The 72,089-nt window shown below is 44.0% G+C and overlaps 1 pseudogene; it reads left to right on the forward strand.

Annotated features, from left to right (window-relative positions):
* The first annotated feature begins 30,906 nt into the window (after positions 1-30,906).
* LOC123442313 lies at positions 30,907-31,289 on the forward strand (annotated as a pseudogene).
* The last annotated feature ends 40,800 nt before the right edge of the window (positions 31,290-72,089 follow it).

Here is a 72,089-nt window from a genome sequence, read left to right on the forward strand (position 1 = left end):
AGCGCAAAGGGGCAGCCGATAGTGACTATGTCGCCGAAAGGTACAAATATAATCTTTGGAATGATCTCATGTCACATTTCAACCTGCCAGAATGTGAGAATGAAGACGCCGCAGACAAACTGAGGGCCAAAGTCAAGCAGTGGACTCTAAAGAAGATGGCCGAACTGTTCCGTAGCTGGAAGAAGAAGCTATGGAAAAACTATCTGAAGACAATGAAAGTGCCAGTATTCGAGGGGTATCTAGCCAAGCAGGCGAATCACTGGAAGGAATTTCAAGAGTACAAGGAGTCAGAAGATGCCCAGGCATTCTCAGAAAAGAACAAGATAAATGCCGACAAGAAGAAATATCACCACAAGCTGGGGCCAAGGGGCTATGAGACTGCCATCCCAAAGTGGGAACAGAAAGAGCAAGATCTGATAGATAAAGGCATCGTACCTGAACCATTCCGTGATGAGTGGGAATTGAGAGCAAGAAATTGGTTCCTTGCGCATGGTGGGTCGTACGATGATACAACAGGGGACCTCATCTGCAATGACAATCTTAGGATACCCAGGGAGAATTGGAGAAGGATAGTGAAAGAAATTAAGGAGGGACAAAGAAAGTCCACTGCAGATAGAGATAAAGATTTGCTCACACTGGTCCTCGGCAATGACGAACATGGAGGACGAACGCGAGGCTTCGGTCCATCTTACCCGTGGTGGCTTGGGTTTGCCAGAGACCAAGACAGTTACAGAAGCCGGGAGAGAGCAAAGAAGCGGCAGCAGGATGAGGAGAATGACAAGTTCAACCAGTTGCTTGCCAGGATTAACGAGCAACAAAAGCAGATTGATGAGCTTAGAGGAGTACCGCGCCAGGAAGATTCTGCACTTGATATTACCAGCGCCCCATCTAAGCGGAAAAGCAGCATGGGTGAATCTGAGGCCCCGCCCGACGATGAACGAAGAATGATAGAGGGCGGTCCCGGCTACCCCGTGGATGGAATCAAGGAGTCAACATCATGTGAACTCCATCAGAAATTCAAGAACATATCCATGAAGGTGGCCGTCGGACAAGCTTTACCTTCTGGCCCTGATGCACGCTGGCATGGCCGTGAGATTCCAGCTGGCTTTGCTAAAGTCGGGGTGGATGAAATCATGACGGAGTTTAATGATATGGAGCTCGACATAGCTGGACCCGAAGATGAGAGGACACTCGGAGAAGTACTGGGTGGAGTCATCCTATGGGACAAGAACTACATCAAGCTTCCAGGCTCGGCCCCAAGGACAACACCGCCTCCGAGTCGTCGCAGGTCACCTACACCTCCATTACCTCCAAGCCCTCCACATAACGTCGGCCAGCACAACACGAGTCCATCTCGATCACCTCCGCCGGACTTGGGTCGTCCGTCTCCGCCGCCGCCCGCTCCGGATACAAAGCCTGAGCCTGCCACTGATACAAAGCGGGAGCGTGCCACCAAGAACGCTCCGCCGCCGCCCGCTCCGGATACAAAGCCTGAGCCTGCCATGGATACAAAGCGGGAGCGTGCCACCAAGAACGCTCTGCCGCCGCCCGCTCGGGATACAAAGCCTGAGCCAGCCACGGATACAAAGCGGGAGTGTGACACCAAGAACGCTCCGCCGCCGCCCGCTCCAGATACAAAGCCTGAGCCTGCCACTGATACAAAGTGGGAGCGTGCCACCAAGAACGCTCCGCCGCCGCCTGCTCCGGATACAAAGCCTGAGCCTGCCACGGATACAAAGCGGGAGCGTGCCACCAAGAACGCTCCGTCGACGATTCCTAAGCCACAGAGCACCCCAAAGCGCAAACGGTCGCCCCTCCCAAAGGTACGTCATGCTAATCTTCCTATCGGACCTTATGATCGTACCCCCGAGGAAAACGCCAGGATAGCAAAGGAACATCATGATGCGCAGATGAAAAAGAAGGAACCCGAGCCCCGCCCGAAATACACCTAGAAGCAAATAGCATTTGCAAAATACTTCACGACCCTTCCATCACAGTATGACTTACACCATAAGCCTGATGACTATACACGCACATTGCAGAAGGAAGTGAAAAAGAGCAGATCACGTGCAAGCCCTCCACATGACGTCGGCCAGCACAACACGAGTCCATCTCGATCACCGCCGCCGGACTTGGGTCGTCCGTCTCCGCCACCGCCCGCTCCGGATACTAAGCGGGAGTGTGCCACCAAGAACGCTCCGCCGACGATTCCTAAGCCACAGAGCACCCCAAAGCGCAAACGGTCGCCCCTCCCAAAGGTACGGCATGCTAATCTTCCTATCAGACCTTATGACTTACACCATAAGCCTGATGACTATACACGCACATTGCAGAAGAAAGTGAAACAGAGCAGATCACGTGCAAGTGCAAGTGGGAGCAAATCAAGTTCAACTACAAGCAAGAAAAAATCATACGTTCCTCAGCTTGGACAACAGGCCAAACAGTCGATCCCACCCCTCAAGGTGTTAACCGAGAGTGTTCCCCCTCCGGTGCAGGGGCTAGCTTTAGAAAGAGCAAAGGAGTTGGCGGCTGCATGTGGTGTCTCGGTTGAAGAATTGTTGTCTTCCCAAGACGACAAGATACCCAAGGCTGTGGTAGCCCCTAAGCCATAGTTTGTCATGGGTGATCCTTTGGTCAGCAAAGATGATCTTCCAACAAATATGCGTTACTTGCATCAATGGTACTTAAGTGAACTAAAGAATGGGAGAACGATGATCGTGCTGAGTGTCCCACAGGAGTACTACGTACGGCCGCCCCGAACAAATCCATATCGACTTTGATGAACTCTTCCAGATGTACAATGGCGACGCCCTCGACAAATCGCTTATGAGTTGCTATTGTCTGTAAGTTTTTCAATTCGTTGTCTACATATAACTTGTTTAGTTATTTCAATTCATTGTCTATATATAACTTGTACTCTATTATGCAGAATGAAGATTCTGGATTGTAAAAGTAAGAGCATCCTAAATATTGGGTTTATTGACCCAGATAAAATACATATAGCGACGCTAACTAATTATCCCAAGGAGACGGAGGAAAACCTTCTAAGGTTTCTCAGACATCAAAATTTCTGTGACCACATACTGTTTCCATACAACTTCAGGTGAGGGTCTTTGCTCTGTTGTGTCCATTCACTTATAAGTGTAATTGATAAGTTACTGACACATATATATATATATATATATATATACATGTGCAGCTTCCATTGGATTCTGTTGGACATTCAAATTGATAAGGGAAGAATTGATGCCTTCGACCCATTATCGAGACCCTTGGAACAGTTCCAAAGCCTGCAGGACATGCTTCAAGGGTAATTTTAATCATTCTTGCGCTCTATCGGTCTCTTTAGATGATTTTCTGATATATCAATTAATGAAAAACTTAGCAAATCATTATCCTTGTCGGGCAGGGTTTGGAAGCGGTTCAAGTGCGTGACTCCCGGTAAATTTCCTGAGAAGCTGACCTTTAGAGCGGCTCAGGTAAGTAGTAGTATGATATACTTTTATTAATTTTCAATACATTTATGATGCTAGATTATTATTTTGATTATATATATTCTATTCTCGTAAAGTGCGACCAGCAGCCACGGGAAACGCATCTATGCGGATACTATGTTTGCGAGACCATTCGCACGTTTACCTCTGAGCTCAAGGATCACAGATTCGACGTAAGCAGTGAACATTCACACCTCTATTTTTACCCGTCATTCTTTGTTATCATGATTGATATTCATATTCATCTCCTCTTCTTATATAGCACACGGCCACGAAGGTCTTACCAGAGCAACGCGCGATTGCTGTTGCAGAGGAGCTTGCGGAATTTCTGAGGACGGAAGCTATAGATGACATAGGACGATTTAGTGTAAATAGGGGCCATTACTGATGTTCGTCCATGTAATCGAATAGACGGGCTCTAGTCCCGATAATTCAGATCTGCATATAATTGTATATATATGCTCGCTTGTAAAATAAGTTAATCTTATATATATACGCATAATTATTCCTATTTAAATTATATGAAAACTAATTTCCGAACACCAAACGAGGCATCACGTTAATCTCCCGAACACCTAAACCCTAAAACCCTAAAACCCAAAAATAATTTCATTCAAAAAAAAACCAAAAAACCAGCAAAATCTGAAAATCTTTAGTCCCGGCCCGTGTAACGAACCGGGACTAAAGGTCTTGCCCGTGGGGCGCTACGAGGCGCCCACGTGGAGCACCTTTAGTCCCGGCTTGTAACAGGGCCGGGTCTAAAGGTTAGGCCTTTAGTCCCGCCCCTTTAGTCCTGGTTGGCGAACCGGGACTAAAGCCCCTTACGGGCCGGGGCTATAGGTCCTGTCCCCACTAGTGATATCTTCTATGGTATCATGGCACAAAAGGAAACTACATATTTCAAGAGTTTGTTCACGGTGCATCCATATTTACTTTCCTAGGTATGATAGGGCTATTTCATAATGTCATGATCATGAAGGCTTTGGTAGTTGGAGTAAGAAGAAATTGGGGAATGTGGTCTGGTAGCCGGGTAAGACTTTGTCAACACTTGTAGAGGTAATGAATATGAATGGAGATAAATTAGAAATAGGGGAGTGGTACGCGTCGTCTATCGATTTTTTTCTAACGATCCGCCGTCTCGCGAGCAATCAGAATCAGATATGACACTATCTAGTGACCGACTTACATCCTCAACTTCTACAAGAAATGTCTTGTTATAGAAACATTTGAAACAAGGGTTGTGTTACGCCGTCTCGCGAGCAATCAGAATCAGATATGACACAATCTAGTGACCGACTTACATCCTCAACTTCTACAAGAAATGTCCTGTTATAGAAACATTTGAAACAAGGGTTGTGTTACAGATTTTTATTTTTTTGTAAGATAGGTTATGTTGCAGGAAAATTTTGCAACATAGGTCACGTTGCATTTTTATGTCTTTATTTTTTTTCTTGCATCAGAGGGAATGTTGCAAACATTTTTGTATTGAAAATGATGTGTAGAAACACCGCCACCGTTGCCCATGAATGTCGTAGAAGCAGCGTGCCATCATTCAGCGTCATCATAACTAACACTTCCAACGTTACAAAAAGCCACATCAAAAGGCGTTGTTCGAAAAAAAAGACATTTGTATGTTCGAGCCCGGACGCCATGGCCATGTCCATGGCAAAGCTCAAGCTCAGGGCGAGCCCTTTGCGTGGCGATGCTAAGATGCTAAGATCTTCTGATTACATCCATAACAATGCAGTGTGCCGTCATGGTCGACGGCGAAGTTATTGCATGATAGACCATTTAAGAGATCCATGATGTGATCCCTCTATATCAAGAGCTTCATCCTGAAGACGTTGTGGGCCTATGTGCTTTTCTCTATTATTAAAGGAGAATCAGCCGTCGTCGTGATGGTTCGACCTGCTTTCATCCCCGCCGCCTGGTTCTATGCCCGCCCGTCGCTAGCTAGCTATTTACATCTTTCCACCCACCTCGCTCCCTCGCATTGTTTTTTCCCAATTAACTAGCGGAATGTAAAAAAGGAAACCCAACCTATTAATCAATCCCCCTCAAAGAAAAACTGCAGTCACACACGTCCCACGTCCCACGTCCCAATCCCTCGCCCCCAATCTCATCGCCCCTTGTGCTCGCCTCCCCGGAACCCACACATGATCCTTTGCGGGTGTTCTGTGGATCTAGAGGAACGGTATGGCTCCCATCCCGTGTAGTCTGCCCGCCGTGGAAGAGAGAGAGAGAGAGAGACATGGGAGAGGGAGGAGTGCAGCGGCGGCTCTTGTCGATCTCGTGCTTTTCCCTGCCCCCGATCCATTCTACTCAACTGGTGATGTCACAAACGTGGTGATGTCACAAATGTCCTGGTGCCTCCTCTCCCCTTCCTCTCGTTGCCTCCCCTCCTCCAATCACTCTCCCCAAACAACGGGCCTGAATCTGCGATACCGGAGTACTGATGCAGTGTGTGGCCGAAGACGAATGAGAGGCGAAGGAAAGACGGCTTGGGTGTTCCCGCTTGCCGCCGAGGCCTTTCGCGTCTGAGTTGACAACGCCTCCTGCTTGAGCCTGATTGGGATAGAACGTACAACCACACAGTAAGCTATTTCTCTTCCTTTTCCTCTCTTAATTTTTTTAATCTCATGAATCATCTATTTCATCCATACAGCCATACAGAGTTTAGGGATGGAAAATTGGAGATACAGCAAGGTGGACGAGAAAGGAGGGGGTGAGGTTCAGGGAGCCGGCTCCTCTAACTTGAACGAGCAAAGGCATGGAAGCTACATATTGGTTCTTTGTGTAAAACAGCCAAGGGAAGTCAAAGAGTAAAGCAAGCGTTGTAGTCAAAATAATGCAAGTGTTTATTGTAGCGAGTTACTCCATATAAGCATGTGTTTGAATCACTGTTCGTGTATGGGTAGTGAAGCAATGTCAGGGAATTGTACCTCTCTCTCACTTGCCCTGCAGGCTTGCCGTCGCCATCCATAAAGAATCATGGTCGCATATTTTCGACGTAAGTGACGTGGGCCCATCTCCTTACCTTACTCGGTGTCGGGCACCTCATATGCCCATGCGTCCAGTCCACAACATCCTTCAGGCTCGTGGTGACCATCCACAAAAAATCATGGTTGCTTATACAGCGGCGCGCCATATAAGAAAATAATCTCCCCTTCACATTTGAGTTGAAAGATATCACACACGCGCGCGCATACGCACGCACGCACACTGATGGCACCGTCCGGGGAAATGCATTATAACTACTTGTTATAATATATATGTACTTTGTTTATTTTGAAAATAAATATATCAACAAAGAAATTGTAGTACTTGTCATTCTTTTAATTACATAGTTTATGGACACTACTCACATTGATACAAACTTTCAACTGGTGTCTCTGTGTTCTGAAGATTTCCACGGCGCCGTGAGGATATATATATGTACTTTGTTTATTTTGAAAATTAATATATCAACAAAGAAATTGTAGTACTAGTCATTCTTTTAATTACATACTCCCTCCGTTCCTAAATATAAGTCTTTTTAGAGATTTTACTAAGTGACTACATACGAAATAAAATAAATGAATGTATATTCTAAAATATGTCTATATACAATCATATGTAGTCTTCTAGTGAAACCTTTTTAAAGACTAAAAAGCGGAGGAAGTAGTTTGCATGATAGACTCGATTATTTTAACTAGCTAGGCAAGTACTTATAATGCATTTCGTGCACATAGGCAATTAACCTGCTCATCTTTAGCATATGGGATCAATCAGATAAATATCTCCTTAACTCTTGACTCTTCATATCCATGTGCATGCCATGAATGTGGTGCATGAAATTAACATGCTCACGTCAGCTCACTCTCTCACATGTGTAAGCTTCAAAGTATCATAGGGGGACAGGACATGATGTGGCTCTCCACACGTACGTCACACACGCACATTCTACGGCTTAGGGTTGGGTGGATCCGCGCCAAACTAGTTGCCGGTAACCATGGATCATGGCAGGCCGGCAGGTTTATCATTCAAGCTAGATATCGTTTGCTCTCTCCCTCCATCTCTAGGTACGCGAATTTTTCTCCAAAAGGACCCCCTCTCGAACGTTATTGCGAGAAAAGACCACTTGTGAACGAAATATGCCGAAACGACCCCCTCCCTCCGTGGCGGCAGGCGCTCCAGGCGACACGCGTCACCTGCCGCCACGAGCCCAAGCGGCTGGGGCCTGCCGCCACGAGCCCAGGTGGCCGAAGCAACTTCCCGTTTTAGCAACGCGGCAACGGAACGGTGACAGCGCGGTGGGTCCTGCCGCCTCGGCAGGAGGCGGCCAGGCAGGCCCTGCCGCCTCGGGAGGAGGCGGCCGACACTGTTTCCGCGCGGACAGACATGTCGCACTGTTGCTGACTGCGCTGATTTCCGTACGCGCTGATTCCCAGGCTGAGACAGATATTTCCCGCTCCCCACGACGAAACAGTGGGAATTTTTCCCCCTCCCACCGACGAAACAGTGCAAAACTTCTTCTTTATAAGCGAACCGCGTCGCTGCCTCCTCTCTCACTCTCTCCTCCTGTCGTTGCCTCCTGTGTCACTCTCTTCTCTTTCTCTTTCTCACTCTCGTCTCTTTCTCTCAAGAGCTACTCCGTATGAAGGTTTAAGTGGCGATTTAGGACGGTTTAAAGTTAGATTTTGAAGACGTTGTAGTTGAAGAAAAGATAGATCAAGGTAAGAGCTTTCCATTTTTGTTGGTCGTGTTTGCATGCATGACGTATTTATTTTGTTTGATTAGTTTCTAAGTATGTGTTTTCTTTTGTGTTAGGTAGTGTATTATCACTTTTGTGGAACTATTTTAAAGACGTTGTAGTTGAAGAAAACTTAGATCAAGGTAAGAGCTTTCCATTTGTGTTGGTCGTGTTTGCATGTATGATGTTTTTATTTTGTTTGATTAGTTTCTAAGTATGTGTTTTCTTTGGTCTTAGGGAGCGTATTATCACTTTTGTGGAACTATTTTGTCATGCGATATGAACTACTAAGTTGAAGATCAAGGTATGAGACTCTGTTCATATTTGTGTTCATGTGATAATAGGTCGACTCTGTTCATATATTAATTTGTTCGTGTTTGCATGCAACTGTACCGGTGATTTGTTCGTGTTTGCATGCAACTGGTATTTAGAAAGCACCCGAAAAAGTGTAATAATATGTTAACTATATTAGTATTATTACATGCATGACGCGTGTGTAATATTTTTTTATGTGATAATTTGTAAACCCCGTAGATATATGATTCGTGATATGTATATGCATGCACTATGTATTTTAAAACTTTTGCTAGCAGGGAAAAAATTATATGTGTAATATGTTTGTTCATATCATAATAGGTCGAATTCGCTGATATTATACTGGTGATATTTTTATTTTGTATTCGGAAGGATATTCTTATTAAACCAGAGGTATGAATGACATATTGTAATTCATCTTGTATTTATTATGTAGATGTAGTGTCGCGACAAATGGTACAATATAAATTATTATGTGTAGACACTAGTAGAAAAAGGGGCTTTCGTCCCAGCTCAATTTACACATTAGTCCCGTTTCCATTACGAACCGGGACTAATGTTAGCATTAGTCCAGGTTCGAACACCAAGGGCGCTGGTCGGTCATTAGTCCCGGTTCATGTCTCGAACCGAGACTAAAGGGTTTGGAGGCTTTTGTCCCGGTTCGTGTCTTGAACCGGGACTAAAGGGTAGACCTTTAGTCCCGGTTCGAGACACGAACCGGGACTAAAGGGGTTATGTATTTTTATTTTTCCTGTTTTTAATTTTTATTTCTGTTTGTAGTTTCTGTTTTAAATTGCTTATATCTTTTAGGATTTTTTTTTGAGTGATTCTTTTTGCATTAGATTCAAAATTTTCTCTAGTTTCTGTTTGTGCAATTAGTTTTTAAATTTGAATGATTTAAATTTGAATTTGTTCAAATTTGCTTCAAACCCAAATTGTGAATAACTTGAGTTTACAAATAGTTTTTAATTTAATTCTTTTTTCTCCTAGTCATATGTTAGATTGTTATCACAGTAAGATTTATTTGGTTATTTTTAGAATAATTTAAATTTGGATTTTAATTAAAACAATATTGTTTTGCTTATATAGTTGTTTTAGTCATTTAATTGTTGTTTTTTATTATTTTTAGTTAGTACTTTCCGTAGATTTTAACATGTTATAGTATGGTGCATGTTGAATGCATAAAAAGTCTGAAATTAAAATCATTTTAATAAAATGCCTTTGTAGCAGATGGGTTTTCGTCTGAAACCTTGATACTTCGAAGGATGATTCAGTTTGTACACGAAGTGCATTCAGTTTTTATCGTAACTTTCTCAACTTTTTAGCACATGCCATGTGGGTGAAACTATGATACCATGCCAACTTTCAACCTTTTCAGAGTTCATTTGTAGTGCTTTTCAATTTCAGGATCAGTTAGCTCAAAAAAGTAAGTAAATGCATGAAAAATACCAAATGAAGTCAGAAAATATTGAAAATTTATGATGTGGCTTTAAATGGTGTATTTTAAACACACAAAAAGTATGGAGTTCAAATAAGTTCAAAAAATGAAATCCCTTTGCAATAGATGAGTTTTCCTTTGAAACCGTGATACTTCAAAAGAGATTGTTCATTTTGTACACGAAGTGCATCCAGTTTTTGATGTAACCCTCTTAACTTTTTAGCACATGCTATGTGGGAGAAATGATGATATGATGCCAAGTTTCAACCTTTTCAGAGTTTATTTGTCGGGCTTTTCAATTTCAAGGTCATTTAGGTCAAAAAAAATCATTAAATGCATGAAAAATAGCAAATGAAGTTATAAAGGGTCAAAATTTAGGATGTGGTTTTGAATGGTTTATATTGAATGCACAAAATGCATAAAATGTCTGAAGTTGAAATAAGTAAAAAAATAAAATATCTTTCTAGCAGATGGGTTTTCGTCCGAAACCGTGATACTTCGAAGGAGATGGTCCACTTTGTACACGAAGTGCATCCAGTTTTTGTCGTAACCCTCTCAACTTTTTAGCACAAGCTATGTGTATGAAATGATGATACCATGCCAAGTTTCAACATTTTCAGAGTTCATTATAGTTCTTTTCAATTTCAGGGTCATTTAGCTCAACATGCTCAACATAGCAAATAAAGTTAGAAAGGGTTAACTCTGGCTTGGTTAACCTTAGTTGTGATTCTGGCGGGGAAGTTGCTAGCAAATGTAGTCGACGGATATGATTGGACTCTTGGCTAAAGGGGGATTCTGAAATTTTCAAGCTCTACCCTCACTGGACCGTCTTTTTTAGTTTTGTAGAAAATAAACAAAAATGCTAAAATCTTCAAAAAATAAAATCCTTTGAGATGTAGTTAGGTTTTAGTGCCTAGTTGGTATACAAATTTTGAGATATGAATTTTGACCATTTTTTCAAAAAGGGAAAAATGTAAAACGGCCATAACTTAGGACGTCAAAAAAAAGTTTAATATATAAAAAAACTAGAGAAAATTGGAATCGATTTCACCGGGGCTTGCCCAGTGAAGTTTTCTCAGATGCTCAAAATTCCAAATGTAAAAAAAGTTATGGCAAAAAGAAGTTTTTTCCACAAAAATAAGAAAAAATAATTTTATTTAAAATCTTTAGGTTGTTTTCATTGAAATTCACTATTATTATTACTTATTTTGTTTATTTTAATAATTGTTTGAATTCAAAAAATTAAATCATGTCACATGACATCAAACCCTAGGTTGTTTAGGATTGATAGCTTACTATTGTCAGGAGAACAACAGGGCCTGCCCCTGAGGGCGCTCCGAGGCGCCCAGGTGGAGCACCTTTGATCCCAGCTTGGAACAGGGCCGGGACTAAAGGTTAGGCCTTTAGTCCCACCTCTTTGGTCCCGGTTGGTGAACCGGGACTAAAGCCCCTTACGGGCCCGGGCTATAGGCCCTGTCCCCACTAGTGAGATGTACAGTCGTGTGTGAGTATTTGTTAAATTGTTATATGTAAAAAAGATAAGTAATGGATGTTATTACAATATAAATAAAATAATATGATGTTTCCAATATAAATTATTATGCGTATATGTACAGCCGTCTGTGAATATTTGTTAAATTGTTATATGTAAAAATAGATAGGTAATGCATGTTAGTACAATATAAATATAATAATATGATTTTTAATGGACTAACGATGTAAATATGGCTGCTCGTTAGGTACTATGGAAAATTTGTTAGTGTTTTATGGGCACATCGTACGTGAGGGTCCTTCTGGTGTGGATGTGTCTAGGTGCGGGATGACTACGGTTGTAGTGAAAGACATGGTTAATGTAGAGTATGCGGCAGTTAGAAGGTGCATCTGAGCGGTGTTTGGTTCAGCGATGAATGGAAAAAAGATGACCATGGAGGCTTTCGTGGTTGAGGGAGGAAATCGTTGGGTTCTGCGGCGGGTTACTGGTGAAAGAGCATGGGCGTCGTACATGGGTTTTGCAAGCAATCCCAATAACTCCATGTATGGACAACCCATGATTTATGTGGAGTTCATTTCTGCCAGTGATGTCGCCGAGTGCAGTAGCGGTGCCGGTGAGGCCGAGTTGGCCATAACTGTAGCCCCCGACGCCGGCCCATCGGAACCAAGGGGTGGCCAACAAGTGGCCATAACTGTAGCCCCCGACGCCGGCCCATCGGAACCAACAAGTGGCCAACAAGTGTATGACACGGGATATTGGTTTGCGGTCGTTGACATGAGCGAACATGTCGAGGGATTGCCGGAGACGCTAGATGATGACGATGATGGTCATTCTTCTGCCTCTTCGGAATCAGATGATGATGAAGTTGTTCCTCCTGAGAAGGCGGTCGCTGCAGCAATCAACCCAGAGTTTTTACAGGTTATGAGCATCACCAATGAATTTCACTCTGTTGCTGGCCTAGACGCGGGAAGTCTGGCCGTTGGACAGATTTTCCCATATAAGAAATCTGCTAAACAAGCAATACATAGCTATGCAATTGCTATACACAGGCAACATAGAGTGAAGCAGTCTGATAAAAAGGAGTTGAAGCTCATATGCATCCATCGCGAAGAGGGTTGCCGTGGAAGAGTTATTGCTCGCCAGAAGCCTGGGGTATGTCAGCCATGGCATGTCACAAAAATAGAGCAACATGGTTGTGAGAAAACCGGCACTCTTTCAGAGCACCGCAATGTGATTGCAGAATATGTGTCACAGGTGATGCAAACCATTGTGCAGCAAAGTCTTAATATTAGTATTAGGGCTTTGCGTGCAACTGCATCTGATCTGATTGGTTTCCCTGTTAGCTATAGCAAGGCTCGTCATGCAAAGGAAAAGATATTTCAGAGGTTGTATGGAGCCTATGAGGAGGCGTACTCTTTTGCCCCTAGAATGTTGCATCAGATTTTAGTTGCTAACAGGGGGACTCAAGTTTTCCGGATAGAACGTCCAAATCCATTAAACCCGGACGAGCAAATCCTGGACCGCTTATTCTGGGCATTCGCCCAGACTATACAAGCATTCAAGCATTGTCGTCCGGTTGTATCAATTGATGATACATTTCTCACTGGAAAGTACAAGGGCACACTCTTAGTGGCGATGGCAGCTGATGCAAACAATCAACTTCTTCCTATTGCCTAGGCACTAGTGGAGAGCGAAAACAAACATACTTGGCTATGGTTCATGTGTTGCGTGAAGATGGGTGTCATCAAAGATCAGGAAGGGGTTTGCATCATCTCTAATCGCAACACCGGACTATTAAGCGCGCTCGAGATAATTAAGGCTTCACAAGATCCAGATTGGGGGTGGCCCGATCTGGAGACAAGGTGGTGCATGAGGGATTTGGCAGCAAATTTTTATTCGAAATTCAAAAACAAAGATTAGTTCAAGCTATTCAAGAGGATGTGCATGCAGAAAACTATAACAAAAATGAATGCTATCTGGGCAGGTATCAATGGTGAGATCTAGCGCGCATCCCTCCCGGCGAGAGAAGACCGGAGGGGTCGTCAAACAGTAATAAATTTGAGCGAGTGGATCAGTGAGAATTGTCCCAATTTGTACAAGTGGGCGCAGTCTCAGGACACTGGCGCTAGATACGGTATAATGACAAGCAACATGTTCGAGGTGTACAATGGTGTTCTTAAAGGGGTGAGGGCACTACCTATCACAACACTAATTGATGAAACTTGAAACCGGACTGTGTCATACTTTGCGGACAAAGTCACCGTTGCCAAGGCACATGTTGATTTGAACAAGCCCTGGTCTGAGAAGATGCAAAGACATCTTGATGACAAAGCAAAGAAGTTGCAAAGACATGGGTGCAGGCAGGTAGATGCACTTAGGAATAAATGAGAAGTTAGTGTGCCAGCAAAGTTTGTTAAGGGTCACCACAGGGGAGCAAAGAAACAAGCTGTGACGCTTGGCGCAACCTTGTGTGAGTGCACTTATGACAAGCCCAAGCTTCTCGGATATCCTTGTAGTCACGTATTGCAGGCAGGTGCAGATCAAAAAATTAGTGTCGAGCCATACGTATCACCATACTTTAACATGCACAATTTGTACAACACTTGGAACGGTGAGTTTTGGGCATGGGGAATTGATATGAACTACAAGCAATTATGGCCAGAAGGGACCACATGGGTTCCAGATCCCGCATTGATGCGAACCAGCAAGGGACGACGTCAGTCTAGGCGTCATCGCAATGACATGGACCATAGCCAGTTGGGAGAACCAAGACGATGCCGCGTATGTAGATGTGCTGGTCACTCGCGTAGGGAGTGTCCGTATCGTAACAACAACACTGCGTGATATGTAATCATGCTATGTATTTTAATTTCATCGTGATTTAATATTCGGAATATTTAATTCAATTTCACCGTGATGTAATATTCGGAATATGTATTTTAATTTCGTCGTGATGTAATATTCGGAATATTTAATTTAATTTCATCGTGATGTAATATTCGGAATATTTAATTTCATTTCATTTCATCGTGATTGCAGGTTATGACTGAAATGCCCCAGCTTTTGAATGGTTATCGCGACAACCACCACCATTGCCAGCTTTTCATAAATCCAAATCATGAAAATCCTCCTCAGACCTTCCGGCTTCGAACCGTAAAGAAGCCCTGGTCAATACATAATCGTTTCCTTGAACACCTTGAGGCTTATGGACTCCTTCATTTTGCGAACATCGCAGCTCGTCGAGGTAGTTTTACTGCCGACCCATCCCTTTTGACATCCCTCGTTGATAGATGGAGACCGGAGACCCACACATTTCACATTCGATGTGGAGAGCTTGCACCTACTTTAAAAGATGTGTCAATGATCACAGCTTTACCAATTAGAGGTGTGCCAGTGGTACATCCACGAGTTTCTCCTAATTGGCCAGCAGATGTCTCTATGTCAGTTTCAAACTTATGTAGTTTGATGAAATAAAAGTTCTCGATACATTTCGATGCAGTTTTCCAATTTAAAGTTGCTTCCATAAAATAAGATACATAAAATAAGATTCATAAAATAACATACATAAAATAAGATACATTAAGATGTAGAGTTCATAAAAAAACTACTTAAAGTCGTCATCATCCTTCGACGATGCAGAGCTCTCGCCCTTTGACGAAGCGCTACTCTTGGCCTTCGTCGATGATGCGCTCTTGGCCTTGGTACTCGGCATGAAGATATCGTCTTCGTCCTCACTATCGTCAATCCATAAAAAGGGATGTTTTACTCCCCCTCCACCGCGTATGTGTTGGTCTTTCTTCTTCCATCTTTCATTCAACCGCATAAGTTCTTTCCGAATCTCCTGATATGTCCTTGCAGGCCACCCCTTCCAAGCTAATGCGTGGGCAACCTCATTCAGTAGCGTGTCACTACTAATGAGTTAGTCCCATGAAACTATTCTATTATCTATCTTGAAATTGCTAGCTAAGCGCAGAAGACACTCGGACATGCCACTGTGAAAACTACGATCGAAAGGATAATGAGACATTTTCAGGAGACTCCTTACCCACCTTGGTCTGGAGGGGGTTTTATAGGTGCAACAGAGCGAGACGAATAACTAATGGCGGGAAAGAAATGGCGAGAAAACGAGGAGGGAAAGCGAGGCAGGAAAGCGAGGGCGAGAAAGCGAGGCGGGAACAAAATGGCGGCAAAGCTATACGCGGGAAAAAATGGCAGGCGTGAAATAAATGGCGGGATAAAATGAACATACAGGTAGCTGAAATTAAGATACCCATTGCGGAAATGAAGATACAACTTGCCGAAATTAAGATAGACATTGCTGAAAATAAGATACAACTTGCCGAAATTAAGATACAACATGCAGAAATTAAGATACAACTAACACAAATTAACATACAATAAAATAAATCTACTGAGTTCAACGTGGATATTTTCCCTTTCCATCACCAGCTTATTCTGCTGCCTTGGCGGCACGAGCCCTTTCTCTCTTTCTCTCCCTCTCAGCTTCACGGGCCTGTTTCCGCTGTCTGTAAACCTCCTCCAGCCGAAGTTTCTCTTATTGATTTTTCCTTATCATCTCATCAATAAAAGCCCTCTGCTCCACACATTAATCTTCCCACTCTTTCTTCTGCTCTTCTTTCTCCTCTGCTTCAGCCTTCTCGCGGCGCTCTTCCAAGTCCAAGCTAGCCCATGCACGGCGACCTCTTTCACGAATCTCGGTCACCGCCCAGTCCGGCATTTCCGTGTCAATCCAACGATAGTACATGCAGAGAGGAGGAGGAGACTAAAGGATGGATCAGATTCAAGTAAACAATAATATCAAGAAAACAATAATCTGGATGACTTGAGCATACCGGAGGCCTGACGTACGCAGAAATAGATTCGGGTGGATCAGATTCATAATTGGCGCACATGCAAAACTTCATGCCGAACCAATCTGAAAAATCCGTCACCTCCTTCACCTTGCAGACATCTCCGCACCAACATCGAAGTGCTTCCACCCCCTGAGGCAAGCTTGCACTCTGCATTTTCCTAGGCCTAATGCTCTGAACCGAACAAGGCAAACTCATACTGACTATGGAGGTGCACGTGCTTTGAAGTCTGGCTGAACGATGGTGAAGAGAGTTTCACTCCCTGCCTCCTTTTATAGGCTCTGCCGGATGTCTACGCGGGAAACTTACGCGGGAAAAACCAGCGCGAAAACGAGAAAGTTAAGCGATCCATGCGTGAAACATAGGCGGGAAAATAACGCGGGAGAAACCGGCGCGAAAACGAGAAAGTTAAGCGATCCACACGGGAAACTTAGGCGGGAAAAATTGCACTGCTCGGAGTTAGCGCAGTCAGTCAGGAGCCTCGGGCGCTGGCGGGAAATAATACAGCTGCACCTCGGAGTTAGCGCAGTCAGTCAGGAGCCCAGATTCCCGGCCGGCCGCCTGGGGTGGTGGCGGCAGGTGTTGGAATTATGCCCTAGAGGCAATAATAAACATAGTTATTATTATAATTCCTGTATCAAGATAATAGTTTATTATCCATGCTATAATTGTATTGAATGAAGACTCATTTACATGTGTGGATACATAGACAAAACACCATCCCTAGCATGCCTCTAGTTGGCTAGCCAGTTGATCGATGATAGTCAGTGTCTTCTGATTATGAACAAGGTGTTGTTGCTTGATAACTGGATCACGTCATTGGGAGAATCACGTGATGGACTAGACCCAAACTAATAGACGTAGCATGTTGATCGTGTCATTTTGTTGCTTCTGTTTTCTGCCTGTCAAGTATTTATTCCTATGACCATGAGATCATATAACTCACTGACACCGGAGGAATGCTTTGTGTGTATCAAACGTCGCAACGTAACTGGGTGACTATAAAGATGCTCTACAGGTATCTCCGAAGGTGTTGGTTGAGTTAGTATGGATCAAGACTGGGATTTGTCACTCCGTGTGACGGAGAGGTATCTCAGGGCCCACTCGGTAATACAACATCACACACAAGCCTTGAAAGCAATGTAACTTAGTGTAAGTTGCGGGAACTTGTATTACGGAACGAGTAAAGAGACTTGTCGGTAAACGAGATTGAAATAGGTATGCGGATACTGACGATCGAATCTCGGGCAAGTAACATACCGAAGGACAAAGGGAATGACATACGGGATTATACGAATCCTTGGCACTGAGGTTCAAACGATAAGATCTTCGTAGAATATGTAGGATCCATTATGGGCATCCAGGGCCCGCTATTGGATATTGACCGAGGAGTCTCTCGGGTCATGTCTACATAGTTCTCGAACCCGCAGGGTCTGCACACTTAAGGTTCGACGTTGTTTTATGCGTATTTGAGTTATATGGTTGGTTACCGAATGTTGTTCGGAGTCCCGGATGAGATCACGGACGTCACGAGGGTTTCCGGAATGGTCCGGAAACGAAGGTTGATATATACGATGACCTCATTTGATTACCGGAAGGTTTTCGGAGTTACCGGGAATGTACCGGGAATGACGAATGGGTTCCGGGAGTTCACCGGGGGGGGGGGGGGGAACCCACCCCAGGGAAGCCCATAGGCATTGGGGGAGCCACACCAGCCCTTAGTGGGCTGGTGGGACAGCCCACAAGTGCCCTATGCGCCAAGGAGAAGAAAATCAAGAGAGCAAGAAAAAAAAGGAGGAGGTGGGAAGGAAGGGGGACTCCCTCCCACCAAACCTAGTCCAACTCGGTTTGGGGGGGGAGAGTCCTCCCCCTTGGACTCGGCCGACCCCCTTGGGGCTCCTTGAGCCCCAAGGCAAGGCCCCCTCCCTCCCACCTATATATACGGAGGTTTTAGGGCTGATTTGAGATGACTTTTCCACGGCAGCCCGACCACATACCTCCACGGTTTTTCCTCTAGATCGCGTTTCTGCGGAGCTCGGGCGGAGCCCTGCTGAGACAAGGTCAACACCAACCTCCGGAGCGCCGTCACGCTGCCGGAGAACTCTTCTACCTCTCCGTCTCTCTTGCTGGATCAAGAAGGCCGAGATCATCGTCGAGCTGTACATGTGCTGAACGCGGAGGTGCCGTTCGTTCGGTACTAGATCGTGGGACTGATCGCGGGATTGTTCGCGGGGCGGATCGAGGGACGCGAGGACGTTCCACTACATCAACCGCGTTCACTAACGCTTCTGCTGTACGGTCTACAAGGGTACGTAGATCACTCATCCCCTCTCGTAGATGGACATCACCATGATAGGTCTTCGTGCGCGTAGGAAATTTTTTGTTTCCCTTGCGACGTTCCCCAATAGTGGCATCATGAGCTAGGTTCATGCGTAGATGTCTTCTCGAGTAGAACACAAAAGTTTTTGTGGGCGGTGATGTGCGTTTTGCTGCCCTCCTTAGTCTTTTCTTGATTCCGCGGTATTGTTGGATTGAAGCGGCTTGGACCGACATTACTCGTACGCTTACGAGAGACTGGTTTCATCGTTACGAGTAACCCCCTTTCGTCAAAGATGACTGGCAAGTGTCGGTTTCTCCAACTTTAGTTGAATCGGATTTGACCGAGGAGGTCCTTGGATGAGGTTAAATAGCAACTCATATATCTCCGTTGTGGTGTTTGCGTAAGTAAGATGCGATCCTACTAGATACCCTTGGTCACCACGTAAAACATGCAACAACAAAATTAGAGGACGTCTAACTTGTTTTTGCAGGGTATGATTGTGATGTGATACGGCCAACGATGTGATGTGATATATTGGATGTATGAGATGATCATGTTGTAATACAAATATCGACTTGCACGTCGATGGTACGGCAACCGGCAGGAGCCATAGGGTTGTCTTTATACTAACGTTTGTGCTTGCAGATGCGTTTACTATTTTGCTAGGATGTAGCTTTAGTAGTAATAGCATAAGTAGCACGACAACCCCGATGGCAACACGTTGATGGATGATCATGGTGTGGCGCCGGTGACAAGAAGATCGTGCCGGTGCTTTGGTGATGGAGATCAAGAAGCACGTGATGATGGCCATATCATGTCACTTATGAATTGCATGTGATGTTAATCCTTTTATGCACCTTATTTTGCTTAGAACGACGGTAGCATTATGAGGTGATCTCTCACTAAAATTTCAAGACGAAATTGTGTTCTCCCCGACTGTGCACCGTTGCTACAGTTCGTCGTTTCGAGACACCACGTGATGATCGGGTGTGATAGACTCAACGTTCTCATACAACGGGTGCAAAACAGTTGCACACGCGGAACACTCGGGTTAAGCTTGACGAGCCTAGCATGTGCAGACATGGCCTCGGAACACATGAGACCGAAAGGTCGATCATGAATCATATAGATGATATGATTAGCATAGGGATGCTTACCACTGAAACTATACTCAACTCACGTGATGATCGGACTTGAGCTAATGTAAGTGGATCATGAACCACTCAAATGACTAGAGAGATGTACTTTTTGAGTGGGAGTTTAGCGAATAATTTGATTAAGTTAAACTCTAATTATTTTGAACATAGTCTAAGTCCACTTTGAATATATTTGTGTTGTAGATCATGGCTCACGCGACTGTCATCCTGAATTTTAATACGTTCCTAGAGAAAGCTAAGTTGAAAGATGATGGAAGCAACTTTGTAGACTGGGCTCGTAATCTTAAGCTAATCTTACAAGCTAGGAAGAAGGATTATGTTCTTAATGCCGCGCTAGGAGATGAACCACCCGCTACGGCTGATCAGGATGTTAAGAACGCTTGGTTAGCACGTAAGGAGGACTACTCAATAGTTCAATGTGCAGCCTTGTATGGCTTAGAACCGGGACTTCAACGTCGCTTTGAGCGTCATGGAGCATTTGAGATGTTCTAGGAGTTGGAGTTTATCTTTCAGAAGAACACCCGGATCGAGAGGTATGAGACCTCCGATAAATTCTATGCTTGCAAGATGGAGGAAAACTCGTCTGTCAGTGAACATGTGCTCAAAATGTCTGGGTACTCAAACCGTCTAGCTGAGCTGGGGATTGAACTCCCGCAAGAAGCTATCACTGACAGAATCCTACAATCACTGCCGCCAAGCTATAAAGGCTTTGTGTTGAACTACAACATGCAAGGGATGACCAAGTCTCCCGGCGAGTTGTTTGCGATGCTGAATGTCGCAGAGTCTGAACTCCGTAAAGAGCATCAAGTGTTGATGGTGAGCAAGACCACTAGTTTCAAGAGAAACAGCAAAGGCAAGAAGGGCAATTCGAAGAAGAGCGGCAAGCCTGTTGCCAATTCGCCGAAGAAACCCAAGGCTGGACCTAAGCCTGAAACAGAGTGCTTCTATTGCAAGGGTATGGGTCACTGGAAGCGCAATTGCCCCAAGTATCTGGCAGATAAGAAGGCGGGCAAAGAAAAATCAGGTATATTTGATATACATGTTATTGATGTGTACTTAATGTTGGAAATATGCCCTAGAGGCAATAATGAATTAGTTATTATTATATTTCTTAGTTCATGATAATCGTTTATTATCCATGTTATAATTGTATTGATTGGAAACACAATACTTGTGTGGATACATAGACAAAACACTATCCCTAGTAAGCCTCTAGTTGACTAGCTTGTTGATCAAAGATGGTCAAGGTTTCCTGGCCATAGGCAAGCGTTATCACTTGATAACGGGATCACATCATTAGGAGAATCATGTGATGGACTAGACCCAAACTAATAGACGTAGCATGTTGATCGTGTCATTTTGTTGCTACTGTTTTCTGCGTGTCAAGTATTTGTTCCTATGACCATGAGATCATATAACTCACGGACACCGGAGGAATGCTTTGTGTGTATCAAACGTTGCAACGTAACTGGGTGACTATAAAGATGCTCTACAGGTATCTCCGAAGGTGTTCGTTGAGTTAGTATAGATCGAGACTGGGATTTGTCACTCTGTGTGACGGAGAGGTATCTCGGGGCCCACTCGGTAATACAACATCACACACAAGCCTTGCAAGCAATGTAACTTAATGTAAGTTGCGGGATCTTGTATTACGGAACGAGTAAAGAGACTTGCCGGTAAACGAGATTGAAATAGGTATGCGGATACTAACGATCGAATCTCGGGCAAGTAACATACCGAAGGACAAAGGGAATGACATACGGGATTATATGAATCCTTGGCACTGAGGTTCAAACGATAAGATCTTCGTAGAATATGTAGGATCCAATATGGGCATCCAGGTCCCGCTATTGGATATTGACCGAGGAGTCTCTCGGATCATGTCTACATAGTTCTCGAACCCGTAGGGTCTGCACACTTAAGGTTCGACGTTGTTTTATGTGTATTTGAGTTATATGGTTGGTTACCGAATTTTGTTCGGAGTCCCGGATGAGATCACGGACGTCACGAGGGTTTCTGGAATGGTCCGGAAACGAAGATTGATATATAGGATGACCTCATTTGGTTACCGGAAGGTTTTCGTGCATTACCGGAAAAGTTTCGGGCTGATCGGTAGTGTACCGGAAGTGCCGGGAGGGGTGCCGGGGACCATCGGGAGGGGTGTCACACCCCAAGGGGTCTCATGGGCTATGGGAAGAGATAAACCAGCCCCTAGTGGGCTGGAATAAGTTCCCACTAAGGCCCATAAGGTTTGAGAAGGAAAAAAACACAAGGTGGAAAGAATTTCCAAGTGGGAAGGTGGAATCCTACTCCAAGTAGGATTGGAGTAGGACTCCTCCACCTCCAATTTCGGCCAAACCTTTAGGTTTTGAGGCTGCCTCCTCCCCTCCCTCCCACCTATATATATGGAGGTTTTAGGGCTGATTTGAGACGACTTTTCCACGGCAGCCCGACACATACCTCCACGGTTTTTCCTCTAGATCGCGTTTCTGCGGAGCTCGCGCGGAGCCCTGCTGAGACAAGGTCATCACCAACCTCCGGAGCGCCGTCACGCTGCCGGAGAACTCTTCTACCTCTCCGTCTCTATTGCTGGATCAAGAAGGCCGAGATCATCGTCGAGCTGTACGTGTGCTGAACACGGAGGTGCCGTCCGTTCGGTACTAGATCGTGGGACTGATCGCGGGATTGTTCGCGGGGCGGATCGAGGGACGTGAGGACGTTCCACTACATCAACCGCGTTCACTAACGCTTCTGCTGTACGATCTACAAGGGTACGTAGATCACTCATCCCCTCTCGTAGATGGACATCACCATGACAGGTCTTCGTGCGCGTAGGAAAATTTTTGTTTCCCATGCGACGTTCCCCAACACTTAACCGGCTCTCGTAGTAGTGCCTAGGTATTTGATACCGGTTCTGTTGCTCATATTTGCAACTCGAAACAGGAACCGCGGAATAGGCGAAGGCTGGCGAAAGATGAAGTGACGATGCGCGTAGGAAATGGTTCCAAGGTTGATGCAATCGCCGTCGGCACAGTGTCACTTCAGCTACCATCGGGATTAGTGATGAACTTAAATCATTGTTATTTAGTGCCTGCGTTGAGCATGAACAGTATATCTGGATCTTGTTTATTGTGAGACGGTTACTCTTTTAAGTCTGAGAATAATGGTTGTTCTATTTCTATGAGTAACATCTTCTATGGTCATGCACCGAATGTGAGAGGATTGTTCATAATGAATCTTGATAACGATACGCATATACAAAACATTGAGACCAAAAGAGTTAGAGTAAACAATGATAGCGCCATATTTTTGTGGCACTGCCGCTTGGGTCATATTGGTGTAAAGCGCATGAAGAAACTCCATGCTGATGGACTTTTGGAGTCACTTGACTTTGATTCACTTGACACGTGCGAACCATGCCTCATGGGCAAGATGACTAAGACTCCGTTCTCCGGAACAATGGACCGTGCAAGTGACTTATTGGAAATCATACATACCGATGTGTGTGGTCCAATGAGCATGGAGGCACGCGGCAGATATCGTTATTTTCTCACCTTCACTGACAATTTAAGTAGATATGGTTATGTCTACTTCATGAAGCACAAGTTTGAAACATTTGAAAAGTTCAAGCAATTTCAGAGTGAAGTGGAAAATCATCGTAACAAGAAGATCAAGTTCCTACGGTGTGATCGTGGGGGTGAATATCTGAGTTTCGAGTTTGGTGCTCACTTAAGACAATGTGGAATTGTTTCACAGTTAACACCGCCTGGAACACCACAGCGTAATGGTGTGTCCGAACGTCGTAATCGTACTTTGTTAGAGATGGTGCGGTCTATGATGTCTCTTACTGATTTGCCATTATCATTTTGGGGTTATGCATTAGAAACAGCTGCATTCACTTTAAATAGGGCACCATCAAAATCCGTTGAGACGACACCATACGAACTGTGGTATGGCAAAAGGCCAAAGTTGCCGTTTCTTAAAGTTTGGGGATGTGATGCTTATGTCAAAAAGCTTCAGCCTGAAAAGCTGGAACGCAAAGCGGAAAAATGCGTCTTCATAGTTTACCCAAAAGAGACAGTTGGGTACACCTTCTATCTCAAATCCGAGGGCAAAGTGTTTGTTGCTAAGAACGGAACTTTTCTCCAGAAGGAGTTTCTCTCGAGAGAATTGAGTGGGAGGAAGATAGAACTTGACGAGGTTGTCGAACCTCTCATCCCTCTGGATGGTGGCGCAGGGCAAGGGGAAACCTCTGTCGTTGCGACGCCGGTTGAGGAGGAAGTTAATGATGATGATCATGAAACTCCAGTTCAAGTTTCTGTTGAACCACGCAGGTCGACGAGATCACGCGCTGCTCCAGAGTGGTACGGTAATCCCGTCTTATCAATCATGTTGTTGGACAACAATGAACCTGCAAATTATGAAGAAGCAATGGTGGGCCCAGATTCCAACAAATGGCTAGAAGCCATGAAATCCGAGATAGGATCCATGTATGAGAACAAAGTGTGGACTTTGGAGATACTACCTGAGGGCCGCAAGGCTATTCAGAACAAATGGATCTTTAAGAAGAAGACGGACGCTGACGGTAATGTGACCGTTTATAAAGCTCGACTTGTGGCAAAGGGTTTTTCACAAGTTCCAGGAATTGACTACGATGAGACTTTCTCACCCGTAGCAATGCTTAAGTCCGTCAGAATCATGTTAGCAATAGCTGCATTTTTCGATTATGAAATCTGGCAGATGGATGTCAAAACGGCGTTCCTTAACGGTTTCCTTAAGGAAGAGTTGTATATGATGCAACCCGAAGGTTTTGTCGATCCTAAGAATGCTAACAAGGTGTGCAAACTCCAGCGATCCATTTATGGACTGTTGCAAGCATCTCGGAGTTGGAACAAACGCTTTGATGAGGTGATCAAGGCATTTGGGTTTATACAAGTGGTTGGAGAATCTTGTATTTACAAGAAAGTGAGTGGGAGCTCTGTGGTGTTTCTAATATTATATGTGGATGACATATTACTAATTGGAAACAAGGTAGAGCCTTTGGAGAGCATAAAAGGTTACTTGAATAAAAGTTTCTCTATGAAGGACCTAGGAGAAGCTGCTTACATTCTAGGCATTAAGATCTATAGGGATAGATCAAAACGCCTGATAGGACTTTCACAAAGCACATACCTTGATAAAGTTTTGAAGAGGTTCAAAATGGAACAGACCAAGAAAGGGTTCTTGCCAGTTTTACAAGGTACGAGATTGAGTAAGACTCAGTGCCCAGCAACTGATGAAGATAGAGAGCATATGCGCTCCGTCCCCTATGCTTCAGCCATAGGTTCTATCATGTATGCGATGCTGTGCACTAGGCCGGATGTTAGCCTGGCCATAAGTATGGAAGGTAGGTTCCAGAGTAATCCAGGAGTGGATCACTGGACAGCGGTCAAGAATATCCTGAAGTACCTGAAAAGGACTAAGGAGATGTTTCTCGTGTATGGAGGTGACGAAGAGCTCGCCGTAAAAGGTTACGTCGATGCAAGCTTTGACACAGATCCGGACGACTCTAAGTCGCAAACCGGGTACGTATTTATTCTTAATGGGGGTGCAGTTCCAAGCAAAGCGTTGTAGCAGATTCTACATGTGAAGCGGAGTACATGGCTGCCTCGGAGGCGGCTAAGGAGGGTGTCTGGATGAAGCAGTTCATGACGGATCTTGGAGTGGTGCCAAGTGCACTGGATCCAATAACCTTGTTCTGTGACAACACGGGTGCCATTGCCTTAGCAAAGGAACCACGGTTTCACAAGAAGACCAGACACATCAAACGACGCTTCAATCTCATCCGCGACTACGTCGAGGAAGAGGACGTAAATATATGCAAAGTGCACACGGATCTGAATGTAGCAGACCCGCTGACTAAACATCTTCCACGGCCAAAACATGATCGACACCAGAACTGTATGGGTGTTAGATTTATTACAATGTAATTCCCATGGTGATGTGAGGGCTAGATTATTGACTCTAGTGCAAGTGGGAGACTGTTGGAATTATGCCCTAGAGGCAATAATAAATATAGTTATTATTATAATTCTTGTATCTAGATAATAGTTTATTATCCATGCTATAATTGTATTGAATGAAGACTCATTTACATGTGTGGATACATAGACAAAACACCATCCCTAGCATGCCTCTAGTTGGCTAGCCAGTTGATCGATGATAGTCAGTGTCTTCTGATTATGAACAAGGTGTTGTTGCTTGATAACTGGATCACGTCATTGGGAGAATCACGTGATGGACTAGACCCAAACTAATAGACGTAGCATGTTGATCGTGTCATTTTGTTGCTACTGTTTTCTGCGTGTCAAGTATTTATTCCTATGACCATGAGATCATATAACTCACTGACACCGGAGGAATGCTTTGTGTGTATCAAACGTCGCAACGTAACTGGGTGACTATAAAGATGCTCTACAGGTATCTCCGAAGGTGTTGGTTGAGTTAGTATGGATCAAGACTGGGATTTGTCACTCCGTGTGACGGAGAGGTATCTCGGGGCCCACTCGGTAATACAACATCACACACAAGCCTTGCAAGCAATGTAACTTAGTGTAAGTTGCGGGATCTTGTATTACGGAACGAGTAAAGAGACTTGCCGGTAAACGAGAATAGGTATGCGGATACTGACGATCGAATCTCGGGCAAGTAACATACCGAAGGACAAAGGGAATGACATACGGGATTATACGAATCCTTGGCACTGAGGTTCAAACGATAAGATCTTCGTAGAATATGTAGGATCCATTATGGGCATCCAGGTCCCGCTATTGGATATTGACCGAGGAGTCTCTCGGGTCATGTCTACATAGTTCTCGAACCCGCAGGGTCTGCACACTTAAGGTTCGACGTTGTTTTATGCGTATTTGAGTTATATGGTTGGTTACCGAATGTTGTTCGGAGTCCCGGATGAGATCACGGACGTCACGAGGGTTTCCGGAATGGTCCGGAAACGAAGATTGATATATAGGATGACCTCATTTGATTACCGGAAGGTTTTCGGAGTTACCGGGAATGTACCGGGAATGACGAATGGGTTCCGGGAGTTCACCGGGGGGGGGGGGGGGAACCCACCCCGGGGAAGCCCATAGGCATTGAGGGAGCCACACCAGCCCTTAGTGGGCTGGTGGGACAGCCCACAAGTGCCCTATGCGCCAAGGAGAAGAAAATCAAGAGAGAAAGAAAAAAAAAAGAGGAGGTGGGAAGGAAGGGGGACTCCCTCCCACCAAACCTAGTCCAACTCAGTTTGGGGGGGAGAGTCCTCCCCCTTGGACTCGGCCGACCCACTTGGGGCTCCTTGAGCCCCAAGGCAAGGCCCCCTCCCTCCCACCTATATATACGGAGGTTTTAGGGCTGATTTGAGACGACTTTTCCACGGCAGCCCGACCACATACCTCCACGGTTTTTCCTCTAGATCGCGTTTCTGCGGAGCTCGGGCGAAGCCCTGCTGAGACAAGGTCATCACCAACCTCCGGAGCGCCGTCACGCTGCCGGAGAACTCTTCTACCTCTCCGTCTCTCTTGCTGGATCAAGAAGGCCGAGATCATCGTCGAGCTGTACGTGTGCTGAACGCGGAGGTGCCGTTCGTTCGGTACTAGATCGTGGGACTGATCGCTGGATTGTTCGCGGGGCGGATCGAGGGACGTGAGGACGTTCCACTACATCAACCGCGTTCTCTAACGCTTCTGCTGTACAGTCTACAAGGGTACGTAGATCACTCATCCCCTCTCGTAGATGGACATCACCATGATAGGTCTTCGTGCGCGTAGGAAAATTTTTGTTTCCCTTGCGACGTTCCCCAACAGCAGGCCCCACCCAGGCTCTATCTGTTACGGCGCGGCGTCGCGGGAACGGGATGCGCAGCCGGCCGCCTGAGCTGGTGGCGGCAGGCCCCAGCCGCCTCGGGCGGTGGCGGCATGTTCCCCAGCCGCCTCGGGCGGTGGCGGCAGGTGCCACGTGCCGCCTGGCGCGCCTGCCGCCACGCGGGGAGGGGGTCCTTTCCGTTTTTATCGTTCACAGGTGGTCTTTTCTGGCAATGACATTCGAGAGGGGGTCCTTTTGGACAAAAGTTCTACGTACGCATGACGGCTGCCTATGGCATGCAATGTACTCCCTCCGTTCCTAAATATAAGTCTTTCTAGAGGTTCCACTAATGGACTACATACGGATGCATATAGACATACTATAGAGTGTAGATTCATTTATTTTGTTCCGTATATAGATCCTTAGTGAAATCTCTTAAAAGACTTATATTTAGGAACGGAGGGAGTAATACTGTATATGTTTTCCTTCCTTTTGCTGTATACAGTACAATACATGGTTGTTCTGGACCCAACAGAGGCTGGCCAGCTATAAATAGTGCACACACGCTTGCGTCCAACTCCATTCATATGCAAACAGAAAACAACACAACACATTATTAGATCAGATTTGCTTATCGTTCTTCCACCCTTCCTATCAACAATGGCCTCCACTGTCACCCTCGTCTTGGTGCTAAGCATCATTTGCTTCGGGCAGCTGGCGCTGCCGGCCACGCCGGTGCCACCATGGAGCTCCGAGAGGACCTCCGCCTGATGGAGATATGCCAGGCATGCCTTGTGGACACCTTCAGTGCATGCTTCGACTTCCGCCCGGCGAAGTTCGCTGCCTGCTTCGTCAAGTACATCATCAAAGAGAAGTGCATCGGGATGTAAGTGGATCAACCTCCCCGGCCGGCCGCGTCGCCGGTCATCATCAATTACTTAATTACTGTCCACCTCTGCACCGAGGTGTGTATGCATGTGTGTCGTGTCATCTACTGTACTGTCATGTGTACGCTTGTGACGCCGTGAATAAAGAGGTCATACATATCTTTCTTGTATCTTCTATTTTGTATCTTTCTTCAATCTTCTAATTGGGGCACCTGTCGATTATCTTCTATCTTCTATCTCCTATCTCCTATCTCCTATTTATTAATTAGAGGCATCATTCATGTTCTCTCATTAATTCATATCACTAAAAATAATTACACCGTCGGATTGAATTGAACATTCAAAATAAAAGGAAAACTTACGTAACATAGATGATCCCGCGTCACAAAAAAAAGCTTTTAACACATCGAACGTTAGTTATGCAAACATTCCCTGGACATAAAAAGACTTCATCACCAGGAATCTACGGCCAGAAAAAGTGTCCATAAAAGACTAAATCGCCATGTATAAAAAAGAGTCTTCAAGAGATAAAAAAACATGTGCCTTCTCTCTTGAAAAAAGACAAAGATTTAAAAGACACCACGTAAACCTGCACGTACGAAAAACAAAGATCAGACCCACACATACAAAAAACAAGTATTTAACACCCGGTCCAATTCGCACAACAAAACTACCCACGTCCAAGACACAAAAATCACGTGCCTTCTTTGTTAAAAGAATTTTTCTTTACAAACACGTAGATAGACGGGACTAAACCCACATGTATTAAAGAGAGAGTCCTTAACACATACGTGCATATTTCAAAAACAAAATACAGCCATATCCATCCATGATAAAAAAAATGCATGCCTTCTTCCTTAAAACGAAAAAAATACACATACGGATAATTGATCGTCGACTGTCTCAATCGTGTTTCATTTCAACCTTTTAATATTCCTTTTCCAACTACAAAAATATATGATGTATATTATCTGGTTGTAGGAGCACCAAACCAGTGAATATGCATGCATAAGTATCCATTCACGTCAGTAGAATACACATGGTTGCTCTGTACCCACTCACGTCGGTAGAATACACATGATATGTTCTAAAAATATATGATGTATATTAGCCTGTTCCACCTCATCCTTTGAATCTCACTTTTGGAGATCAGTAATCCATCATGAATATGTACATAAATTTATCCCACGATGGTGATTCAGAAGGCAAGATCGTATCGAGCAATCTAACATGTATATCCATGTACATGATGTCATCCCATGATATGCTGATTTAGCACGTACTATTCACTCAAAGAGAAGGAGCTAGATGAACTTTGAAGCAGTTATATTTTACTATTTTCACAATTCAATCTATCATACATCTAACTTATTAATTTTATATGCTAGCTCAGAAAATAGCTCTCTCAGGTTTTATGGATTTTTTTCAAGGAAGATTGTAGCGGATGTTTGTCTAAAAGTGAGTTGGTCGAGACAAGCTTGGATCATGTCAAGATTCAACACTAATGGATGTAGCCGTAGAGATGAAGATCCTAGCAAATCAGATTAGAATTATATTAGGTTTCATTTTTTATTTTGTATTTGGATGAATAAATTATCTTTGAAGAATCATACTAACTTTTGAATTCTTGGGTTTGCCACATTAGGCCACTTAAACTATGACTTAGTTTTCTTTGACGAGTTTTGTTGGTACAGATAGCATAGGGGTAGTCGACCAATGTCCCCGATAATGAGTAGTGGACCACATCATGTTTCTTATATACTGTATACAAGCAATCTACATTTAATGATTGTCGTAAAGCATAGAACCTTTTAAATAGAAATTGGGTCAATGTTTTTGAAAAGTAAAGGACATCCATGTGATCTAAGAACATCTAGATCCTTCTTGCATTTCCACAAATCTTGTAATATTTTAATCCAGTCAAATTTTCTATTTGCTTTCTCACTACACCTAATAAACAATCTGAAGTCAAAAGGCTGTATCATGAACCTCGCATTCAAAAGGTTGTATCATGAACCTCTGATACATGTAACCATGCACACCAGGCAAGATCCGGTCATTAATTTTACCAGTGGTGCTGCCCAGCTAGATGGATGGTACTCCTACTTCTTAGGAATTCTACTATTGAGGGGAAAGCGGTGGCTCACACGGCTAGACATGCGTGCATGCAAGAAAGTTTTCACCCACAGCATGGCGCCCGCGAAGCTCTCGTGGCCTCACGCTCTCTTTGTGCAACATCTCGTATTTAAAGCAACAACCACCTTTATAAGCCTCCACGGTGCAAACATCAATCTCACTGAAAGTAGCAATATCGTGGTGCATCATTCCTCTAAGCCACCTGTTAGGCCAACAAGAGCAATGGCGCCACTCCAGAACATTGCGGTGGCACTAACCCTTCTCATCGTCATGGTGGAAATCGCATCATTACCGACGTCAAGCGCCGTCATCGTCAAGTCGAGGAGGCCGCCTTGGATGAGCTAACACCCATCATCAAGACGGCCCTAGACGGGGTCATCGCCGCCGCCCCATCATCCAAAAGGACCAAAGTAGCGGAGGCTGTTGCAAAGCAGGAACTCCTCGCTATGTACACGATGAACAAGGCCAAGGGAGACAAGGAGAAATTTGGTGCACATCTATTGGCCTACAAGATAGCCGCTAAGATAGTTACTGCCGCAGCACCCGCTGAGAAGTTCAAGATGATGGAGGATGGCTTCACGGAGGCTAGCCGGCCAATTCTGTAAGTTGCATCTCATTAATATATAGAAGCATGCACAACGCCATAACATGCTCCCCCCTCCTACCACACACGCCAAATTATATTCTATTGTTTTTCATAATTTCATTGTCAGGAATGCACATTGTACGTGCACTAGTTTTTGTTTCATTTTTATTTGTTTCTTTTGGCGACTTTATTTCGCCTGATCGAGCACTTGTAACAATCCAGATATAGGGAACCTCATGGGCCCATCAAGATATGTTTATTCATATCAAGAAATAAATTGTACTACGTACTTGTCATTCTTCTACTCCCTCCGTTTCTTAATATAAGTCTTTTAAGAGATTTCACTAGACGTCTACATACAAAACTAAATGAGTGAATATATATTTTAAAATATGTTTATATACATCCGTATGTAGTCCACTAGTGAAAGTCCTAGAAAGACTTATATTTAGGAACGGAGGGAGTAGTTGATTATTGTGCATGGTTGACTCATTCAACTATGCTTCACTTGAAACTCTAGAGCGCTTCTTTGATGTTGTATGTTACCGGCCTTGCGACACAGCGCCACATTGCTCTTCTCTAGCAGATTAGACTAATTGTATTAATATATCCTAACCTCTTCACTCTTCTTGTCCATGTGCATGCCATGCATTTGGTGCTGATAAGTTGGATGCATGAAACCAAACATGGTCGCTCAGTCGATCTTATATATGGGCCTCAACTCACCTCACTCACATGCATGCACGACCGATCGACTAGCTAGTTCTTGTCAATCAGATTTAATCACCAAAACAATGAATAAATGGTACGAGCAGCAAGCTAGCCTTAGAGTCTTCCATGGATGACTAAATTTCGAAACCATTCAAATTGCCCAGGCGACGAATTTAACAAGTACTATCGCTAGTTAAACTGATGATGTAAGAAACAAATCAATGAAACAGCTTGTCTGATCGGGTTGTTTTAGCTCGATCACACGTGTGTGTTGTAGCCCTGATAAGTCTCATTATATACATTCTCTTAATTGTTTTGTCACTACCAGATATCGATGCTAAGATCTTCCGATTACACATCTATAACAACACAGTGTGTTGGCATGGTCGACGGCGAAGCTAATGCATGACAGACCATTTCATAGATCCATGATGAGATCCCTCATCACGAGCTTCATCCCCGAGACATGGTGGGCCTATCTGCTTTGCTCTGTTAGAATGTCATGTGGATGCCGGTACACACACTACCAAAACACTCGCCGGACGTGTGGATCCACATTGAAAGTTTGGGAATAGAGACCAGAATCAGGACCTTCTACATGGAACACAATCCCAATTACAATCCCTGTCATAATAGCCTGATATCGCTAATTACACATGCGCTAATTTGGGAAGGGACAACATAATATCAAGGATATTCTGTTTGCCTAACACTCCACCATAGACACGACAAGAGATTCTCGGTTGTTGTGGCTAGACCGGAAGTCCAAGAACAAGGGGGCGGCAGCCCCTTGGTGAATATATCAGCAAACTATCGAGAGGAGGGTACATGTATCACGCGGATGTATCCAAGGGAGACACGGTCGTAGACAAAGTGCACATAAATCTCGATATGTCTGGTCTGTTATGTTGAACCAGGTACGTAGACATGTAGCCGTGCTATCGTTGTCGCAAAAGATGATGGTGGCATGGGGTAGGGGGTGATGCAGTTCCGACATGAGTTTACGAAGCCAACTAGCTTCAGCAACAGCATTGATGACATCTTGGTACTCAGTTTCAGCACTCGATCGAGAAATTGGGTGTTGGCGTTTCGATGAGCAAGAGATAAGATTCTCAGCGAGGTAGACACAATTGTTGAAAATACGCCCTGGAGGCAATAATAATTGTATTATTTATTTCCACGATTATAATTAAAAGATAATTTTATGCTATAACTGCTATGGTTCTTGAATATGTGATCTAGGAGAAAACTCATAAGCACGTGTAGAATGATAAACAGTAAAACTTGATACCTAGTCTAGCCTTTAGGACTAGCTCAAGTGTTGTCTGATGATCATGTATTCCTATTAATGGGCATTTGCTGAACTGTAAAAAAGATGCCAAACGAAATCTAGAGTATGATGTTAGTAGAGTGATCATATTGAATTGGCCCAACTTTTTTGTTATTATACTTTTAGATCCTATCATCACAAGTCTATAAGTTATAACACAGAGAGTTAATATATGTTTAGTTCCTTAGACCATGAGAGTATTGTAGTCACTTCATACCGGGCAATAAACTTTGGGGTTGCCAAAACGTCATCTTTAACATGGTAATCATAAGGAAAACTTTCAGGTTCATCGGAAATTGTGATAAGGGGCTAGATAGCTCATGAGTGAAATTTGCTCTCCAACGATGGAAATATATCTTTAGGGCCCTTTCAGTGTGACAACATGCATCATCGTCTGGCCAAACACATGTGAATAATTCACAGGGATGCCGGAATATGTCAACAAGAAAGAATAACAAAATCGATAACAAGGAGACCATTATAATGAGGATGATAATGAGCATGGACGCGTGCATGTTAAATAGACACTAGTGCAAAACGGGCCTTTGGCCTGGACCCTTTAGTCCCGGCCTCCCCCTGGGCCGGGACTAAAGGCCCGGCCACGTCGCCCCAAATCGCAATGCCGCCCACGAGGCTTTGGTCCCGGCCAGTAAGGAGCCTTTAGTCCCGGTTTGTGTTTCAAACCGGGACTAAAGGGCTATGCGGTGTGCAGCCCGCATGTGCGCCACCTTTAGTCCCGGTTTGTGTCTCAAACTGGGACTAAAGTCCTCTGCCTATATATAGCACAGCCCCCCTCTCCCCTCTTCCTTGCATTTTTCTTGGATGGAAGAGTGTGGGTGTGTGCTAGCTCTCCATTTTTTTTGATGCACTAGAGGTGTTTGTTGAAATGTATGTTAGAGCGATGCCGCTTCAGTTCACCGAACACAACTACGATATGAGATGCCCGAGCCACGCTTAAACCTCTTCCTCTTTATTTCTACTTATTCTAAAAGGTTAGCAACTATATTTCCTCGTTTAGACCGTGCGGTACTAATTTTTAGGATCATGATTGTATTTGATATACTGTCGTATAACGCAGATGAGCCATCCATGGATGTACGGTGATCGACGCACAACCGCTTAAAGAGAAGGCGTGCATTCTTTTCGAGATGAAGCAGATGCGAACAAGCATGGTGGTGGCTATATGTTTTGTCCATGTGTTGAATGTCGGAATGAGAAGGATTACACTTCCTCAAGAGTCATTCAGAGCCACCTGCTTCGGTCCGGTTTTATGTCGGGGTATAATGTTTGGACCAAGCACGGAGAAAGAGGGGTTATGATGGAAGACGACGATGAAGAAGAAGACAACGATGATGAAAACTACCGATCTATGTTCCCTGAGTATGCTGATACCTCAATAGAAGACAATGAAGAAGAAGATCAGGATGAAGAACGGGAACCAGATGAGCCCGCTGATGATCTTCGCCGGGTCATTTCTGATGCACGGCGAGGTTGCGACACAGAAAAGGAGAGGTTGCAGTTCGAGCAGATGTTACAGGACCACAACAAATTGTTGTACCCAACTTGTGAAGATGGCCAGAAGAAGCCGGGTAGCACACTGGAATTGCTGAAGTGGAAGGCAGAGACCGGTGTGACTGACTCGTCATTCGAAAAGTTGCTAGTACTGATGAAGAAGATGCTTCCAAGAAAGAACGAATTGCCCGCCAGCACGTACGAAGCAAAGAAGCTTGTCTGCCCTCTAGGATTAGACGTGCAGAAGATACATGCATGTCCTAATGACTGCAACCTCTACCGCGGTGAGAAGTACGAGAATATGGATAAATGCCCGGTATGCACTGCATTGCGGTATAAGATCAGAAAAGATGACCCTGGTGATATTGAGCGCGAGCCACCCAGGAAGAGGGTTCCTGCCAAGGTGATGTTGTATGCTCCTATAATACCACGATTGAAACGTCTGTTCAGAAATAAAGATCATGCAAAGTTGTCGAGATGGCACATGGAAGATCGTATGAAAGACGATAAGTTGAGGCACACTGCTGATGGTCGGCAGTGGAGAAAAATCGAGAGAGAGTTCCCGAGATTTGAAGCTGACGCAAGGAACTTATGGTTAGGTCTGAGTACAGATGGCATGAATCCTTTTGGGGAGCAGAGTTGCAGTCACAGCACCTGGCCCGTTACTCTATGTACCTACAACCTTCCTCCTTGGTTGTGCATGAAGCAGAAGTTCATTATGATGCCAGTGCTTATCCAAGGTCTAAAGCAACCCGGCAACAATATTGATGTGTACCTAAGGCCATTAGTTGATGAACTTTTACAGCTGTGAACCGAACCAGGTGTACGTGTGTGGGACGAGCACAAACAAGAGGAATTTGACCTTCGAGCGTTGCTTTTCGTAACCATCAATGATTGGCCTGCTCTTAGTAACATTTCGGGACAGTCAAACAAGGGATACAATTCATGCACACACTGTTTGGATCAGACAGAAAGTATATATCTGGACAAATGTAGGAAGAATGTGTACCCGTACAATCATCGTTTTCTTCCGCCCAAGCATCCCTTAAAGAAAAAAGGCAAGCATTTCAATGGCAAGGCAGAACCCCCGGGGAAGCCTGTCATCCGTACTGGTGCTGAAGTATTTGATATGGTCAAAGATTTAAAAGTAATCCTTGGAAAGGGTCCTGGCATCTAACCTGTTCCTAACGGCCTTGATAAGCGCGTACCCACGTGGAAGAAGAAATCTATATTTTGGGAGCTACCCTACTGGGAAGTCCATGAGGTCCGCTCGGCAATTGACGTGATGCACCTGACGAAGAATCTCTGCGTGAATATTCTAGACTTCCTGGGCTTGTATGGGAAGTCAAAAGATACACCGGAAGCACGGGAGGACCAGGGACGTCATAAAGGAAGTTATGGCATGCATCCAGGGCAGTTTCAAGGGCGTGTCAGCTACGCTCTTAGTAAGGAAGAGAAGGAAATCTTCTTTGAAGTCCTTTTCAGTATCAAGGTCCCGACTGGCTTCTCGTCGAATATAAAGGGAATCGTAAATATGAAAGACAAAAAATTCCAAAACCTAAAGTCTCATGACTGCCACGTGCTTATGACGCAATTGCTTCCGGTTGCATTGAGGGGAATTCTACCGGAAAATGTTCGCCTGGCAATTGTGAAGGTATGTGCATTCCTCAATGCAATTTCTCAGAAGGTAATCGATCGACAAAGTCTATCAGGGTTACAGATTGATGTGGTCCAATGTCTAGTCAGCTTTGAGTTGTTGTTCCCGCCATCCTTCTTCAATATAATGACACACCTCCTAGTTCACCTAGTCGAGGAGATTAGACTTCTCGGTCCTGTGTTTCTAAACAATATGTTCCCCTTCGAGAGGTTCATGGGAGTCTTAAAGAAATATGTTCGTAACCGTGCTAGGCTAGAAGGAAGCATCTCCAAGGGCTATGGAACAGAGAAGGTCATTGAGTTTTGTGTGGACTTTCTTCCTGACCTTAAGCCGATTGGTGTTCCTGAATCTCGGTATGAGGGTAGGCTGACAGGAAAAGGCACACTAGGAAGGAAATCAATAGTATGTATGGACGGGCATTCTTTCTCTCAAGCACACTACACAGTTCTACACAATTCCACCGTGGTGGCTCCGTATATCGTGAGACACAAGAATATTCTACGCACCGAAAACCCGGGGAATGCTGACTCTTGGATTAAAGGGGAACATGAGAAGACTTTCGGCAGTTGGTTGGAGACACATCTCATGAATGACGACACCATTGGAGATCAGTTGTACTGTTTGGCCAGGCCACCATCTTCGACTATATGTACTTTCCAAGGGTATGAGATAAATGGGAATACATTTTACACGGTTGCCCAAGATAAAAAGAGCACCAACCAAAATAGTGGTATCCGCTTTGATGCAACAGACGAGAATGGGCACTGTTTGGAAACATATTACGGGTACATAGAGGAGATATGGGAACTTGACTATGGACCTACTTTTAAGATCCCTTTGTTTCGGTGCAAATGGGTGAAGCTGACAGGAGGCGGGGTAGTGGTAGACCAAAAGTACGGCATGACAACAGTGGATCTCAATAATCTTGCGTACATGGACGAACCATTTATCCTAGCCAATGATGTCGCTCAGGTTTTCTATGTGAAGGACATGTCTACAAAAACGAGAAAAAGAAATCAGCAAAAGAAGATATCGTCCGATGAGCCAAAACGCCACATAGTTCTTTCAGGGAAAGGAAACATCGTGGGAGTAGATGACAAGACAGACATGTCAGTAGATTATAAAAGTTTCATGAAATTCCGCCCTTCGAAGTGAAAACTGACCCAAGCATCCTACTGAATGATGAAGATTCTCCATGGCTACGACCCAGAAGAAAACAGAAATAATAGATAGGAATATTGGTGCAATAATGTAATAATGTATTAAACCTTTTATGTAATGCATGTATGGAATGTATTAAACCTTTTAGTTTTGAATTATTTATTCAATTTCAAACACTTTTCATTTTCATAGTTCTGTCAAATTCTCAAATATGCAAATAGAATTTTAATAAACCTTTGTAAGAGATGAGTTCTCGTTCGAAACGCTGATACTTCGAGAGAGATTGTCCGTTTTGTACACGAAGTGCATCCAGTTTTTGTCGTAGCCCACTCAACTTTTTAACACATGCTATGTGGGTGAAATGATGATAGCATGCCAAGTTTCAACATTTTCAGAGTTCATTTGTAGTGCTTTTCAATTTCAGGGTCAACTAACTCAAAAAAAAAAAGTAAATGCACGAAGAATACCAAATGAAGTCAGAAATTGTTGAAATTTTGTCATGTGCCTTTGAATGGTGCATTTTGAACACACAAAAAGTATGGAGTTCAAATAAGTTCAAAAAAATGAAATCCATTTGTAAGAGATGAGTTCTCGTTCGAAACGCTGATACTTCGAGAGAGATTGTCCGTTTTGTACACGAAGTGCATCCAGTTTTTGTCGTAGCCCTCTGAACTTTTTAACAATTGCTATGTGGGTGAAATGATGATAGCATGCCAAATTTCAACATTTTCGGAGTTCATTTGTAGTGCTTTTCAATTTCAGGGTCAACTAGCTCAAAAAAAATAAGTAAATGCACGAAGAATACCAAATGAAGTCGGAAATTGTTGAAATTTTGTGATGTGCCTTTGAATGGTGAATTTTGAACACACAAATAGTATGGAGTTCAAATAAGTTCAAAAAAATGAAATCCCTTTGTAAGAGATGAGTTCTCGTTCGAAACGCTCATACTTCGAGAGAGATTGTCCGTTTTATACACGAAGTGCATCCAGTTTTCGTCGTAGCCCTCTCAACTTTTTAACACATGCTATGTGGATGAAATGATGATAGCATGCCAACTTTCAACATTTTCAGAGTTCATTTCTACTGCTTTTCAATTTCAGGGTCAACTAGCTCAAAAAAATTAGTAAATGCACGAAATATACCAAATGAAGTCAGAAATTGTTGAAATTTTGTGATGTGCCTTTGAATGGTGAATTTTGAACACACAAAAAGTATGGGTTTCTAATAAGTTCAAAAAATGAAATCGCTTTGTAAGAGATGAGTTCTCGTTCGAAACGCTGATACTTCGAAAGAGATTGTCCGTTTTGTACACGAAGTGCATCCAGTTTTTGTCGTAGCCCTCTCAACTTTTTAACACATGCTATGTGGGTGAAATGATGATAGCATGCCAACTTTCAACATATTCAGAGTTCATTTGTAGTGCTTTTCAATTTCAGGGTCAACTAACTCAAAAAACATAAGTAAATGCACGAAGAATACCAAATGAAGTCAGAAATTGTTGAAATTTTGTGATGTGCCTTTGAATGGTGCATTTTGAACACACAAAAAGTATGGAGTTCAAATAAGTTCAAAAAAATGAAATCCCTTTGTAAGAGATGAGTTCTCGTTCGAAACGCTGATACTTCGAGAGAGATTGTCCGTTTTGTACACGAAGTGCATCCAGTTTTTGTCGTAGCCCTCTCAACGTTTTAACACATGCTATGTGGGTGAAATGATGATAGCATGCCAACTTTCAACATTTTCAGAGTTCATTTGTAGTGCTTTTCAATTTCATGGTCAACTAGCTCAAAAAAAAGTAAATGCACGAAGAATACCAAATAAAGTCCGAAATTGTTGAAATTTTGTGATGTGCCTTTGAATGATGCATTTTGAACACACAAAAGTATGGAGTTCAAATAAGTTCAAAAAAACAAAATACTTAATAGTTTGGCTAGTCAAAATAATTAATTTTGAAAATAGAAAATAGTTTTGAATTATTTATTCAATTTCAAACACTTTTCATTATCATAGTTTTGTCAAATTCTCAAATATGCAAAAAGAATTTTAATAAACATAGTTTTTAATTGAAAATAACAAAATAGTTAATAGTTTGGATTGTAAAAATAATTAATTTTGAAAATAGAAAATAGTTTTGAATTATTTATTCAATTTCAAACACTTTTCATTATCATAGTTTTTTCGAATTCTCAAATATGCAAAAAGAATTTTAATAAACATAGTTTTTAATTGAAAAAAACAAAATAGTTAATAGTTTGGATAGTCAAAATAATTAATTTTGAAAATAGAAAATAGTTTTGAATTATTTATTCAATTTCAAACACTTTTCATTATCATAGTTTTGTCAAATTCTCAAATATGCAAAAAGAATTTTAATAAACATAGTTTTTAATTGAAAATAACAAAATAATTAATTTTAAAAATAGAAAAAAAATTGAAACTATGTGAGAATTTATAGAGAAACTTAAACCTAAATTCAAAGTGACCTCACTTTGAATTCAGGTTTAATTTTCTCCATAATTTCAAATATAGTTTCAATTTTTAAATTTACACTCAGTTTAGGCCCGTAAGCCTGCTTTAGAGAGGAGCTCGATGGAGATGCTGCAACAGGGCTTATAAACTAGTGTTAGTCCCCCTCGCTGGGCGAGGTGGGACTAAACTTATAGTGCAGCCAGCGGAGGGCTTTAGTCCCGGGTGGAGCCACGACCCGGGACTAAAGCCCTCGCCTGCCGCCTGCAGAGCACAGGCCTTTAGTCCCGGGTCCTGGCTCCACCCCGGACTAAAGGGTGTCTTTAGTCCCGGCTCGAGCCCCGACCCGGGACTAAAGGCCCCTGCTTCCCGCCTTTTGGTCTGCCGAAAAAGGGCATTTAGTCCCGGGTCGTTGCTCCACCCGGGACTAAAGGGTGTCTTTAGTCCCGGTTCGAGCCCCGAACCGGGACCAAAGATCCTACTATATAAGCGGGAGTTGGAAATTTCCAACCCAAATCGCCATTTCGTTCTTCTTCTCTTTCCCGCCGCGACACCGATGAACTCGACGCCGCCAGGCTGCCCGCCGTCCTCCTCGCCGCCGCCTGCCGTCCTCCTCGCCGCCGCCTGCCGTCCTCCTCGCCGCCGCCGTCCTCCTCGCCGCCGCCGTCCTCCTCGCTGCCACCTGCCATCCTCCTCGCCGTCGTCCATGCCCTCGCCTCCCACTCCGGCCGGTAAGCCCCCGCCCCCTCCTCGCCAACACTCCGGCCGGTAGAAGAAAAGAAGAAAAAGGAGAAGAAAAGAAGAAAAAGGGAAGAAAAGAAGAAAAAGGAGAAGAAAAGATTTGTTTTTGTCATTTAATTCCTATTTTTATTAGGTTTGTGCTAGATTATTAGGGTTAGTAATATTTAGAATTAGGTTAGGGTTACAAGAAGAAGAAAGATGAACAAAAATAAGAAAATAAGATTAGGAAAAAGGAAAATAAGAAGAGGAGGAGAAGAAAAGAAGAAAAAGGAGAATAAGAAGAGGAGGAGAGGAGAAGAAGAGGAAAAATAGAAGAAGAGGAGAAGTAGAAGAAGAGAAGTAGAAGAATAGAAGTTGAAGAAGAAGCGGAGAAGAAAATAAGAAAGAAGAAGAAGAAGAAGAAGAAGACATCTCTACGTATATAGATCCTTAATTAGTGTTGCTTAGATTATTGCTTAATTTTGCTATTGTATATGCTTAAGTGTTAATAGTTTATTTTACTATATATACAATTAGTTTATTTTTAGAAAGAAAATTAATAGAACTAGTTTATTTTTTTTAGTTCATTTTACGATGCCTATCCCGCATCCTCGTCGTCGACTCGGCGGAGGACACCTGCTTGATCAGAGGGGCCATGTCCGGGACTGCGCTCCTCCCGACTGGTATTGGGAGGTGCTACCTTCGGGGGGGCGTAGGTTGGTGAGGAGCCAGCCCGTTGTTGACCCGATCCTTGTTTGGTGGCGGTCGCGTGGGCCAGTGACGGTGCCGAGGCTTCCGGACACCGTGGAGGTGGTAGGTCACCGTGTCAGCGAGGAGGACGAGCACGTCCGTCGCTACATGGTTGCGTTGGAGGGCAGGTTCGAGCATACCTGGCAGGTTCTTCAAGGATCTCACTGGAGCTATGATCCTGTGATGGTTCCTTCTCTTTAGGTGTCCACCGCCCGCGACGATACCCGTCGGGCGCTATGGTTCTAGCTGTATCAGTGATGCTATATGTATGATAGTATTCGAGGAGTATTAGTGATAATATTCGACGATGTACGGACAAAAGAGATGATGTAGTTTTGCTTATAATTGAATGCATGCTAATTTGAATACTACTTTATTTTACGATTTGGTTTTTCTTATTGAATGCTCAAATTGGAAAAGTACTCCTACTTTGAATACTATGCAGAAATCTAGGAGTCCCGGGTGGAGCCACGACCCGGGACTAAAGTTGTTTTGGAACGGAGTTCCTGATAGAATAATTCTTTTTTGGTACAAAGTTCAACAAAGTCCTTTGACACTAGACAATGTGACATATAGAAGGGTAGATGAGATCAGGAAAAATAGGATCATTTTCTACACATCTAGAATGTCGCCATTTTGTTAAATCCTTAAAGGTTAAGAGAATCCGTTAGACATATTTTAGAATTTAGGTTCTAGTCAAGACCCGGGACTAAAGGTCCTCCTATATAAAATGACACATTGAAGTTTCCAACCCCTCTTATATAGCTTGTTAGTTTATTAGTTAATCAAATGTCCATTTTTTGCAGAACTATGGATCCACATATCAGGAACCTCGAAGAGGAAGAACTTCTCGAAGATATAATCAAAGACAGCCCCGACGTTGAACCAGCTGAATCTCCGTCGTCATATCTAAACCCCTCCGGATATGGAATGGAGGTCGACCGACACGAAGATGAAGCCGATGGGGCAGGAGATAGGTCCAATGACGGAGAAGGTGATAGCTCCACTGATGGAGAAGCCGGTGGAGAAATAATAAAGTCCGGCGAGGTATACATATGAAGTTCGACAATCACTTGTAATATGTGAAAAATATTGGAGATAGCTCTATATTGTATACATATACATTCATTTGACGAATGTTTCTCCCTCTTAGGCCTCCACATCGAGCAAAGCTACGAAACGAGGCCCGACTAGAAAGTTGGATGCACGGACGCATTACACCTTTGAGGTGATGTTGCCTACGGGCGAACCCAAGCTTCCTAAGAATGCTGCTGACACATTCAAGAAGCAATGCGGAGTTCTCGTTAGGGATCACGTCCCGATCAGCGTTCGGGAGTGGAACAAGCGCAAAGGGGCAGCCGATAGTGACTATGTCGCCGAAAGGTACAAAGATAATCTTTGGAATGATCTCATGTCACATTTAAACCTGCCAGAATGTGAGAATGAAGACGCCGCAAAAACAACTGAGGGCCAAAGTCAAGCAGTGGACTCTAAAGAAGATGGCCGAACTGTTCCGTAGCTGGAAGAAGAAGCTATGGAAAAACTATCTGAAGACAAAGAAAGTGCCAGTATTCGAGGGGTATCTAGCCAAGCAGGCGAATCACTGGAAGGCATTTGAAGAGTACAAGGAGTCAGAAGATGCCCATGCATTATCAGAAAAGAACAAGAAAAATGCCGACAAGAAGAAATATCACCACAAGCTGGGGCCAGGGGGCTATGACACTGCCATCCCAAAGTGGGATAAGAAAGAGCAAGATCTGCTAGCTAAAGGCATCATACCGGAACCACTCCGTGATGAGTGGGAATTGAGAGCAAGAAATTGGTTTCTTGCGCATGGTGGTTCGTACGACAAAGAAACAGGGGACCTCATCTGCAGTGACGGTCTTAGGATACCCAGGGAGAATTGGAAAAAGATAGTGAAAGAAATTAAGGAGGGAAAAAGATAGTTCACTTCAGATAGAGAGAAAGATTTGATCACACTGGTCCTCGGCAATGACGAACATGGAGGACGAACGCGAGGCTTCGGTCCTTCTTACCTGTGGTGGCTTGGGTTTGCCAGAGACCAAGACACTTACAGAAGCCGAGCGAGAGCAAAGAAGCGACAACAGGATGCGGAGAATGACAAGTTCAACCAGTTGCTTGCCAGGATTAACGAGCAACAGAAGCAGATTGAAGATCTTAGAGGAGTAGCGCGCCAGGAAGATCCTGCACTCGATATTACCGGCGCCCCATCTAAGCGGAAAAGCAGTGTGGCTGAATCTGAGGCCCCGCCCGACGATGCACGAAGAATGATAGGGGGCGGTCCCGGCTACCCCGTTGATGGAATTAAGGAGTCAACATCATGTGAACTCAATCAGAAATTCAAGAACATATCCATGAAGGTGGCCGTCGGACAAGCTTTACCTTCTGGCCCTGATGCACGCTGGCATGGCCGTGAGATTCCAGCTGGCTTTGCTAAAGTCGGGGTGGATGAAATCATGGCGGGGTTTCATGATATGGAGCTCGACATAGCTGGACCCGAAGATGTGAGGACACTCGAAGAAGTACTGGATGGAGTCATCCTATGGGACAAGAACTACATCAAGCTTCCAGGCTCGGCCCCAAGGACAACACCGCCTCCGAGTCGTCGCAGGTCACCTACACCTCCATCACCTCCAAACCCTCCACATGACGACGGCCAGCACAACACGAGTCCATCCCGATTACCGCCGCCGGACTTGGGTCGTCCGTCTCCGCCGCCGCCTGCTCCGGATACTAAGCGGAAGCGTGCCAGCAAGAACGCTCCGCCGATGATTTCTATGCGACGGAGCTCCCCAAAGCGCAAACTGTCGCCCCTCCCAAAGGTACCTCATGCTAATCTTCCTATCAGACCTTATGATCGTACCGCCGAGGAAAACGCCAGGATAGGAAAGGAACATCATGATGCGCAGATGAAAAAGAAGGAACCCGAGCCCCGCCCGGAATACACCGAGAAGCAAATAGCATATGCAAAATACTTCACGAACCTTCCATCACAGTATGACTTACACCATAAGCCTGATGACTATACACGCACAACGCAGAAGGAAGTGAAAAAGAGCAGATCACGTGCAAGTGCAAGTGGGAGCAAATCAAGTTGAACTAGAAGCAAAAAAAGATCAGACGATCCTCAGCTTGGACAACAGGCCAAACAGTCGATCCCACCCCTCAGGGTGTTACCCGAGAATGTCCCCCCTCTGGTCAGGGGCAAGATTTGGAATTAGCAAAGAAGTGGGCGGATGAATGGGGTATCCCGGTTGAAGACGTTCTGGCTTCCCTGACTTGTGAAGTGCTCTTGTATTTGTTTCTTGGTTGTGGTAGTAGAGGGTAACCCCCTCTACCACATGTTGGTTTCAATTCATGATTTGGAATCCATGTGTGCAAGTTGTGCCCATCCAAAGTAGGCTTGGGACTGAAATTCCAAATTAGTGAAAACCTGAGATTTTCACAAAGTCTGAGATACTGGTTATATTTTCTTCCTCTGTTGATAAGGTTGTGCTGGTCATTGTGTTGTGATCTAGCCTTAGCTCAGTGCTAGGATTTTGGACCTGATATGTTTGTGAAGCTCCCTGTCAAATTTCATCCCATTTTTAGTCCTGTAGGTTATGTTTTGGCTTCTGTCAAAAAGCTTCAGAGCAAAGATAGAGACTCAGGTGCAGGAATTTTCACAAAGTCCCTGAAATCTGATGGTTTTGGGAAAGTTTACAGCCTTGTATCTTGATGTGATTAATTCCTTTTGGTGTGATTCTTGCTTGTGCTTGTAGTATTCTTGGTTGGCTACAGCCACATATATTATTTGTCATATTTGGAGGGCTGTAGCTATGTTGCATGTAGCTCACAAAGTGCTAAGATGCAGATTATGGCAGATTGTGTAGTTTTGTCATTTTGATGTTTGTGAGTGCTTAGTTGGTGATGTGGTGTTCTTCCTTGATCCAATCCATTCATGTTGGGTTGTTATATGCCTTGGCAACCTGGAAACACCAGGGTTGTGCCAATTGGGTGTGTGGTGATGATTTTGATATGTAGGTCTTCATATGTTGTTTCTTTGATTCCCGTTGATCCGTAGCTCCGTTTGTAGAGTTTTTTATATGCATTTGCATCGTTTTCTCGAGACGCATCTGATCATGTCATTCTCATGCATGTCAGAATAGCATAAGTTACAGTTCTGTCCAGGAACATGTATTAGCTTCTTTTGCTTGTCATAGTGATAGAAATAGTGATGCATGCTCATATTCATCTCATGCATCATGTGCTTGTTACATCTTGAGGTGCTGTTGTTCATTGGATGCTATTTTTTATGTTGGGAAGCACCAGGATCGGAGAACGAGTACGTGGATACGGGAGAGTACATGCAGGACGAACAAGAACCCTTCCAAGCTGAGGATCTCACACGCAACATGATATGACCTTGATTCCATCTCTAGACCTGTTATGCTAGTTTGCGTTTCCATGTCATATTGCTCGCTGCCTACCACTGAAATATTTGCCTCCTGTTATGCCATGAAAGCCAAACACTATCCCTTCCTAGCAAAACTTGACTGGCTAAGTAGGCTTTGTTCAGCTACTAATGTTAGCGTAGCTAGATGCAGGTGCTTTGTCTCATGTGATAACATGAGCTTGATATCATTATATTAAATTCTATTCCTTAACTTAATGCTCCTATATACTTGGTAAATAATGGAAGGCCTAGCCTTTTGCCGGATGCTTTGTTCCGTTATTGCCGCCTTAGTTACCGGTTACCGGTGTTTGATTCCATATTGATCGCTCCTAACACGTTCGGGGTTGTTATGTGGACCCCCTCGATAAATCGCGTAGTGATAAGACTTGTCCGGCAGGACCCAACATTGGTGATAATTTGCTAATCACTTAATAACCTGCATAGGGAATGATCACCCCGAGGATCTTTTAATCAACAACCCGGGCCAGTGCTCCTCATGAGTGTTGGTCCAACCTGGTCTGCCTGCGGGACCACCACAAGGAAACTTGAGGTTTGGCACCTGTAGCTAGTTCCATCCGGCGTGTCCTGAGACTGAGATACGCGAGTCTTATCAGGGTCGTCGACACGTCGGGAGGTCCTGCTAGCCTTGTCTTACCTTAGTGATATATCTTGCGTATAGCAATCCCGGTGAAGCTTTGGTTTCCCCAGAGTTGAGGTTTTCCTCTAAGGAATCCGACGAGATCACGAGATTCGTGATAGAGGATTACTTTGCGGCCCGTGTACGTTTGTGATGGACTAGTTGGAGCACCCCTGCAGGGTTTAATCTTTCGGAAAGCCGTGCCCGCGGTTATGTGGAAACTTGGAATATTTTGTGAACATCCAGTATTAGACAAATTAAATTTAATCTAATAAAATTGGCAACTGTGTGCGTAACCGTGACTGTCCCCTCGAAGATCTCTCTTCGATCGGGAACACGGTGGGGTTATGATTGACGTAGGTAGGTGTTCAGGATCACTTAGTGATCAAGTATTGTTGACCGCTAGTATAGTCCACCTTCATATATGTTCTTCGTAAGATAGCCACCAAATCAAGCTTAGGATGCTGCAACCTTAAACACTTCACCCTATCCAACCTAATAACTTGACTAGTTTTGGCACCGAGGTCATAGATTGCTGAGTCCCCGTGGCTCACAGATTACTTCACAACCCCACAGGTTCAGGTACCCCAGAGGCAGCTGATCCCGACGGCACGCAGCTGGCGTGGCAGTACGACGAGGAGACCGACCGCCTGTACGTGAGCTATCCAGACGATTCAGGCATGGTCGTGATCATGGGCCAACGGGCAGGGTATCATAGTATTTTCTCATGTTTGTAGTCCGTAGCGGAACTACCTCGGTTGTATGCGTGATGTACTCTGATATTATTATGAGATGACAATAAAACCCCTGTTTGTCATTCTATTATTATTATGTATGTGCGATGATACCTTGTTTGCGAGACGCTTAGATGCGCTCCTTTCCAATTCGGGGCCTCGACCCCCAGATCGGAAAGGACCTCATCTTGGTCATTACAAGTTGGTATCAGAGCCTTACGACCATAGGAGCCTTTGTGTGATCGTACTTTGCCGAGTCAAGTCTAGAAAATGTTTTGAGTCTTAGTTATATCGGAGAGTAGGATTCTTTTTTCTCCTCTTCTATGCTCTGGTGAGGTTCCCGACTTAGGAAATCCTTTACTCTACTCCTTTTCTCGCTCAAAATTCTTTTAGGATCACGCGGGTATTTGTGGAGTCTATATGATTTTGATGTGACGGAATCCTATCTTGGTGCCTCCTATCTGCTCTAAGTCTCAGAGGAGTTGAGCTCCAGGGGATTCCCGCGCACATCGCCATCATTCATATTTCTGAGTATCTAAGAATGGAGGGTGTTCGTTATTGCTTCAATACTGGTAGTGGTGAGATAACCCCGATGTCCCCAGTACTGGTGTAGATTGTTCGGGGGTACTACCACACTTGGTATCATTGTGATCACGAGGATCCGTTGTAGATGAAGGTCTGAGATGTTGGTTGTGTGTTGAAGGATGTGATATAGGTGTCGGGTTAGTTTAGGAGTTGTGTGAAATACTCCTTGTATCCATGTACCAGATTGCATGACCAGTTATTTCGGGACTTCATGGGTGGGATTTCATGTAGTATCTTATAGGACTATCTTCCTACAAATGCTTGATTGAGGTTTGGGTAATCTCGATCATATGTTTGTTCCGAGAAATTCTAGCTCACACTTGTTTGCAGTGGTCCTTATCGGAGTTTTGTCGTCTGTTACTTTGAGGATGCACTCTTGTTATGTTGTCGAGTGCAATGCTAAATTCTGTTCAGATATTCCTGTCTTTTGATTCAGCAATATCTTTAATTATTCTATGGACTAATATGTTGTTCGTCTTCAGGATGGCTCCACCAACTCGACAGAACCCAGGGCGTGAGGATGTGCCGCCGCCAACTCCTCCTCCGGTGAACCCGCTGCCGCCACCTCCTCCTGCTGAGGCCTGGCAAGCGGTCATGGTTGCTACTAATGCAAACACTCAGATGTTGTTACAGTTGATCCAGGAGAGAGCCAATCAAGAGCAGGGCAATTTCCAGCAGGGTGGCAATCACTTCGCCAATCTGAGTCAGTTCCTGTCGAACCAACCAAAGACATTCACTTCTTGCGACCAGCCATTTGATGCAGAAGATTGGATCCGGGATATGAACAAGCATTTCGAGTATAGCAACATGCGTCCTGAGGATTATGTCAAGTTTGCTACGTTCCAGTTGAAGGGGCAGGCTTCTATCTGGTGGCAACAGCTCAAAGACTCCAGAGGTGCTAGGGTGATTTCTTAGGATGAGTTCTGTCGTGACTTCAGGTCCCACTACATCCCTTCCATCTTTGTGGAGGAGATGCGTGAGAAAATCAGGCGTTTGAAGCAGGGCGGCAATTCTATGTACAAGTACAATGTTGAGTTTCACGAGCTGGCCCGTTACGCGCTGCAGGATATCCCTGAACAGAAGAGCAAGATTTATCAGTTCAGAGGTGGCTTGAAAGAAGATTTGCAGCTAGCTCTCACTTTGCACGATCCCGAGGAGTTCGACAAGTTCTATAACTTAGCTCTCAGGGTAGAGGCAGCCTTGCTCAAGGTGGAGAACTCCAAGAAGCGGTTCAGAGATTCCAGCTCTTCCTCGACTCAGGTGGTTCAGAAGCAACAGAAGTTTTGGGTTTCTCCTCCTCCTCCTCGGCACTCACAGCAGCTCAAGCACTCAGGTGGTCGTGGTTCTTCCCACCCACCCAACCCTGGCTTCCAGCAGAGATTTCAGCATCAGAAGCAAGGACCTCCTCAGACTCAGTACCGACAGACAGCAGATGTCACTTGTCACAAGTGCGGGCGGAAGGGTCACTATGCCAACAAATGTAATTCTCAGCTCCGTCTGCCGCCTCCTCCTCCAGGCAAACCTCCAAGCAATGCTCTTGTCAAGTTCAACCCCAGATCAGCTCGAGTCAACATGGTGAATGCAGCTGAGGCAGAAAATTCTACAGATGTGATCATGGGTAACCTCCTCGTCAATGATATCCCTGCTAAAGTGTTATTTGATTCTGGAGCTTCGCATTCCTTCATGTCATACCCCTTTGCATTTGACACTATGCATCTTCAAGACATCGACCTTCAGCCTGACCTTTCTTATCGTGAGCATCCAGTTGTGGTTGTCGAGGTGACTGAGCGCAAGACCCGTAACAAGACTGTCAGATTTCTCAAAGTGCAGTGGTCACACCATTCCGATAAAGAGGCTACGTGGGAACGTGAGGATCACCTCCGTTCCGAATTTCCCGATTTCTTTCAGTCTTAGATCTCGAGGACGAGATCTTCTTTGTAGTGTGGGAGAGTTTGTAGTGCCCCAAGTGTAAACCTTCCCTATTTGGAACCTATTGTAAGTGGGTCCAACTTGTCAGAGTTTTGATGATATCAATTGTGCCATGACTTCATGTGGTGTCCCTTGTATTCTCCTTCCTTCCCATGCATGCATGCATAGCATATCATGGTATGCCTTGTCTTGTGTTGTGTCATAGGATCTTAGCATTTCATGTGATGTGGTGATCTTGTGGTTAGCTACTTTGTGATGTTGTGTATGTGTTGAGGTGCTCTATGATTTCATGTGATGTTAGTACTAAATGTAGTGGGCTTGTGATGTTTGCAACCTCTCTCTCTCTTTTATTTCTCAAGCCAATATTCACTTGTCCGAACCTTTATTCAAAAATGCCCATGATTTAGTATATTTTGTGGAGGATGTCAAGATGTGTTTTTTTCTGTTTTGTATCTTAATTTTAAGGGTGCAAATAAATCCAAACACTAGTAGAAAACAGGGCATTGAGCCAACCACATTGGACCCGGATTGGATATAAACCGGTTCTAAAGGGTCTGTCCCCTAGGCCCCCTCCCTGCAGCAAATGGCCGCAAGGCCTTTAGGACCGGTTTGTAACACAAACCGGTCCTAAAGGTTTTTGGACCGTTTGCTGCAGGGAGGGGGGCCCAGTGGACAGACCCTTTAGAACCGGTTTGTATCACAAACCGGTGCTAAAGGTTTTCTCATTTTTGCAGCAACTGCGGGGCCCCGCTGTCAGACCCTTTAGCACCGGTTTTTGACACAAACCGGTCCTAAAGCCCTCCTCTCCTTCCTTCCCGAGCACCCTATATTCCACCCCATTTTTTCTAGCTCGAGCTCAACTCCATTTTTGCTCTCTCCTTCCTCTTGGGAGCTCTAATCCATCCCCAATTTTCTCCACCATTTGTCAAGATTGTTGGCACCCATCGGTCCTACGGTTAGCATCAACATTCCCTCTTCCGGCATTGCAAGTTTTGCTCGTTTTCTTGCTCATTTCATTTTTGTTGTGCTAGCTAGGTGTTTGATGAAATGCCTAAGCTAGAGAGAGTTCATCATTTTTTATGTATACATATGCAATTTGAGCTCAAATTTAATTATGATTTGTGGTTTTTTTTAGTGTCGCGCGCCTTGTCCCCTTCCTCACCGCCGTCGATCGCCCCGTCACCGACACAACCTTGGTGAGCCTATTGTTTTTATTTACCAAAACAAATTTTGATTTGTATGATTTACATATTTACTTGTATATAATTTTCTTATTGTGTAAGATTTTTTTATATGTATAGCGCCATGGTTTTGATATCCGTCCCCGTTGGCCCTCGTCCAGTCTATGATTCGGATGTGGTATATTATCTTTTATAACTACATATTTTCATTTCCTGATTATATGACCATTAATTACGCCGACCAACTTGACATAGATATTTTTATCTAGGAGGTAGTGGAACCGGAAATGCCAATCGACCCTATTGGTGAGAAGTTACACTTAGTTGAACAAGAAAATGTTGGCCTGAAAGAAAGATTGAAAAAAACTGAAGAAAGGTTGGAAAAAACTGAAAGAGAGAAGATGACCTTGGAAAAGGTTCTTCCCGGTGTCGTCGATGGTCACAAGATTGTGTGTTTTTATGAGAACTATATATGTATGGTCACTACGCTACTTTGGTTTTAACGTGTGATGAACTTTTTGTATTAATTAATTAATTTAGTCATGATGATTTAGCATAATGGTTTTTGATAAATTTATATAATGCAGATGAACCGGCAATGGATGTACAGTGATCGACGTCGTCCCGAATTCCTTAATGACATGCATAGTTTTCTCAATGTGGCTGAGAAAAACAGGCAGAATGGATTTATTTTTTGTCCATGTAAAAAATGCCAGAATAAGAGGAATTTCCCTAACTCAAGAACCATACACACCCACCTGTTGCAAGAAGGCTTCATGCCCAGTTATTTTTGTTGGACCAAGCACGGAGAAAGAGGGGTTGTAATGGAAGACAATGAAGAAGAAGAGGATAATGATAACTATCCTATGTTCGGTGAACACAGTGATACTGAAATGGGGGAAGACGAGCCTGAACTTGAGGACATTGTTGATGAGTCTGATGATGATCTTCGTCAGGTCATTCGTGAAGAACAGATAAACTGCGGAAGTGAAAACGAGAGGTTGAAGTTGGAGCGCATGTTAGAAGATCACAAAAAATTGTTGTACCCAAATTGCGAAGATGGCCAGAAAAAGCTGGGCACCACCCTGGAATTGCTGCAATGGAAGGCAGAGAATGGAATATCTGACAAGGGATTTGAAAAGCTGCTGAAAATAATGAAGAAGATGCTTCCAAGAGATAACGTGCTGCCCTGCAGTACGTATGAAGCAAAGAAGGTTGTCTGCCCTCTAGGATTGGAAGTGCATAAGATACATGCATGCATCAATGACTGCATCCTCTACCGCGGTCAGCACGAGAATTTAAATGCCTGCCTGGTATGCGGTGCATTTCGGTATAAGATCAGGCGAGATGACCCTGGTGATGTTGAGGGCGACGACCGCCCCAGGAAGAGGGTTCCTGCCAAGGTGATGTGGCATGCTCCTATAATACCACGGTTGAAACGTTTGTTCCGAAACAAAGAGCATGCCAAGTTGCTGCGATGGCACAAAGAAGACCGTAAGGAAGACGATATGCTGAGACAACCCGCTGATGGGTCGCAGTGGAGAAACATCGACGATAAGTACGAGGACTTTGCACGTGACCCAAGAAACTTAAGGTTTGGTCTAAGTACAGATGGCCTGAATCCGTTTGGGGGGCAGAGTAGCAGTCATAGCACCTGGCCCGTGACTCTATGTATCTATAACCTTCCTCCTTGGTTATGCATGAAGCGTAAGTTCATTATGATGCCAGTGCTTATCCCAGGCCCGTCGCAACCCGGCAACAACATTGATGTGTACCTGAGGCCACTGGTTGATGAACTTTTAGAGTTATGGGCTGACGAAGGTGTACGTGTGTGGGACGAGTACAAACAGGAGGAATTTGACCTACGAGGGTTGCTGTTTGTAACCATCAATGATTGGCCTGCTCTTAGTAACATCTCAGGACAGTCAAACAAGGGATACAGCGCATGCACACACTGTTTAGGCGAGACTGAAAGTATACATATAGGCAAGAATGTGTACCCGGGGCATCGTCGATTTCTTCCAGACAGGCATCCCATAAGAAAGAAAGGAAAGCATTTCAAAGGCAAGGCAGATACACGGAGGAAGCCAACCCTCCCTAAAGGTACTGATATATATGACATGGTCAAAGATATAAAAGTAATCTTTGGTAAGGGTCCTGGCGCACAATCTGTTCCGAATGACGCCGACAACCACGTAGCCATGTGGAAGAAGAAATCTATATTCTAGGAACTACCCTATTGGAAATTCCTAGAGGTTCGCTCTGCGATCGACGTGATGCACGTGACGAAAAATATTTGCGTGAACCTGCTAAACTTATTGGGCGTGCATGGGAAGAAGTCGAGAGATACACCAAAAGCACGGCTGCACCACCAACGTATGCACGAACGAGACGACCTGATGAATCGAGAGAATTTCAAAGGTCCTGCCAGCTACGCTCTTACCAAGGAAGAGAAGGAGATCTTTTTCCAAGTCCTGAGCAGTATCAAGGTCCCGTCTGGCTACTCGTCGAACATAAAAGGAATACTAAACCTAGAAGAGAAAAAGTTCCAAAACCTAAAGTCTCATGACTGCCACGTGATCATGACCCAGTTACTTCCGATTGCATTGAGGGGGCTTCTGCCAGAAAACGTGCGAGTACCCATTGTGAAGCTATGTGCATTCCTCAACGCAATTTCTCAGAAGGCAATCGATCCAGCAACTCTACCAAGTTTACAGAAGGACGTGGTCCAATGTCTTGTCAGCTTCGAGTTGGTGTTCCCACCAACCTTCTTCAATATTATGACGCACCTCATAGTTCACCTAGTCCAAGAGATTTCCGTTCTCGGTCCTGTATTCTTACACAATATGTTCCCCTTTGAGAGGTTCATGGGAGTCTTGAAGAATTATGTTAAAAACCGTGCTAGGCCAGAAGGAAGCATGGTCAAGGGCTATGGAACAGAGGAGGTCATTGAGTTTTGTGTTGACTTTATTCCTGACCTGAACCCGATCGGTGTTCCTCAGTCGCGCCATGAGGGGAGACTGCATGGAAAAGGCACGCTAGGAAAGAAATCAATAACATGTATGGACGAGCAATCTTTCACTCAAGCACACTACACAGTTCTAGTTAATTCCAGCTTGGCGGCTCCATATATCCAGGAACACAAGGATATTTTACGCTCGGAATACCCGGAGCAACCTGAAGATTTCATTGCTAAAGAACACGCGAAGACTTTCGGCGGTTGGTTGCAAAGACGTCTCGTTAATGACAACATTGTTGAAGATGAGCTATACTTGTTGGCCAAGCAACCATCGTCGACTGTATTGACCTTTAAAGGGTACGAGATAAATGGTAACACATTTTACACGGCAGACCAAGATAAAAAGAGCACCAACCAAAATAGTGGCGTCCGGTTTGATGCAAAAGACGACAACGGGCAAAGGGTCACATACTATGGTTACATAGAGCAGATATGGGAACTTGACTACGGACCTTCCTTTAAGGTCCCTTTGTTCTGGTGCAAATGGTTCAACCTGTCAGGCGTGAAGGTAGACCCGAAGTACGGAATGACAACAGTGGATCAGAAGAATCTTGGGTACGGCAATGATCAATTTGTCCTAGCCAATGATGTGGCTCAGGTTTTCTATGTGAAGGACATGTCTAGCAGACCGAGAAAAAGAAAAGATAAGGAAGCGAATACATCAGACGATGAGCCAAGGCGCCACATAGTTCTTTCAGGGAAAAGAAACATCGTGGGAGTCGAGGACAAGACAGACATGTCAGAAGATTACAATAAATTTGATGAAATTCCTCCCTTCAAAGTCAAAGATGATCCAAGCATCCCGTTAAATGATGAAGATAGTCCATGGTTACGGCGCAATCAGAAGAAAGGCAAGAAGAAAAATAGATAGGGGGTGTTGTTGGTGATGTGTAATAATGTATTAAACCTTTTATGTAATTGTGTTGATCATTTTGATAAATATTAAAAATTTGACCAGTTTCCACTAAATTTGATCATTTTGATAAATATCATTTTTATTTTTTAAGTGTAAAAATGCATTTTGACAATTTGTAAATAAATGTAAAAAAACAGAAAAGGAAAACAAAAAAATAAAATAAAAGAAGAAACAGAAAAAAGAAAAAGGAAACAAAAAGAAAAAGAAAACAGGAAACAGAAAAAAGGAAAAAAGAAAAATAAAAGAAGAAACAGGAAAAAGAAAACAAAAATAAAAAGAAAACAGGAAACAGAAAAAAGGAAAAAAGAAAAAGAAAAGAAGAAACAGGAAAAAGAAAAAGAAACAAAAAGAAAAAGAAAACAGTAAACAGAAAAAAGGAAAAAAAAAAGGAAAAAACCTTTAGGACCGGTTTGTAACAACAACCGGTCCTAAAGGTGGGTTCGGTTCGCGCCCGAATTTTGGACCCTTTAGCACCGGTCTGTGTTAGCAACCGGTGCTAAAGGGTCTTTAGCACCGGTTGTTAACACAGACCGGTGCTAAAGGCCCTATACCTCTCCGGGGTCGCCAACTTTTCGCCTTCCCGCGCGTGCCTTCTCTCCTCCCCAACTCGGCCTCGATCTCTCCTCGCCGCCTCGCCGCGCCGTCGCCGCCTCGCCGCGCCGCCGCCTCCTCGTGCGGTGCCGCCTCCTCGCGCCGCCGCCGCCTCCTCGCGCGCGACGCCGCCTCCTCGCCGCGCCGCCGCCTCCTCGCGCGCCGCCGCCGCCTCCTCGCCGTGCCGGCCGCCTCCTCGCGCCGCCTCGCCGGCCGACGATCCTCGCCGCCTCCTCGCCGCGCCGTCGCCTCCTCGCCGCGCCGGCCGCCGCCTCCTCGCGCCACCTCCTCGCCGATCCTCGCGCTGCCTCCTCGCCGCCTCTTCGCCGCGCCGTCGTCAAAGGTATATCCATATTTTCGTATATCCATATTTTCGTATATTCATGTAAGGACATCCTATAAAAAAAAGTTACGTGAAGCCGCCTTCATCATATTCCGACGATTCCGTAAAACCCTAAACCGACGATTCCGACGATTCATAGTTTACCCTAAACCGACGATTCCGTAAAACCCTAAACCGACGATTCCGACGATTCCGACGATTCATAGTTTACCCTAAGACGACGATTCCGACGATTCCGTAAAACCCTAAACCGACGATTCCGACGATTCATAGTTTACCCTAAACCGACGATTCCGACGATTCCGTAAAACCCTAAACCGACGATTCCGACGATTCCGATGATTCATAGTTTACCCTAAACCGACGATTCCATAAAACCCTAAATCGACGATTCCGACGATTTCGTAAAACTTTCCGACGATTACAATTCCGTAAAACTTTCCTACGATTCCGACGATTTCATAACTGCGGGGAAAGTTTGCGACGATTCTGACGATTCCGTAAAACTTTCCGACGATTACAATTCTGTAAAACTTTCCTACGATTCTGACGATTAATTACATAACTGCGGGGAAAGTTTCCGACAATTCCGACGATTCCGTAAAACTTTGCGATGATTACGACTCCGACGATTCCGTAAAACTTTTCCGTAAAATTTCCGTTTCCGTAAAACTTTTCCGTAAATAATTTTGCTAAGTTAAATTCTTGTTACTAGCAGGTGTTGAGCTATGGATCCCCAAGAACCACATGATCAGCACGCCGATCAGCTCGCGGAAATGGGTGAGGCGGAGAAGGAAAGATACATGTGCCAGATGATTTTTGAAGATGCAACGGCCATATATCATGATGACGACGGTGGGCATGCGTTTAGCAATCAATTTTTGAACGACTCCGGTGACGGAGCTGAGAATATAGAAGATGTAGTAGATGAAGAAGTGCCCTCCGGAACAAACTCTGCCAATGTATATCTCAAGTCACTGTTGACGCAACAATTAATTTGTATTGCACTTACTAACGAATCATTATTTTCCCGTTTAGGTGCCCTCCGGAACACCTAGCGCAAGTACTGAGACAAAGTCGAAACGAGGCCCGGCCGCAAGGTTGAAAGATACTGCAAGGTACTCGATCGATAAAGTTGCTGCTGATGGCAAACCACTGGAACCCCCAGAAACTTATCGCAAATTTGTAAATCAGTGCGGAGTTGTTGTAAGAGACCTGGTCCCGATCAACTTAATAGAATGGAATAAGCCGAAGACCGGCGCCAACGTTGGAGCTACTTATGTCGATGACAGATTGAAAAGAGTGCTTTGCGACACGGTCTGGCTAAATTTCAGCGTAGCGGAAGATAAGAAGAAGAAAGTCGAGGAGTGGGCTTTGAAGAAGATGTCCAGACAATTCCAGAGGTGGAAGAAAGACTTGTGGAAGAAATATAAGGACGAAGATCCAGTTTTCACTGGGCACCTAGTGAAGATAAGAGACGCTTGGCCTGATTTTAAGGCGTACAAGAAATCGGGTGTCTTTACATCCCGATCAGCCACAAATACGGAGAATGCGAAGAAGAAGAAATATCACCATATTTTGGGGTCAGGTGGCTACATGACTGCCCTGCCTAGGTGGCGACGCTATGAAGATGCGCTTTTGAAAAGAAATATCATTCCACAGACACATGACTGGCCCGATAGGTCCAAGTTCTGGTTGTTCGCGCATGGGGCAACGTTGGACGCTGAGACTGGGATGATTGTTGCGGAGGGACCATGGTCGGAAAAAATAAGACAAGTCGTATCAGATCTAGAGAAGGCAATAGAAGCTGTTCGAAAAGGATCTTTTGTTCCCGATAGAGAGAACGACGAGTTGACGAAGGCACTCGTGAACCCCGAAAAGTGGGGACAAACACGAGGCTTTGGAGCCACTACCCCGTGGAACCAAGGGTTTCCGGCGGACCTTGGCACTTACAGAAGCCGTGGTAGAAGCAAGAGGAAGGCGCTGGAACGGATAGCGACATTAGAAGAAAAGGTGTCGTTTCTCTTGAAGAAAGGGGGACACCCTATACCTGACACTGAAGAGGAGGAAGAAGATCCTGCACCTGACGCTGATAGGCAGCAATTAGAAGACGATCCTGTAGCAGATGCCGTCCCATCTCAGCATAGAAGCAGCATGGGTTCCACGCAGCTGCAGCTAGAAGACGGTCCTGCAATCGAACCGTCGGCGCCTCACTACCCCGTGGATGATGTCACGGAGAAGACAAACTGTGAGATACATATGCCAATGGGGAACATATCCTTCATGGTGGCGTCAGGCTATGCTTTACCGAATCAACCTGGAGCAACCTACCATGGTGGTCAGATTCCAGCATCCCATGCTCGTGTCGGGTTGTCAACAATTATGCCGGGATGCCAGTCAATTGAGCTTGATATTCCTGGAGGTGAAGGCGAGAAGACACTGGGAGAAATGGAGCTTGGTATCATCTTGTGGAAGAAGAAACACATCGTGTTTCCTAACGCGGCGCCAAGGCCACCGACTCCTCCAGGTACAATTATGCACCACCTCCAACAATTACTGAATGTTGGACCACATGTAAGCCTATTTTTAATAGTTTTTTCACTTTCGTACAGAGAATGCACGACCTCCAAGTCCACCCCCCAACGCACCTCCAAGTCCACCCCCCAACGCACCTCCAAGTCCACCCCACAACGAAGATAGGGAGCCCGAGGCCGAGTGTCCATCGCCCGTGCACTCCAGTGAGCCGACGGATGCGCGCACTACGGGTACGGCAAAGCGGAAGCTGCAGTTCAGAAGAAACGGAAGTCCTCCCAAGAAGAGAGAAAGGAAACCCAATAAAGTCAAGACTCCCCCGAAGTTATCAGGCCTGATGACTCCGGAGGAACTAGACGAGGCCGTGAAAGCCAAAAACAAAGCATGGTTCGCACGGTTTCCCCTGAAGCCCCCTCCAAACATCTGGAAGGAAACTCTGAAGAACGTACCAAAGTGGAAAATTGAGCGCACCATCGACAACTTATATTATCCTGAACCGCCGCCACCTCCGCCCCTTTCAGACTATGAACGGTTCATTGGAAAGATGCACACCGCACAGATGAAGCAGGCGGAGCAGATGAAGCAGGCGGAGCAGACGAAATGTGGGAAACAAGTTTCCCAGCTCGGACAACAAGAAGCACAGTCAATTGCCCCGCTCAAGGTGTTATCTGACCAGGCTTCAGTGTCCGGTCCACGCATGGGCGACGTAGGTTACGCTATTGCTGATGTGGTATATAAATATAAGCCCGAGCAGCCTCTGGTCGAAAATCCTAGTGCTCTAACAACCCAACTATGGAATTTACATGGTTGGTACTTGGAGGCCGCAAGGCAAAAGAGAGACTGTATCATGGCGGCAGTTCAGGATCAACACTACTTCGGAGAGTACGGTGTGGAGGTTGGGTTCGATGATTTTTTCCAGATGTACAATCAACGTGCCCTCGACAAAGCTATCGTCAGCTGCTACTGTTTGTAAGTGATTTATTTGTGTAATTTAATTATTTAGTTAAGCTCACGTTCATTGCCCGTATAATTATCACTCACGTATAATTATCACTCACGAGACATTCTTTTTGTACGCTACTATGCAGAATGAAGATTCGTGAATGCAGGCTGGCAGGAATCTGGGACTTTGGGTTCATTGACCCGTATTCGTTTCATCAAGAGACAATAGAAAAGTTCAACAAGGATACACCGGATGATTTGCTAAGGTTTTTGAAGCGACAAAGTACCAAAAAATAAATACTTTGGCCCTACGCATTCAAGTGAGTGTTACTGTCTTGTACACATTCCATTTTGCTTACCTGATGTTAAGTGTAATTGATGAGTATGCATGACTGCGTGTGTACACGTGCGCAGGTCCCACTTCATATTGTTCATCATTAGAATCGATCAAGGAGTGGTTGAAGTCTGGGACCCGTTAACCTGGGACGCTGACAAATGGAAGAGCGCGCGTCAGATGCTTCAAAGGTATATATATATCGGCCTCTTTCGTTCATCGGCCTCTTTTTCGTTCATTTCCTGATATCAAGTAAGTAATAATTAACTCTTGTGTTCATTTTTCTTTGTCGGCCAGGGTTTGGCAAATGTTCATCAAGGAAGAACCCGGTACATGGGCAGACAAGCTCCACTTTCAGATTAACAAAGTAAGTAGTACTACATACCCCGGTTTCAATACCATTACCATTATCTTGATTATTATTAATTTGACTGAATTATGTTCTCGTATATAGGGCGTCCCGCAACAACCACAGGGCACTGATTATTGTGGATACTACGTTTGCGAGTACATTCACAGGATTATCAATGAGAAATCCCGTACTTCCAGAAATCTAGAGGTACGTAACCGGATCTTCATAACTTTATTTATGTTGCCATCAATTATGTTAGTTTTGTTCATAACTTAATTGTTTTTATCTACTTCTTTTAAAGCTGCAACGAAAGCGGGCGATGCTAAGACCAATCCAACGTTGCAAGGCAGTTGCAGAGGAATTGGCAGGATTTCTCCTCACGCAAGTCATAGATGAAGGCGGAGAATTTTTCCATCCTATGAACCAATAGCCAGCTCCCTTCTCTATGCAAGTATAGAGCTATATATAGGAAACGAACTTCAAATTATGTAATGATAATCGGTCCAGTACTTCGTGTTACATGTATATATGTACTTTTATTTGGTGCATCAACATTTAACCGCAAACACGGAATCGGAGAAACACTTAACCGCAAACACGGAATCGGTGTTTCCGGATACGTGTTTCCGATTACGTGTTCGTAAAAAACGGAACACGGACACACGGAATCGGAAAGACGTAAACGGAAATACGGAATCGGAAACACGTAAACGAAAACCCTGAAAATACGGAACACGGAAACACCGAAATACGGAATCGGAAACCCTGAAAAGAAAAGGAAAAAAAAAGCATTAGGACCGGTTGGTGTTACCAACCGGTCCTAAAGGTCCTCCGCCTGCGCGCACTTTTCGGTGCCCACGTGGAGGCCTTTAGCACCGGTTTGTAAGAGACCGGTGCTAAAGTGGGGGGCCTTTAGTCCCGGATACGTAGCACCGGATGTGTATCCGGGTCCAAAGGCCCTTACCAACCGGTTCTAATACCCCTTTCTCCACTAGTGAAAACAGTAAATAAATTGTTGTTTTGCATTTATTCAAGTTGCTCCAAAAATTCCCTTTGCATTTTATTCAAATAGGTTAGATGTTTTCAAGACTAGGGGCATTTTTATTTTGTTTTTTATCTCCTACAGAAAACCCTGTGTTATTTCTCTCTTATTTGTTATTTTTGTAAAAGAAAAGCACAGTGTCTTTCTTTTCTTTCAAGTGCGGCCAAGGTGGGCTCTCTCTCTCACTTGGCGGCCCATCTCCCTCTCTCTCGCGCAGGAGGAGCCCGCAGCGCTCTCCTTCTTCCTTCCTGACGCTGTCACCCCCAACGTGCACGCTTTCCGTTAGCATCAGAGAACGCACGAGCACGCCGTTGCACAAACGTCGAGGGCCCCCCCTTATAACCTGGGCGTCTGTGCTCTCCCCTCGCCTAGGGTTTCCCTTTCCCCCTCGGCCGCCGCCACCTCTCCCCCATCTCCATCTCTCTTCTTCTTCTTTCCCTGGTAAGCTTCTGTAGGGATAGCAGAGAGAGAGAGGTCATCGCCGCGTCTACCCCCGTGATCTCCGTCGAAATTCGCCGGCGACCATGTCCGGGGGCTCGGGGAAGGTGCCCACGATCCATTCCCGGCGCTAGGATCCCGGGGGAACGACTGCACCGACGGCCTCGACCTCGTCTACAGCTCGGCCTCGGTGTCCTCTCAGTCCTGCTTCGGTTCCACAGGGCAGGGGCTTCTCCGAGCTTCTTCTTCCTCTCCGGTGCTTCTTCCTCCACAGTTCGGCCCCACCTTCCTTCCCAAGGTGAGGATCAACCTCCCCTTCTTTCTTCCTCCTTAGGTCGGCCCGGATCCAGCAAGGGCATGAGTGCGTGCTTCTCTGTAGTAGCAGTGCAGCAGCATGTGTGTTGTGGTGCAGTAGCAGTAGCCGTTGTAGATTCGCGTAGAGGAGGCATAGCAGGCCTAACAGCAGAACGAGGTAGGCCTACAGTAGCGCAGCGCAGCGGCAACCCAGCTAGAACACCCTGGCGAACTCGCTGTCGCTGGTGTTTCTCTGTAGGCAGAGGAGGGCTTCCTGCTTGTATACCTTGTATAAGTCCTCCTCTCTGTCAGACATCATAGCGTAGCCCAGTGGTATGTGTGTGTGGTGTCCTCCTCCAGGAGGCCCTCTTTTTTTTCTGACACAGGTTTGGAAATTTTGTATGGTTCTCTTCTTTGTCTGATTCTAATAGAGAACTCGAGTAAAAAAGTCGATCTCGATTTCTTAGTTATGATCTGCACTAATAGTACATATACATATTCTCCAAATTTTGTACGGTTCTCTCCTTGGTCTGATTAGTAATATAAAACTTGTGCTCGATCTTGATTTCTCGGTTATGACATGCACTATTTTTTTGATACATATTCTTCCAGCAACTTCTATTGGAGATGGAAATGGGATAATAGTTCCAGGATGAAGAAGAGGTACGAGCATGGACTTCTAATGGAGATGCGAATGGGATAATAGTTCCACGATGAACAAAAGGAAAGAGCATGAACTTCTAATGAAGATGGGAATGGGATAATAGTTTCAGGATGAAGAAGAGGTAAATCTGTCATAAATTATATTTTTCTCTTCCATAAATATGGTCAGAGTTTTGCTTCATTTATAACTGAAATTTGATAGTCTTGTTGTGTTTGTTACGCCATTCTATACGTGGAATAGTCTTCTTATTGTGATGGATAGGGGTGGGGTCAGCCATCGGAGTAGAGCGTGACCGATGGGGTGGAGAACGACGAGGTCACACGGACGGCCGTAGCAGCACATCGATCAGACTTAAGTTCATATTTCTCTTTGACAATTGTTTTGCTTTTTCTTAATATCCCACATCTTATTAGTGCTGCATCTATCTTATTTGTTTCCCGAAACTAGGAGTAGTAGCACATCACGGTTCTTGCTGAAAATACTCCTACGACAGGTGATATTCCCCGGTTTTGGGACATAATGGAGCTTCCTTTCTATTTTTCTTTGATAGCCATATTTTTGTGATGTAACAACATTTCTGACTGGACTCTTGCTAGTAAATAGATGTAGGCTGTAGCAATGTAGGATAAACTAAGGTGGAAGACTTTGTAAGCTCCACATAGCTGAACCTTTTGTACTATGATGTACTAAAATGTTGTAGTCGAGAGCTTTCTATACACACCTACCTAAAAGTTAACACTAGCTAAATATCTATATGTTACTCCCTCTCTGAACTAATATAAGATCTTTTAGATCACTAAAGTTAAGATGATGCTGGATGTAGTACACACCTTCTTGTTAATTCCATCATTAAGATGTTGCTCTCAAATTTATATAATACGTTAGTTCTGGAAAATTGTTAAGTGTATTTTAGATTGATCTTCATAAATGTAGTTGACCATAATAATTGTCGACAAATTATTTTAAGGGTTTAAAAAAATATGTTGAATGCAATAAAACTAAGCATTTTTAGATTTTCTTCGGTAAACCAATGCAGATTGGCCTATGCCTATTTGTAGCATTTTACAGTGAGGTAGTGCCACTTGAAAGTATCAGATATGCCTTGTGATCAGCTAAGCTTTTTCCGATATGTAAAATAGGTCTCATGCCTTTCAAGCTTGGCTTATTTCCCATCAGATGAGTGCTTTTGATTGTTCCACTGTAACTATATTGGAGAAGAACACGATCCAGCAATGTATCTTGTTCTAATAGATCTCAGATGTTGAATGAACATCAAAATAGGTAAGATAAATTCAAGGAAAAATGAAAGACCTGAACCTGTACTAATCAGGTTGAATTTGTGTTTGATTTTTTTTTGGAAAGTGGAAACCATGATGTTCATATACCTGCGATAGCACATATATTCGGACATATATATGCTCTTGTCATTCGCTACTGCTTTAGGTTACTCTTCACTAAATGTTTTCCGGTTCTATTTTTCAGATCATAAACCACTTCTTTGGTTGAAAGGAATAAACTACATTGCTGATGAGGACTTGGTGGTGAGTTATTTACAAGGGCATGCATCGACTTTCATGTAAGTGGTAGTCAGTGCTCTAAGTAAATTTTTATTAGAATGAATATTCCTACAAATTTCCATGTAAATATACAACACTGGACATGGTACCTTTTGTTGAATATCATATGTTTCTACTATCATTTTTGTTATTCATTATAACAAAAGGAAATTAATTAGCTTATGATATATGCTATTTTTGATGTGATTGAACATGTCACGTGTTACATGTCATCTGATGAGACTTAATACCCAGTGATGGCAATGGGTGCCCATTACCCATGAATCATACCACATTATTTGTTTCTTAGTTTTTTTTAAAAGGAGGATGACCCCTGTAAACAAAGACATCTATGTGCGGCCAAGGCATGATAATTAGAAAGTACTTCCTCTGTAAACTAATAGATGGTGTTCTAGATCACTAGAGGAAGGACATATGTAGTATGTCATTCGACTAATGTGTTCAACAAATAGGATGACTATTATTCCATTTCCAAATCATGTGCTTGTGTCAAAACAAGTGGAAGGAGGTTAAGCCAACCATTGTCATTAATGTCACTAGGGTGACGAAGAGGGTGGATATGGGTCTACAAAAATAAGAGTGAAACATGTCTATCTTCTTGCAAAGTGCTCGTGAAACGACCTCTTAATCCATTTCTTTCTATAGTTATTCGGTAGTTTCTGAATTTAAAAAATGTATGTTATTATTGTATTCTTTATTCCATGGCAACACACGGACAAGCAACTAGTCTCTGTTAGAATGTCATGTGGATGTCGGTACACAAACTGCCAACGCACTTGCCGGACGGTGCCATCAGTGTGCGTGTGTGCGTGTGTGTGTGTGTGTGACTGTGTGTGCGTGTGCGTGCGTGTGTGTGATATCTCTCAACTCAAATGTGAAGGGGAGATTATTTCCTTATATGGCGCGCCGCTATATAAGCAACCATGATTTTTTGTGGATGGTCACCATGAGCCTGATGGATGTTGTGGACTGGACGCATGGGCATATGAAGTGCACGACACCGAGTAATGTAAGGAGATGGGCCCACGTCACTTACAACGAAAATATGTGACCATGATTCTTTGTGGATGGCGACGGCAAGCCTGCAGGACATGTTGGAGCCGGACACACGATCAGATCAAGTGCCTGACATGGAGGAGATTATGGAGCTGGACCCGCATCATCTACACTGCGAATTGGTCGAAGGTGAGCCACAAACGAGAGATGTAGTTGGGGGTGAGGCGAAATCCTATGAAAAGAATAGGCAGTTGCTCCATGATGACACAATTGGTGAGAGGATGGCAAGAGACCCAGATACGGTTAAGGCACGATGCTAGAACATCACCCTCGCTCAATGGCGTGCGACAACCGAAGCCAAAAGGGAACCCTTGCAGGACCTCGAAATGCCAGAGCGGTGGGCGCACAAGCAATGGTGAGAAAAACACATAATGTAGCATGCAAGGCAGGAACCGTCAGGGGGGGAGAATCAGGCAACTTCACTGTCGCCTTGCCTTCCTCACTCGTGGTCTTCTTGCACGACCTCCCACGCAACATGTTGGTGACGGGAGCTGAGGCAGGAGAGGGCGTACCATGGTCCGCCATCAATGGGATTGATGGCCAACAAACGACGCTATTTAGAGCAGTTGCCATCGTACTCGGGGCTCCATTGCCAAGCTTATGGACACTACTCAGATGGAGACAAACTTTCAACTGGTGTCTCTGTCTTCTCAAGATTTGCATGGCGCCATCAGGATATATATGTACTTTGTTTATTTTGAAAATTAATATATTAACAAAGAAATTGTAGTACTTGTCATTCTTTTAATTATATAGTTTGCGTGATAGACTTAATTATTTTAATTAGGCAAGTACTCCCTTCGTCCGGAAATAGTTGTCCTAAAAATGTACGAAACGAATGTATCTATTATTAAAATAAGTCTAGGTCGATACATCTATTTCTAGGACAAGCATTCAAAAATAGTTGTTCTAGAAATGTACAAAATGAATGTATCTATTATTAAGATAAGTCTAGATATATCTATTTCTAAAACAAGTATTTTCGGACGGAGGGAGTAGTTATAATGCATTTCGTGCACGTAGGTAATTAACCTGCTCATCTTTAGCATATGGGATCAATTAGTTAAATATCTCCTTAACTCTTGACTCTTCATATCCATGTGCATGTCATGAATGTGGTGCATGAAATTAAGATGCTCACGTCAGCTCACTCTCTCACATGCGCGCTGTAAGCTTCAAAGTATCATAGGGGGACAGGACATGATGTGGCTCTCCACACGTACGCCACACACGCACATTCTACGCCTTAGGGTTGGGTGGATCCGCGCCAAACTAGTTGCCGGTAACCATGGATCATGGCAGGCCGGCAGGTTTATCATTCAAGCTAATATCGTTTGCTCTCTCCCTCCATCTCTACGTACGCATGACGGCTGCCTATGGCATGCAATGTAATACTGTATATGTATTCCTTTCTTTTGCTGTATACAGTACACTACCTGGTTGTAGGAGCACCAAACCAGTGAATATGCATGCATAAGTATCCATTCACGTCAGTAGAATACACATGGTTGCTCTGTACCCATTCACGTCGTTAGAATACACATGGTTGTTCTGGACCCAACAGAGGCTGGCCAGCTATAAATAGTGCACACACGCTTGTGTCCAACTCCATTCATATGCAAACAGAAAACAACACAACACATTATTAGATCAGATTTGCTTATCGTTCTTCCACCCTTCCTATCAACAATGGCCTCCACTGTCACCCTCGTCTTGGTGCTAAGCATCATTTGCTTCGGGCAGCTGGCGCTGCCGGCCACGCCGGTGCCACCATGGAGCTCCGAGAGGACCTCCGCCTGATGGAGATATGCCAGGCATGCCTTGTGGACACCTTCAGTGCATGCTTCGACTTCCGCCCGGCGAAGTTCGCTGCCTGCTTCGTCAAGTACATCATCAAAGAGAAGTGCATCGGGATGTAAGTGGATCAACCTCCCCGGCCGGCCGCGTCGCCGGTCATCATCAATTACTTAATTACTGTCCACCTCTGCACCGAGGTGTGTATGCATGTGTGTCGTGTCATCTACTGTACTGTCATGTGTACGCTTGTGACGCCGTGAATAAAGAGGTCATACATATCTTTCTTGTATCTTCTATTTTGTATCTTTCTTCAATCTTCTAATTGGGGCACCTGTCGATTATCTTCTATCTTCTATCTCCTATCTCCTATCTCCTATTTATTAATTAGAGGCATCATTCATGTTCTCTCATTAATTCATATCACTAAAAATAATTACACCGTCGGATTGAATTGAACATTCAAAATAAAAGGAAAACTTACGTAACATAGATGATCCCGCGTCACAAAAAAAAGCTTTTAACACATCGAACGTTAGTTATGCAAACATTCCCTGGACATAAAAAGACTTCATCACCAGGAATCTACGGCCAGAAAAAGTGTCCATAAAAGACTAAATCGCCATGTATAAAAAAGAGTCTTCAAGAGATAAAAAAACATGTGCCTTCTCTCTTGAAAAAAGACAAAGATTTAAAAGACACCACGTAAACCTGCACGTACGAAAAACAAAGATCAGACCCACACATACAAAAAACAAGTATTTAACACCCGGTCCAATTCGCACAACAAAACTACCCACGTCCAAGACACAAAAATCACGTGCCTTCTTTGTTAAAAGAATTTTTCTTTACAAACACGTAGATAGACGGGACTAAACCCACATGTATTAAAGAGAGAGTCCTTAACACATACGTGCATATTTCAAAAACAAAATACAGCCATATCCATCCATGATAAAAAAAATGCATGCCTTCTTCCTTAAAACGAAAAAAATACACATACGGATAATTGATCGTCGACTGTCTCAATCGTGTTTCATTTCAACCTTTTAATATTCCTTTTCCAACTACAAAAATATATGATGTATATTATCTGGTTGTAGGAGCACCAAACCAGTGAATATGCATGCATAAGTATCCATTCACGTCAGTAGAATACACATGGTTGCTCTGTACCCACTCACGTCGGTAGAATACACATGATATGTTCTAAAAATATATGATGTATATTAGCCTGTTCCACCTCATCCTTTGAATCTCACTTTTGGAGATCAGTAATCCATCATGAATATGTACATAAATTTATCCCACGATGGTGATTCAGAAGGCAAGATCGTATCGAGCAATCTAACATGTATATCCATGTACATGATGTCATCCCATGATATGCTGATTTAGCACGTACTATTCACTCAAAGAGAAGGAGCTAGATGAACTTTGAAGCAGTTATATTTTACTATTTTCACAATTCAATCTATCATACATCTAACTTATTAATTTTATATGCTAGCTCAGAAAATAGCTCTCTCAGGTTTTATGGATTTTTTTCAAGGAAGATTGTAGCGGATGTTTGTCTAAAAGTGAGTTGGTCGAGACAAGCTTGGATCATGTCAAGATTCAACACTAATGGATGTAGCCGTAGAGATGAAGATCCTAGCAAATCAGATTAGAATTATATTAGGTTTCATTTTTTATTTTGTATTTGGATGAATAAATTATCTTTGAAGAATCATACTAACTTTTGAATTCTTGGGTTTGCCACATTAGGCCACTTAAACTATGACTTAGTTTTCTTTGACGAGTTTTGTTGGTACAGATAGCATAGGGGTAGTCGACCAATGTCCCCGATAATGAGTAGTGGACCACATCATGTTTCTTATATACTGTATACAAGCAATCTACATTTAATGATTGTCGTAAAGCATAGAACCTTTTAAATAGAAATTGGGTCAATGTTTTTGAAAAGTAAAGGAAATTGCATCATTACCGACGTCAAGCGCCGTCATCGTCAAGTCCGAGGAAGCCGCCTTGGATGAGCTAACCCCCATCATCAAGACGGCCCTAGACGTGGTCATCGCCGCCGCCCCACCATCCAAAAGGACCAAAGTAGCGGAGGCTGTTGCAAAGCAGGAACTCCTCGCTATGTACACGATGAACAAGGCCAAGGGAGACAAGGAGAAATTTGGTGCACATCTATTGGCCTACAAGATAGCCGCTAAGATAGTTACTGCCGCAGCACCCGCTGAGAAGTTCAAGATGATGGAGGATGGCTTCACGGAGGCTAGCCGGCCAATTCTGTAAGTTGCATCTTATTAATATATAGAAGCATGCACAACGCCATAACATGCTCCCCCTCCTACCACACACGCCAAATTATATTCTATTGTTTTTCATAATTTCATTGTCAGGAATGCACATTGTACGTGCACTAGTTTTTGTTTCATTTTTATTTATTTCTTTTGGCGACTTTATTTCGCCTGATCGAGCACTTGTAACAATCCAGATATAGGGAACCTCATGGGCCCATCACGATATGTTTATTCATATCAAGAAATAAATTGTACTACGTACTTGTCATTCTTCTACTCCCTCCGTTACTAAATATAAGTCTTTTAAGAGATTTCACTAGACGTCTACATACAAAACTAAATGAGTGAATATATATTTTAAAATATGTGTATATACATCCGTATGTAGTCCACTAGTGAAATTTCTAGAAAGACTTATATTTAGGAACGGAGGGAGTAGTTGATTATTGTGCATGGTTGACTCATTCAACTATGCTTCACTTGAAACTCTAGAGCGCTTCTTCGATGTTGTATGTTACCGGCCTTGTGGCACAGCGCCACATTGCTCTTCTCTAGCAGATTAGACTAATTGTATTAATATATCTTTACCCCTTCACTCTTATTGTCCATGTGCATGCGATGCATTTGGTGCTGATAAGTTGGATGCATGAAATCAAACATGGTCGCTCAGTCGGTCTTATATATGGGCCTCAACTCACCTCACTCACATGCATGCACGACCGATCGACTAGCTAGTTCTTGTCAATCAGATTTAATCAACAAAACAATGAATAAATGGTACGAGCAGCAAGCTAGCCTTAGAGTCTTCCATGGATGACTAAATTTCGAAACCATTCAAATTGCCCTGGCGACGAATTTAACAAGTACTATCGCTAGTTAAACTGATGATGTAAGAAACAAATCAATGAAACAGCTTGTCTGATCGGGTTGTTTTAGCTCGATCACACGTGTGTGTTGTAGCCCTGATAAGTCTCATTATATACATTCTCTTAATTGTTTTTTCACTACCAGATATCGATGCTAAGATCTTCCGATCACACATCTATAACAACACAGTGTGTTGGCATGGTCGACGGCGAAGCTAATGCATGACAGACCATTTCATAGATCCATGATGAGATCCCTCATCACGAGCTTCATCCCCGAGACATGGTGGGCCTATCTGCTTTGCTCTGTTAGAATGTCATGTGGATGCCGGTACACACACTACCAAAACACTCGCCGGACGTGTGGATCCACATTGAAAGTTTGGGAATAGAGACCAGAATCAGGACCTTCTACATGGAACACAATCCCAATTACAATCCCTGTCATAATAGCCTGATATCGCTAATTACACATGCGCTAATTTGGGAAGGGACAACATAATATCAAGGATATTATGTTTGCCTAACACTCCACCTTAGACACGACAAGAGATTCTCGGTTGTTGTGGCTAGACCGGAAGTCCAAGAACAAGGGGGCGGCAGCCCCTTGGTGAATATATCAGCAAACTATCGAGAGGAGGGTACATGTATCACGCGGATGTATCCAAGGGAGACACGGTCGTAGGCAAAGTGCACATAAATCTCGATATGTCTGGTCTGTTATGTTGAACCAGGTACGTAGACATGTAGCCGTGCTATCGTTGTCGCAAAAGATGATGGTGGCATGGGGTAGGGGGTGATGCAGTTCCGACATGAGTTTACGAAGCCAACTAGCTTCAGCAACAGCATTGATGACATCTTGGTACTCAGTTTCAGCACTCGATCGAGAAATTGGGTGTTGGCGTTTCGATGAGCAAGAGATAAGATTCTCAGCGAGGTAGACACAATTGTTGAAAATACGCCCTGGAGGCAATAATAATTGTATTATTTATTTCCACGATTATAATTAAAAGATAATTTTATGCTATAACTGCTATGGTTCTTGAATATGTGATCTAGGACAAAACTCATGTAGAATGATAAACAGTAAAACTTGATACCTAGTCTAGCCTTTAGGACTAGCTCAAGTGTTGTCTGATGATCATGTATTCCTATTAATGGGCATTTGCTGAACTGTAAAAAAGATGCCAAACGAAATCTAGAGTATGATGTTAGTAGAGTGATCATATTGAATTGGCCCAACTTTTTTGTTATTATACTTTTAGATCCTATCATCACAAGTCTATAAGTTATAACACAGAGAGTTAATATATGTTTAGTTCCTTAGACCATGAGAGTATTGTAGTCACTTCATACCGGGCAATAAACTTTGGGGTTGCCAAAACGTCATCTTTAACATGGTAATCATAAGGAAAACTTTCAGGTTCATCGGAAATTGTGATAAGGGGCTAGATAGCTCATGAGTGAAATTTGCTGTCCAACGATGGAAATATATTTTTAGGGCCCTTTCAGTGTGACAACATGCATCATCGTCTGGCCAAACACATGTGAATAATTCACAGGGATGCCGGAATATGTCAACAAGAAAGAATAACAAAATCGATAACAAGGAGACCATTATAATGAGGATGATAATGAGCATGGACGCGTGCATGTTAAATAGACACTAGTGCAAAACGGGCCTTTGGCCTGGACCCTTTAGTCCCGGCCTCCCCCGGGCCGGGACTAAAGGCCCGGCCACGTCGCCCCAAATCGCAATGCCGCCCACGAGGCTTTGGTCCCGGCCAGTAAGGAGCCTTTAGTCCCGGTTTGTGTTTCAAACCGGGACTAAAGGGCTATGCGGTGTGCAGCCCGCATGTGCGCCACCTTTAGTCCCGGTTTGTGTCTCAAACCGGGACTAAAGTCCTCTGCCTATATATAG

Source organism: Hordeum vulgare, chromosome 3H (assembly GCF_904849725.1).
Source record: "Hordeum vulgare subsp. vulgare chromosome 3H, MorexV3_pseudomolecules_assembly, whole genome shotgun sequence".
NCBI classification, from domain to species: Eukaryota; Viridiplantae; Streptophyta; class Magnoliopsida; order Poales; family Poaceae; genus Hordeum; species Hordeum vulgare.